The sequence below is a fragment of the Gossypium hirsutum genome, chromosome A01, assembly GCF_007990345.1.
Source record: "Gossypium hirsutum isolate 1008001.06 chromosome A01, Gossypium_hirsutum_v2.1, whole genome shotgun sequence".
NCBI classification, from domain to species: domain Eukaryota; kingdom Viridiplantae; phylum Streptophyta; class Magnoliopsida; order Malvales; family Malvaceae; genus Gossypium; species Gossypium hirsutum.
The window spans coordinates 26598219-26669717 of NC_053424.1; the positions used below are offsets into that span (position 1 = coordinate 26598219).

Consider the following 71499-nt stretch of genomic DNA (forward strand, 5'->3'; position numbering starts at 1 on the left):
TATGTATAATTAAGGCTAAAGTAACATGTAATTAAATTTTGACCATTCATCTATTAATTACATCTTTATTTAATCATGGAGTCCATCCACCAAAAGTATCATGATCGAACTCCCCATTATATACCACTACAAAAGCTACTTACTTAAGCTTTAGTCCAATGACCTTGTCATTTGTGTGTTACCCTCATAAGATATTCATGATCTCTTCAAGTTAAATTCATTCACCTAATTTGATCTACTTTATCTCATGACTACCATTGCATCTTATGCAATGAAAATGATCATTACTGATACTAGTAACAATTAAATCATTTTTCCTAGGAAAATGAGTCATGGTCATAGTCATGTTCCATTTTCATAATCTATACAATGTCATTGAGAAGATATCATTTATTTATTTTTTTCAAGCTATGATTCCACTATTGTGACTAAAGCCACATGATGTATAAGTCATGTAGCCAACAAACCAACTTTAGGCCCACTACCATGAGAGTACATGTTCTCAATATATCAAAGCATATGAGTTACACACATATGGTCATTCACTTACATAGGATTTAGGTAAGTCACACCATAAGCAACTGAATAAATCCATAAATAAATCTAGGATAAATTCAACTTGAGTCTTGTTTAATGTATTTTTCGTCCAGACAATCACATCTATGTCTCTGTTTCTGGGAGACAATCTCGCTCTGATAGACTAGACAAGCTATCTCTCCAATTGGACTTATAAACGACATAATTGTCTACTACTATTTAAATCATTTGCTAAATTTGATTATGCAGACTATGGACAATTTAGATTGCTTACTAATATAAGTTATCTGTTTGCATTAAAATAAATCCATATAATGCAACTCAATATTAGTTAAACTTTAAGTAATCAATAAGCCAATATTTGCTTATAAATTTTACTTTACGTCTGAAAAATCATTAAAGAAAATCTAACATAGAGACAATAAATATTATTTTTTTCATGAATTATCAATTTAATCATTTTAATAATTTATGATGGAAAAAAAAACCTAACACTGAATTGTTTTGGCTAGTTGAATCTGATTTACTCATGATTGAGTAAATATGTGTCTTTGTTTTTCATGGGCCTAATTTGTACCATGCCATTTATTTGGATATGCTTTGGTCCGCTTTTCTTGGATTTAATCTTGAATCATGATTTCCTTTAATCTATTTTGAGTTTCTTGATAAGATTTTGGTTTCAACTTTGATTTGTGATATTACAACTCTAGTTTGGGTTCCTTTCTTTGTTATTCAACACACTACAAGAGACTAGATTGCTGGAGGTTGGGTATCATAATCTTTGAGCTGTGAGTTGTAGTCTAGCTACTGCTTATGCTATTTTATTTGAACTTTACATTATTGATTTGCTCAAGTATTTTAAGATCTAAAATTTGCTAATGGTTTCTCTTGGAATGGTTTTAACTCCACCCAATGAGATTGTAACGCCCTGAATAATTTATCCATGTTTCTATAAATATTTAACAAATCAATGGTTAAGTGTTCTGGGTGTGTGTATGAGGTCTTGGGTTCAAGTCTCAGTTTTGCCAAATTTTGTTATTTTTCTAATTCTACTCTACCCTTATTGAGTGGGCCTTTATAAAATTGTCTGTTAATTAATATCAGAATGAGCCTGTTGGTTCAAGTGGTAAGGGTGTTGGTGTGATGGAGGTTCTATGTTTGAATCCTTGCATTAGCTAGGGTGTTATATCTTTGCTTTGTTATCTGATAGAGTTTCGGTGGAGTTGGGATTCTGAGAAGTGGCTATCAGTGGGATAGTGGGGAGGAATTATAGGGATTCTGGATAACTTATCTGATTTTTATTTAATTTTTTTATTTTCTTTTTTTTCATTTTTTTAAATTTTCTCTCTTCCAAAATTCCCAAAAGAACTTTGACGTTAATTTTTTGCCTAATCTTTGTCACTTTCTTTTTTCTTTTTCCTTTCTAGCGATTCTGCTTCCGATCTTTTTCTCTACTGTTGTGATCTCATATCTTGATATTTAGGTGTTTTTGGTGCGTTTGTTAAGTGTGGTAAGTGTGGTTAATTGTTTTGGTTTGTAAATCGTTGGTTGATGATACTCGTTTTATGGTTTAGGAGAAGTTCAAGGGGCTGGTTGCTGCTAATCGACACTCTAGTTATGCAAAATCATCGTTGTTGTTTAAAGGTAAGGGTTTTGGCAGTTTAAAGGGTTGCCAATCTCATTGTAGTTCAGCTTTGTCTTGTTTTAAATGACTAATTTGGTGATATGTTGGACAATGGTAGGTGTTGAGTGGCTTGAGGGTGTTTTGCATTGAAATCGTACCAGGTGTATACCCGAAACGAAAAAAAATGAGTTTCAAAAAAAGCTGAAATGCTGTTCTATCGATACTACACGGGCTTGTGGTCACTCATGTGGTTGGCTGTGTGTGAGACACGGTCATGCAGTCAACGAAGGCATGGCCCTGTGCAAGACAAGACAGTGTCATGGCTGGAGTGTGGCTGTGTGGGCCACATAGGTTAGGCCAAGTTAGGCATGTGGGCCACACAGGCTAGGCCAAGTTGGGTGTGTGGGAGCACATGGGCTGCCGCACGAGCATATTAATTTTGGGCCAAACTGTGTGGGCCACACGGGCAAGGCTAATCTGGGCGTATGGGCCCACACGGGCATGTGGGCTCATATTTCAAAAATTTTCCTAGGGTCACACGGGGTATTCTGATCGACTGTGGGCCTACCGTAGTGTCGGTAAGGGCTAACCAAACCCTAAGATTGTAGATCTGATAGTCTGATATTCTGTTCTGAGTATGATATTACTATGCATGTCTAATTATTTCGTTATATGTCTATAAGCATGTTAAGTATGTTTAATCTGTTATTTCTGTATCTGCTTTCTATATCTATTTTGGGGTGGGGTTTGTATATGTGGAAGAAGTATTCTATATGTCAATCATCGTCTATATTCTAGCAGCATGGCTACACATTATCTGATATGTGTCATAATAACACGATATGGTGTGTAGGGTTAGATGGGTGTTTTTAACCCCACATGGTGTGATGGGAAGGTCAGAGTTGGTGTGTAGAGGATAGGGGTAGGATTCTGATTATTTGATTTGTATGTCTGACTCCGTTATTTGTATCTGAATGGGCATGAGTCTGAATCTATATCTGAATGTATGTGAGTTTTCTACATGTTTTCATGTCTATTTCTATTAGGTTACACACTAAGTTTACATAAACTCACCTCTGTTTGTCTGTTCTGTTCAGTTAATCCACAGACTTAGATGGATTGTTACAGTAGAGTCTTGCGATGACCACTAGTCTATGAATTGTATTTAATTAAAGGTTTTATTTACTTAAAGGATATTTCTAGGAGTTTTGTGTTAATTAGACTCTCCAGACTGTTGATTAAATTTTTAGGTTTTGGATTTTTGTTTAACATTTTGTTTGGACAATTCACTAAAAACACGGTATTTACTGAAACAAAGGTTTTTTAAAAATATGAACTACTTTCTTGATATACAATGGTTTTTTGTAAGCTTCCGCTAATAAACACGTTTTAAGGCAAATCAATTAACTGAATAAAATTTTTGACAATGGTTAAAAGCAAATAAGAGTTGAAGAACTGAAATTGTTTTATCATATAAAATTTCGTTACCAAAACCCATTCTTTGTGACACCTCCAGATTCGGCCAAGTTGAAGAACTGAAGTGGTATCAAAGCCAAGTTGTAAAACTCGGGCTGTGAATTTTGGGTTCTAAAATTGTGATTCAAAAAGAATTATTTTTCAATTATTTTGGATAATTTGAGAAAGTATGTGGTACATCGAGTCTCCGACGTCGATCCTGTAAGTATCTCTGTACTTAGAAGAACTGTTCTGGAAACAATGTAGCTAGTACTTTTTGAAATGGTACCGAAATAGTTAGAGACTGAAACTTTTAAAATATCTCTGAACTTCTGATAATTTATGCATAAAATATTTGTTAATAAATATTGGAACTGATGCATAAAACTTTATAATGCGAGGGCTCGTGGAACTCGCGGACGTGGTACTCGTGGCCGTGGTAGAGGCCGTAGGGGGCACGAGCTGAGTCTCCCTATCCAGGCGGTATGCCAAACTTAGATACGAGTGAGATGCCGATTTCACCTGCTACTGAGACTGGGTCTCAAAGTCGTACGATTAGGAACGACGCACTGTCCCAGGCCATGTTGAGGATATTAGAGAGGGTCGTTGGGCCCTATTCTGGATTTTGGGGCCGTGGGTCGGTAACTGAATGACTCTGGTCCAATGGTGTTGAGTTGTTTAGGGGTGTCATTGGAGTCACCCCTACTGTGGCCGAGTATTGGTTAGAAGCCACTGAGAGGATTATGAATGATTTAGACTGTACTCCCGAGCAGAAACTTAAGGGTGCAGTCTCTTTGCTTTATGATGAGGCATATCAGTGGTGGTTAACGGTTGAGGAGGCATATCAGTAGGCGTGAGTCCATAAATCTCACGCAAGGTGATAGGTCAGTGGCCGAGTATGTGTAACAGCCTGTTTTTAGTCAAATCAGAACAGTCATTGCGGGACCAAAAATCTGAGGTCAAAATATTTATTTTATTATTATTTTAATGTCTACAACATGATAGTATGATTTTGAGAAAATTTCATTAGGAAATTTTATCGTTTGAGTGCTTAATTTGACAAAAAGACTAAATTGCATAAAGTGTAAAATTTAAGTTCTATGAGAAGAAAGTATCAAACTGCTATGGATTTTTAATATGTATGGCCGTAAATGGTAATTAAACCATTAATAATGGTAGGTAATGGACAATTATAGACATCATTAGTCTGATTTATTTAAGGTTATATTAGTAAACTATTAAATAAAATTAAAATAAGTAAAACCAAAATCCAATTTTTGTCCATCTTCTTCCTATTGTTGATTTTCTAAGGAGAGAGTATCACCATTTTTTAGTTTGAGCATTCGGCTAGCTTGGGGAAGTGCATGTACGTTCGTTTTTGTTTCGTTTTTAATGATTTCTATGTTTTTGAGATTGTTGCATCTTAATCTAGCTAGCTCAGGGGCTAATTTGCAAAAATGTTAAAGGTTTAGGGTTTTTTCATTGATGAATATAGGTGTATTTTGATGTTTGATGATAGAAAATTTATGTTTATTGTAAGATAAATAACATTTGTAAAGTGATTTTTGGTAAAATTGCCAATTAGGGATTAAATTATGAAATGTGTAAATTTTGGGGTTAAATTATGAAATAAATGAAAACTATGGGCTACTATGGGTCCATATAAAATTCTAATAGCATGGGTGGGAACTTAATTGCATGAATTTGTGTTTTTATGAACTAAAGACTCAATTGTAAAAATGTTGAAATATTAGGGGCAAAAGAGTAAAGTTACCATAATATGCATTTTGGGCTAAATTGAATAAAATGATAATTAAATAAGTTAATTTTGATTGCAATTAGATCAAGAAAAGCGAAATTTGGATTTAGATCGGGGGAAAAACAAAGTGTTGAACTAATCGACCTATTTTATCGTTTTTACATTCGAAGTAAATTCGTATGTTAATAAGGATTAATATAATTGTGTTTTAAATGCTTTATTATTGAATTATTTGTGAATATTGACCTTATGGATATATTCAACGAAGATTCGGCATTGAGACACCCCGGTTGAACCTTAGGAATAGATTAGGATACGAATGACATGTCATTAGGGGTTATGTGATTTGGGTGCTAGTCCGTACGTCCTACCGGTGGTTGAGTTATCCGGTATGTGTTGCAAATTCTCGTCAGCTTGTGTGAACAGCATCATGTAGCTACGTCATGACCATCAGCTTGTGTGAGCAGACCCGTTGATAGCTCAAGAGTGAGCCTTATATGTGATATGAGATTGAGATAGCTTCGACTATGTATTTGGCACTTAGGGTGCGAGATTCCTGAGTATCGGTAGTATTCCAAATGGTTCAGCGGGTATATCTAAGATATGAAATGGTGAGAATAGATACATATCAGTACATGTATGTACAGAAACTATACGAGCATTGAAACTATGAAAGTTATGAGACCTTAATTAATTTTATGATTGAATATATGTTAACCTTATAATTAGGGGTGTTCATTCGGTTAACCGACCGGTTAACCGACCCGAAATAGCATTAACCGAATTAACCGACCTTTTAAAATTTTTAACCGTTAACCGAACCGAAATTTTTTCAAAAATATTAACCGACACGTAATTTTTTCGGTTAATTCGGTCGGTTAACCGAATTAACCGAAATTTATATATTTTTTATTTTTAGTTAAAATAAGTATAAAAATTAACCGAATTAACCGAATTAACCGATTTAACCGATTTAAACGATTTAACTGAATTAACCGAATTAACAAAAAAAGCAAAAAATAAAAAAAGGCTCAACTAACCCAAATCCCTTTTTCCCACTCCCTTATAAATTTTTTGACAGCATTAACATCTTTTTCCTAGCTCTTACTTTTGTGCCTGACACTAATATATTCATAAGATAAATATATTGAGAAACTCATTTGTCTAATTGTCTCAACACATTTTCACCCAATATATATTAGTATTAAATCACTATATAATTAAAAACATTACATAAGTCTTGAAATTAACACATAATTGAAATGTAAGTCTTTAATATTCTCCATTTGTGTCCATTTCTTCTCTCCAAAAAATCTCCATTTGCATTATACCTACAAAAAATACATGTGCAAAAAATTATAATATAATAAAAATATACACATTTAAAAAAAATCAAATAATATAAACAAATGAATAGATTGTAAGTTAACAAGAATAAGATAGTAAGTATACCCTTCAACTCACGAAAGCTCATGAATTTAGGGTAGGCTCTGATGCATTCCAAGAAAAGTCTAAACATTAAATCAATTAAATAAATAAGAGTGATATGGTAAAAAAATTGAAACTATTAAAATAAAACAACAAATATACAATTTTCAATCATGTCAAGCTCTTGGATTTGTTCTTCAATCTTTTTGATGTCTTCTTGTGATGATGATTTTCGAATCCAATCTTGAGTACACACAAGAGCTTGTACAATTTTAGGAGTTAAAGAACTCCTATATTGATCAAGCACACGTCCCCCGGTGCTAAATGTAGACTCTGAAGCAACCGTAGAAACCGGTATAGCTAACACATCTCTTGCCATTTTTGAAAGAATTGGAAATCTAGGGCTGTTCATTTTCCACCACAATAAAATATCAAAATCTTCAATAAAATCCTCATTAGCCTCAGCTAGATATTTATCCAACTCAGATGTTTTATCCTCACTACCAATTTCCAACTCACGCTTTTTATACAAAGCTTGCATTCACCTTTTCATTTTTTGTTGTGGTTCACCGAGAGAAACATGTGTTGGCACACTTGATTGGCTACAAGTACTATAAAGTGGAGGCTTATACTCATCAAACAATTCATACAAAGATTCCTTCAATTTTTGCATCATTTCACAAGCTTTTTCAGAACTAGACATTTCACTAAGTGCAAATTCAAGATACTTTAGTTTTTGTCTAGGATCTAAAATACAAGCAACAAACATTAGCAAATTCATCTTATCAATATCACCCCAATACTTATCATACTTCTCTTTCATCTTGATGGCCATAACATTGAAATCAACATTACTATTTAATTGAGCATCTCGTAAAAGAATATCAATTTCAGAAAGCTCATCAAAAAAATTATTAGACGTGACATATGAAGTGCCAGATATACGCAAAGTAACTTCATAAAAGTGTTCCAAGAAATCCCTCAAGTTTCTAACATTAGCCCAATCATCCACACTAAGCCAACCCTCTCCCCTTTCAAGTTCAGCCCTAAAGTTTGTATCTTGCTCCTCAAATCTCTCAAAAGCTCTCTCAAATTTCTGAGCAGTGTCTAACATTAAGTAGGTTGAGTTCCACCTAGTACAAACATCAAGACACAACATCTTCTTGCACTCTATCTTTTCCATCACAACACACTCCTTAAACTTTTGTAATCTAGCTGGAGATTGTCTCACATATCTAACAGCCCCCCTAACACGTTCAACAGATTTATTCATTTCCTTTAAGCCTTCAACAACAATCAAATTCACAATGTGTGTCATGCATCTCATATGAAGATATTTACCATTTTGAACTAAACCCCCTCGAGGGTTAAATTTCTTTCTCAAATAACCAATAGCAACATCATTTGAACTTGCATTATCAACAGTAACAGTAAACAACTTATCAATCCCCCAATTCAACAAACATTTCTCAATCACCATCCCAATGGACTCACCCTTATGACTAGAAATTGGACAAAAGTTTAAAATCTTTTTATTCAATTTCCAATCGTTATCAATAAAGTGAGCAGTGATACACAAATAATTAACTCTTTGCAAAGAAGTCCATGTGTCAGTAGTTAAGCAAACTCTAGAACAAGAATTTCTCAAAAGTTGTTTTATCTTGACCCTTTCATCTAAATACAATTGATAAATATCCCTAGTCATAGTAGTTCGTGAAGGAATATAAAACCTAGGACATGCCACAAACATAAATTTCTTAAAGCCTTCACTTTCAACAAACTTGAAAGGTAATTCATCAATCACAATCATTTGTGCTAATCCTTTCCTACATGCTTCTTGATCAAATCTCCAAGTTGAAAGATGCCCTTCCCCCCCTTCAACTCCCTTTCTAGGTAAAACTAGTTGTCCTTGACTAGGGTCAACAACATTGCTAGGATTTTTTTTACATGAACCAATATGATATTTCAATGACCCTGTACCATTTTTTTCACATCACAACAAAATTCCTTTTGACAATAATTACATTTAGCCTTACTTACACCTTCACTATTAATAATCTTAGTGAAGTGAGACCAAACTTCTAACCTTTGAGGAGTGGCTTTTCTTTTCCCAGTAGTCACATTTGCTTGGCTTGAAGCTCCAACACCTGAATTTTCAAAATCTATCAAAGTAGGAGGTGTAACACTACCCTTAATAGATGTTGGTTCAGTGGACATTCTACAAGAAAAAAATATATAATAAATTAAAATACATTTATAATATTAAACATATTAGAAGTTTGTAAATTACAGCAATAAATAAATTACAGCAAATAAAAATATTTATTTTTATATTGCAAAATAAATAAAATATAAAAAAACGATTCAAGGATATAACTCCAAAAAATAGGTAAGTTTGAGTCTCATATATTAGAAAATGAAACGGGGTCAATGAATTTCGTTATCAATAATTTAATGCTCTAAAAGGGTAAAAAGAAAATCTAGGGTTAGAATTCAATCACTTAGCCTTGTTTTAATGCGAAAGTGGATGGATGCTTTTAATGTCTGTTACATGTAACCGAAAAAAAGACTTGTTTCACATTTGTTGTAAGGAAATCTATTTTACTTGCCCTAAAAGAAAACAAAGCATTTATTTTACTAATCTATCAATTTCAGTTTCCAATATGGAGATTAAAACTAGATGAAATGCATTCTTTTAAAAAATTAAGAAACTGGGCTTCATAATATGAGCCAAGCTTGAGTTGAAATTATCAAAACTAATACACTCAAATGGCTTATGCACCTAATCAATTTTTTATTATTTTTAATCAGCACTAAAAATATCATTTTAACTATAAAACAAAATATGAAAAAGGCCCCTCAGGTATAAGTAATCAAATAAGGAAATTAAGCACATTTTCTACAAACCAAACATGTAAAAACAGACTGAAACTATAGAAATATAACTCAATTAAATATCTTGACAAGCTTATTACATAAACCTGTAAAAACATACATATATTATCGATATCTCTCTACGCCCAATGAACTCTGTATATATTATCCGTATAAAATATTTATACTTGTTAAATAGAATACTTGTTAAATAAAATTTATAATTAAAATTAAATAAAATATTGGTACAATTAATGAACCAATTTTCATGCTTAGTTAAAAAGAAGTTGGATGTGAGTAGTTGCATATATGGTATCACAATGATGAGTTTAATTAATTGAAGGAAATAAATTATACAACAGTCGCAAAAAGAGGAAATGAGAGATGGACAGCAAGACGCAAGTTAAATGTCGGGTTAGTTTAGGCTGGATTTAGTAGTGTCTACTAAGTACTAACTCTAAGCTTTTGAATTCTTATAGAGAGAAATAAGGACTCCCGTGATTCGTCTAGAAATATTAAGAAACAAAGGAAAGTGAGGTTAAAATATTCTTCTTCTATTTTCGTTATCCTTCATCTCTTAGTCTTACCTATCGCTTTCTTTGGACCAGCTGAACAGCACCTTGTCTTTAGCTTCGATGACAACAGCAGCAGGTTGCAGCCAGCCGTAGCTCCAGGCTCCAGCCTCCAGCAGCTATGATACTTTTGAAGGTTTTGGCTTTTTGGAAAATTTTGAAGGTTTTGAGAGATCTGAAATTTTGAATTAGGGATTTTAAAATTGAAAAGTTGGGGTTTTTTTCTTTCTATCGTCTGTGACTGAGTGTGAGTAGTGTAGAGGTGTTTTAGTTTTACGAAATTTTTACTTTTAGATTTTTATTTTTATTTTTTAAATTATTTGTATTAGGTAATTAAGTTAGGTAATTGGGTTGGGTTGGGTTGGCCACTTGGGTTTAAATATATTAGATTGGGCTTGGGTAAATACTAAATAGTAAACTATTTATATATTATATTTTTGGTTAACCGAATTTTTTCGGTTAACCAACCTGTTTCGAACCGAATTAACCGTTAACCAAAAATTTATAAATTTATTAACCGACCCCCGATCGAAAAAATTCGGTTAACCGACCGATTAACCGAATTCGGTCGGTTAACCGAATTTTTTCGGTTTTACCCGAATTGTGCACACCCCTACTTATAATTACATGATTTTGAAGTATACTATGTTATATTACTTGAATGGTGATTAAATGGTGAGTTTTATTTATTAACTATACGAGCTTACTAAGCTTTATAGCTTACTCTGTTTATTTTTCCGTGTTTTATAGTGTACCCGAAGCTTACTTTGGATTTGGGAGTCGTTGAAAATCTCATCACACTATCAAGCTTTCATTTTGGTACTTTTGAATTTGTGTTTTGGTTATATGGCATGTATAGGAATTATGGTCATTTTGGTTTATGGTTTGGTAATGAATTTAGCCATTTGAATTGGCTTGTAAATGTTAAGTGTTTGGTTTTGTGTATATCCGTGAGAGTTGGCTTATTTTGGTATATTTGGTGATGTATATATATAAGCAAATGGTCTTGGTTATGCATTTAGTAATTGATATATAAATGTTTGTGGTGAATGGTTGTTTGTGAATTGGTATCCTTGTGATTTAGGTAAAGTGATGTATAAATGAAAGTGCCTATATGAAGTTAACTAGTTAAGTGAATTGAGAATGTAAATTTGGTATAAAATTGAATAGCCTAATATGGTACTTGTGTGCCTTGTTGTTTTCGGTATGGAAATGGTATGAATTATGCTTGGTTGAGGTTGGTTGAATGCTTATTTATGCCATATTATATGCCAACCGGTTTGGTGTAGGTGTGTGCAAATTTGGGTGAACAAAATGGATTGATAAATAGCCTATTTTTGTCCACACAGGCAGAGACACGGCTATGTGTCTCAACCATGTGTGACACATGGTCTGGTGACACAGCCATTTGTCCCCTAGTGTTTAATTAGAAATCAAGTCAGTATGCTCCATACGACCTAGCGCACGAGCGTGTGACTTGGCCATGTGGCATAAGTCAGTATACCCTACAGGTTTGGCACGGCCTGGCACACGGATGTGTGTGGCCATTTTGAAGGGCACACGGGATAGTCACACGGGCGTATGTGTTGGCCATGTGACACAAGTCAGAGAGTTACACATGGCGGACACGGGCTGGGACACGACCATGTGATTCCATTTCAAATGTCCACACGGCCTATGACACAGGCATGTCTTTAACCGTGTGAGACACACGGCCGAGCCACACGGGCGTGTGTCACTTGTATTTTGTAAAAAAATTCTAAGTTTACTAAAAATTTCCTAAGTTATCAATTTAGTCCTGAACCACTTCTAAAGCATGTTTTTGGCCTCGTAGGCTCGTATTAGGGACTTGATGAATGATTATGAATGACTTGTAATTGAATTTGATAATTGTATGAGAAATGAATGTTCGATTGTATATTAAGTCCTATAATGCTCCGTAACCCTATTTCAACGACGAATACGGGTGAGGGATATTATAGTATGAGGTCGAGTTTCTAAGGTTGAGCGCTACGCTGGAGGCATGATGGCATCTGAGTATGAGAAGTGTTTCCGTTTTGAGGATAGTTTGAGAGACAGTCTACGGGTACTGATTGCTCTATAGAAGGAGCGGGAGTTCGCGGTTCTGATTGAGAAGGTGAAAATCGTCGAGGATGTTAAGCGCGTGGAGCGCTAGAATAGGGACCGAGAGAAGGGTAAGAATAAGAGGGATTCGAAGCTCTCTAATTCTATTCAAAGGCCTAAGAAAAAGGTCAGACCTGATGGGCCGGTTAGAGTGGGGGCTCCTATTGCTCCTACTAGGATTCAGCTGTGTGAAGATTATGGTAGGCGCTATTCGGGAAAGTGTTGGAGGCGGATAAGGGCTTGTCTAAGGTGTGGGTCTTTGGAGTACCGTATTAGAGAGTGTCCACAGTGGGTAGATCAGATACAAGCTTCGAGACCGAGCATTATACAGAACCAGAAGGCAGTTCAGCAGCCACCTAGGGGCCGTGGACCGACTAGGGATGGAAATGGTTTTGGCTGAGGACAAAGAGCACCAGGCAGAGGTCCTGGTCAGACTGAGGCGAGGCAGTCTGCGTTGGTTTATGCTGCTCGATGTCGAGAGGATGGAGATGGTTCAGATGTTATCACTAGTACGTTCTTAATTTTTAATGTATCTTATACTGCTCTGATAGACATAGGTTCTACACACTCCTATGTAGCTAGTTTTGTTTCTAAAAACCTGAGCACTTCTAGTAAGATCACTATACTGAGTCCATTAATGCAATCTGTTCGGGTTAGTAAACTGTATAGGGATGTTCTATTAGAGGTGTAAGGGTCTATGTTTCTGGCAAATTTGATGGAGTTACTATTTGGGGAGTTCGATCTGATTTTGGGTATGGATTGGTTGGTTAAGAATCGAGTCAATTTGGGCTGCACATCTAAAAAGGTAGTTCTGAGAACTGAGGACTGAGGATGATGATGAAGTGGTTGTGATCAGTGAGCATTGAAATTATCTGTCCAACGTGGTCTCCACTCTTGTGGCTGAAAAATTGGTTCGGAAATGGTGTGAGGCGTATTTGGCTTACGTCAGTGTTTCTGTTTCTAGGGACTCTTCTGTCGGGGATATCAAAATAGTGAGGATTTTTTAGATGTCTTTCTTGAGGAGTTGTCGGGTTACCTCCGGAACGAGAAGTTGAGTTTGGAATTGGGCTTCTACCGGGTGCAGCTCTGGTGTCCATCATTCCCTACCGAATGGCACCGAATAAGCTTACAGAGCTTAAAGCTCAACTTCAAGAGCTTTTGGATCGTGGTCTCATCTGCCCTAGTGTGTCTCCGTGGGGGGCACCGGTTCTATTTGTGAAGAAAAAGGATGACACCATGAGGATGTGCATTGATTATTGATAGTTGAATAAACTGACTGTGAAAAATAAGTACCCACTTCCGAGGATCGGTGATCTGTTTGATCAATTCTGAGGGGCTTCTGTGTTCTTGAAGATTGATATTCGTTCTGGGTATCATTAGTTAGGAGTTAAGGAAGCTGATGTTCATAAGACTGCATTTAGGACTCGTTATGGACACTACGAGTTCCTAGTTATGCCTTTTAGTCTAGCAAATGCTCCGGCTGTATTCATGGATTTGATGAACCGAATGTTTAGTCATGCCTGGATCAATTCATCATGGTCCTCATCGATGATATTTTGGTTTACTCTAAGACCAATGATGAGCATAATAAGCATCTTAGAGTAGTGCTTTAGATTCTCCGTGAAAAATAGCTCTATGCTAAGTTGAGCAAATGTGATTTCTGGTTGCGTGAGGTAACTTTTCTAGGACACGCGGTTTCTACTGAGAGGATCCGAGTTGATACTAGAAAGATTGAGGCAGTGCTTGATTGGAAACAGCCTAAGAATGTATCCAAAATCTGCAGTTTTCTAGGTCTGGTGGGTTATTATCAGCGGTTTGTCGAGGGATTCTCTCTTATTGCAGCTCATTCACTAAGCTGTTACGCAAGGGTGTTCCTTTTGTTTGGACTGATGCACAGTAATCGAGCTTCGAGAAGCTCAAGTCTGTTCTGACTCAGACTCTTGTTCTGATACACCCTGAATCTGAAAAAGCGTTTGTGGTATACAGTGATGTGTCACACATCGGATTGGGATGTATATTAATGCAAGATAGAAAAGTTGTAGATTATGCGTCCCGTCAGCTTAAGACACATGAAGGGAATTATCCGACGCATGATCTGGAGTTGGTTGCGGTGGTTTTTGCATTGAAAATCTAGAGGCATTATCTGTATGGTGAAAGGTGTATTATCTACACTAATCACAAGAGCCTCAAGTACCTCCTTACTCGGAAGGAGTTGAATCTTATACAGCGGCGATGGATTGAGCTACTCAAAGATTATGACTGCATGATAGAGTATCATCTTGTTAAAGCTAATGTGGTGGCGATGCTCTGAGTCGAAGAGCAATGATCGATTTGAGGGTAATGTTCTCTCGTCTTAGTCTGTTTGATGATGGGAGTCTTTTAGCCGAGTTGTAAGTGAAGACGAATTGGATCGATCAGATTCGAGAGAGGTTACGGTTTTGTCAGGTTGAAAGTGGCAGTGCTTTGGATTTGGGGCTGAACAAAGATGGAGTTTTGTGTTTTCAAGGTCAGATTTGTATACAGAATGATTCTGATTTGAGGTAGTCGATTCTAAGGGAGGTGCATAGTAGCCCTTATGCTATACATCCCGGTGGTAATAAGATGTGTCGGGAACTCCGTAAACTGTACTAGTGGCTGAGTTTGAAACATGAGGTTACAAATTTCGTTGCTTATTATCTGACGTGCCAGCAAATTAAGGCTAAGCACCAATTACCTTTGGGTTTGCTCCAACCCGTTAAGATTCCCTTATGGAAATGGGAACGAGTAACGATGGACTTCGTTAGTGGGTTGCCCTTGACACCTACTAAGAAAGACTCTGTTTAGGTCATCGTGGGTCGATTGACCAACTCTACTCATTTTATTCAGGTTCGGACAGACTTTTTTCTGCAGAAGTTAGCAAAGCTATATATTTCTGAGATTGTAAGACTGTATGGGGTTCCTATTTCAATAATTTCTGATAGGGGTCCTCGCTTCACATCTCGATTTTAGAAGAAATTGCACGAAGCTCTGGGTTCGAGATTGGACTTCAATACTACGTTCCATCCTCAGACCGATGGTCAATCTGATAAGACGATTCAGATACTAGAGGATATGCTTTAGAGTTATATGATTGTTTTTCGAGGTAATTGGAAGGATTATCTGCCGCTAGCTGAGTTTGCCTACAATAACAGTTTCCAGTAGCATCCAGATGGTACCTTATGAGGCTTTATATGGTCATAAGTGCCGTACTCTGCTATGTTGGACTGAGTTGGGTGAACTCGAGTTTTGGGTCCTGAGCTGGTTTCTGAGACTAAAGATAAAGTTAGACTAATTCGGGATCGTCTAAAGACAGCTTCTGATAGGTAAAAATCTTATGTAGATCTGAAGAGGCGTAATATTGAGTACTTTATGGGGGAGTTCATTTTTCTCAAGGTTTTTCCGTGGAAGAAGGTTCTGAGATTCGGTCATAAGGGCAAGTTGGGCCCTAGGTTTATTAGGCCGTATCAGATTTTGAAGTGTGTGGGACCTATTTCTTATCAGTTGGAGCTACCTCTAGAGTTGGACCGTATCCACAATGTGTTTTACGTCTCGATGTTGAGGCAGTATCGATCTGACCCATCTCACGTTGTCTCTGTTGAGGAAATCGAGGTTAGGCCGGATTTGACTTTTGAGTAAGAGCCTGTTCAGATTTTGGATCATCATATTATGGTTCTGAGGAGGAATTCCATTCCTTTGGTGAATGTTCTATGGTGGAATCATGGTACTGAGAAGGCCACATGGGAACCGGAGGACTTAATGCGTCAGCAGCAGCATCATATGTTCTGATTAGGTAAATTTTGAGGTCGAAATTTCTTTTAGGGGGTAGAGTTGTAATGCCCTGATTAATTTATCCTTATTTCTGTAAATATCTGACACAAATATCTGGCTGCTTCAGTGGTTAAGTGTTCTGGGTGTGTGTATGAGGTCTTGGTTCAAGTCTCATTTTTGTCAAATTTTGTTATTTTTCTAATTCTAACACTACCCTTGTTGAGTGGGCTTTAATAAAATTGTTTTTAATTCATATCAGAATAAGTTTGTTGGTTCAAGTGGTAAGGGTGTTGTTGTAGTTGAGGTCCTATGTTCAAATCCCTATGTTAGCAGGGGTGTTATATTTTTGCTCTATTATCTAATAAAGTTTCAGTAGAGTTGGGATTCTGAAAAGTGGCTGTTAGTGGGATAGTGGGGAGGAATTTGAGGGATTCCTAATAGCTTATTTTCTTTTCTTTTCTTTTTTCTTTTTTCTAAATTTTCTCTCTCTTCCATAATTCCCAAAAGAATTTTGACGTTAATTTTCTGCCTAACCTCTGTCACTTTCTTCTTCTTTTTTCCTTTTTGGCGATTCTGCTTCCCATCTTTTTGTCTACTGTCTTGATCTCGTATCTTGATATTTAGGTGTTTTTGGTGCGTTTGGTAAGTGTGGTAAGTGTGGTTAATTATTTTGGTTTGTAAATCGTTGGTTAATGGGACTCATTTTGTAGTTTAGGAGAAGTTCAATGGGCTAGTTGCTGCTAATTGGCACTCTAGTTGTGTTAAATCATCGTTGTTGTTCTAAGGTAAGGGTTTTGGTAGTTTAAAGGGTTGCCTATCTCATTGTAGTTCGGCTTAGTCTTATTTTAAACGACTAATTTGGTGATATGTTGGAAAATGATAAGTGAGTGGCTCGGGGGTGTTTTGCATCGAAACTGTACCAGGTGTGTACCTGAAATGCAGAAAAACAAATTTCGGTAAAAGTCGAAAAACTGTTCTATCGACACCAGACAGGCGTGTGGTCACCCGTGTGGTTAGCCGTGCGCGAGACACGGCCGTACAATCGACAAAGGCATGGCTGTGAGCAAGACACGACTATGTCGTGGTTGGAGTGTGGCCTTGTGGGCCGCACGGGCTTGTGGATTTTTGGCCAAATCGTGTGGGCCACACGGGCAAGGCCAATCTGGGCGTGTGGGCCTACACGGGCATTTGGGCCCATATTTCTAAAATTCTCCCTAGGGTCACACTAGTTGTTCTGATTGACTGTGGGCCTACCGTAGGGTCGGTAAGAGCTAACCAAACCCTAAAACTGTAGATCTAATAGTCTAATATTCTGTTCTGAGTATGATATTGCTATGCATGTCTGATTATTCCTTAATATGTATATAAGCATGTTGAGCATGTTTAATCTGTTATTTTTATATCTTCTTTCTGTATCTGTTTTGGGGTGAGTTTGTATATGTGGAAGAAGTGTTCTGTATGGCGATCATTGTCTATATTCTGCCAGCATGGCTACACATTATCTGATATATGTCATAATGGCACAATATGATGTTTAGGGTTGGGTAAGTGTTTTTAGCCCCACATGGTGTGATGGGATGATCAGAGTTGGTGTGTAGAGGATGGGTGTAGAATTCTGATTATCTGATCTGTATGTCTGACTATGTTATCTATATCTGAATGGGCATGAGCCCGAATTTGTATCTGAATGTATGTGAGTTTTCTTCATGTTTGCATGTCTATTTCTATTGGGTTTACACACTAAGTTTACGTAAACTCAATTCTATTTGTCTGTTCTATTCAGGTAATCCACAGACTTAGACGAATCGTTACGGCGGAGTCTTACGGTGACCAGTAGTCTATGAACTGTATTTAATTAAAGGTTTTATTTACTTAAAGGATACTTCTTAGAGTTTTGTGTTAATTGGACTCTCCAGAGTGTTGATTAAATTTTTGGGTTTTGGATTTTTGTTTAACATTTTGGTCGGACAATTCATTAAAAACACGGTATTTACTAAAACAAAGGTTTTCTAAAAATACGAACTGCTTTCTTGATATACAATGGTTTTTCGTAAGCTTCCACTAATAAACACGTTTTAAGAAAAATCAATTAACTGCATAAACATTTTGACAATGGTTAAAAGCATATAAGAGTTGAAGAACTGAAATGGTTTTATCATATAAAATTTCATTATCAAAACCCATTCTTTGTAACACCTCCTAATTCGGCCATAACATTTAGGCTGAGTTTAGGGTGTTACAAAGACTTCTCCAAGTGTCCCTCAATTGTCTCTTTAGCCATTATATCAACGTTGTGGTATAACATTTATCCACATAGATTCTGTTCTTGTGGACTAATACACAAGTATCTGTTGAGTTGAAGATCAAGAAAGAATGTTAAAGGAATTTCGAATCAGCCTAGTTTGGTTAATTTATTAACTATCGGCTAATCAGTTAGCTAGTTAGTTATATTAAATAGACGATACCCATTTGTAACAGATTTAGTTAGGCTCACTCTATAATATAAATATATGCCTAACGTACCAAGAGATGTAAGTTTTTAGCATGCATCAATAACAATAGTTTGAGCTTCATCTCTCATTTTCATACCTTAATTTTCTTGAATACCAAACAACCATTAATCAAGTGTAAAGAATTTAAAGAATTTTATGTGTTTGCTACTTGTTTAAAGAATTTTTTCTCACTATTATTGATAATTTTTTATAGGGTTAATATATATAGAGATATTCGAACTTGGCAATTTGTACGTGTTTGGTACTCTTGAAATTTTTTTACTTAACTAATACTTAAAACTTAAAAATCATACGTCAACTTGATACTTTTTTTTAAGTACCTAACTAACATGGTATTGACAACCAATAACACAGTGACACATGACGGCCTCACATTTTGACAAATAGCAAAAAGAAAATTTTTAAAATTCATTTAAAATTTTTCCCACATCTTAAAGCACAAATTCATACGAGAATTAAAGTAAAAAAGTGTTGGTATTTGTGGAGTTGCCACTGGACAGATAAAAATAATGCATTCTCATTTCTAGAAGTTGACAACTAGTGTCAATCCTATACAATTCTTAATTTTGTAATAAACAATGACATTCATAATCGTCATGGTACGACTTATTTTAATTGCTTTTGCTTGAGAAAATGAATTAGCCATAAATAATTTTATCTATTCATTTCTAGTTAAATGTGAACAGTAAATTCAAGTCTAGATTATAGAAGTAGAAGTCATCATGTTTAATTTTATCCTATTTTTTTCTTCTTTAGGAAAGTTGGACTAATCATACGTTCTTTGTTGTTACATGTATATTTGTATTCATTTTACAGTTTTAATTAAATTAACATCATTATTACAACAAATTAGGAAGATATAAAATTGAAAATATTGGAATAGTTAATATTTTTCGATTTAAAAGTTAATTTTAATTATTTGATACATTAATACTAAATGTTTTTAATTTTACAAGTGAATTTAAGATAATTATCTCCATCATTTGTATATAGTTCTTGACTGAGTTAGTGCCACAAGTCAACTAGATACCAACTCGGTTAGAGAAATTACGAAAATACCCTTCCTTAATTAAAATAAGTTATGTTACTCGATGACACTTTAGTCTTATTATTTAAAAAAGACCAATAAAAGTGTGTATATGGCAGGATTTGAACTCATGTACGCAAATATTGAATTTATCACTCAAATAATATTTTATTTTTATATTTTTATGTATTTCAATTTATTATACACACTTTGTTACATCAATCAATTGTATATCTATACTATTATTTAAGCTCTTGGCTGAGTTGGTGTCAGGAATCAATCGGATACCAACTCGATTATAAAAATTATAGAAATATCCTTTCATAATTAAAATAAGTTATATTATTAGAAAGTATTTTACTCTTTTTATTTAAAAAAACCAAAAAAAAAATACATGTAGTTGGATTTAAACCCACTCCAATTGCATTAGTAAAACCTTTAAATTATCACTCATTTTTATTTAATATTTTTATACATTTCAATTTTATTATGTACACTTTGTTACCTCAATCAATTTTATTATGCACACAATTGTATTCTAATACGTGACTTTCACTTTTCATTATTTATTATATGTTATTTTAAACACACATTTATATTTTAAATATATGCTTTTCACACGCATATATGTTATAGAATTTCTAGTATAATATAAATTAACTATAAAAAAAATTTAAAAATAAAGTCAACTTTTTTTATTTAAAAATAATGCTATTGATTGAAACGGTTTTTACAAAAATATTATGTTTTTAGTTTCAAAAATAAATTAACTTCATTAAATAATTGTTTTACATTTTTCATTCGTCTATAATTTTCTAGTCCATATTATTATTTAAGTGTATGACTGAATTAATGTCACAACTAAAAATGACATCAATTTAATTAAGAAAATTATTAAAATACCTTACATATTTTAAATAAATTATATTATTATGAAGATGTTTTTATTTCTTTTCTTATTTAAAAACAAATAAAAAATTAAGATTTAAATTTGCCACCAACATTTATAAAATCATTTTTTTAACACTTTAATCAAGCTTTATTTAAATATTTTTATATATTTTAATTTTATTACACAATTTTTTTTACTCACATTGTTTGTATATCTATACTATTATTTAAACTCTTGACTGAGTTGATGTCACCCTCAATCGAATCTCAACTCGATTAAGAGCAGGGGCGAAGCCAGAAAAGAATTTTTGGGGGGGCCGAAGGAAATTTTAATTTTTTATAGTCTATATATTTGTAATTTTTAAAGGATTAAATTGAATTTTTATAATTTAAGGGGGGCCAAAGTGCAATTTTACCTTTACTAATTTAAAATTTTAAAAAAATCTAAAGGGCCTAAATGAAAATTTCCCATTTTAGGGGGGGCCGGGGCCCATGCCTGCCCCCTGGTTTCGCCCCTGATTAAGAGAATTGTGAAAATACCCTTCCATGTATAAGTAAAATTTGCATATATGATAAGATTTGAATGCGAACAACATCTTTAAATTCTTTTCTTTACCACTTCAATCTAAGTTCTATTTTGATTTTTTAATGCATTTTAAAGTTATTAGACAAAATGTTTCACCCACATTGTTTGTATATCTATATTATCATTTAAACCCCTGACTAAGTTAGTTACACAAGTCAACTAAAAACCAACTCAATTATGTAATTACTAAACTACCATTACATATTTGAAATAAGTTACATTATTATGAGGGTAATTTTATCTTTTTTTACAACTTTAATAAAAACCTATATAAAATTTACATATGTTGAGATTTGAACTCATACCACCAGCATTTATAAAAAGGTTACGACAAAATTTATTCTTTTATTTTAACAAAATTTTCAATAAAAGGTCTAATGTGGTAGTAAATTTTTATTTTTGTCTATTAATATGGTACCTCTCTCTAATTGTTTTAAATTTTGACTCTATTTGCCACATGTCTATGAGGTGCCACATGGCATAATGGATATAAAAAGAAATTTTAAACTATAAAAGAATTATAATTTCATAAAATAATTTTTGAATATCTTCAATTTTTTTAAAATTTTTTTAATTTTTATGATTTTTTTATTACAACTTGAAATTGATGATGCGGGTTTGATACGGCATTTTGTAGACGTAGCGGCTTCTACTAAACTTGGTTAACTAATACACATTAGCTTTCTTTAATGCAATTTTTTTAAGTAACATAATGATAAAAATGAACAACTTTGGAGGCCAAATTAGCATACGACCCTATTAATTTTTCTTTTGGAATTTCATTTTTTTTAAAGAATATTGATATTAATGTCTCTAATATAAAAAAGAAATCTAAAATGTGTAAATTGCATGTTTGGCCATTTTATTGCCATGGGGGCATCTAAATTTCTTTCTACTAATAGAGGAATGCTTTATATATTCTTTAAAATTTTACCGTAAGTTCTATGTTAACTCTTAAAAAAGATCATTTTTAAAATTTATATGATTATGATTCTTCGCATGAATTCTACACTTTTATAGCAACAACTATGAAATGGATAATTAATCTTTACGAAAAAAAAAACAAATGAAAATGGAGATGATGAAATCACATAGTATTGTTATATGATTTTGCAGGTGTTCCCACTGCAGGAATGAAAGCTAATCTTCCTAGAATTCCTTGTTTGTATGGCAAGAATGTTTTCCTCTTCATATTGTCGGATGCCGCTTTATTCGTTGTGTAATGTAACTCATGAGCCGATACTTTTCTCTTAGATCTTGCGGACCCAGAGCAGTCAGCGGATTTAAAACTTGAACTCTTGTGATGGTGATCTTCAGATTTTCTGATAAAACTTGAAGAATACTTCCTGAATGTATCTCTATTATGTCCCTCAGATGCGCTTCTAAACAGCAGCAAATCTCTTAATGATCTCCATTTTCTTGAAGAAGAACCCTTTGAAGATGATTGCTTAATATTGCTGCTGATATGATCATTTTCATCTTCTTCATCAGAAACTCGGTAGGGAGAAAGTGATCTTGTTGCTCTACAGCTGGAATTCTTTGATAACATATCATGGACTCTTTCTCTTTCTCTCTCTTCCTCTTCCTCTTCCATCTTCTGTATTCGTTTTCTTACTTGGTGAAAAAGCATGGATGATCTTTTTCCCTTGTGATGATAAAAATGGGATTTTCTGATCATATTCATCAACAACTTGTGGAGGTTTGAAGGGCTTGATTTTCCCACCATCGAAGAGTTCTTCAGCTGAAAGCTGATAGGTTTTCTCCAATAATGGCTGACGAAAATCAAAAGCGAAATTTACTTCATCATCATCATCGATCTTTGTTTTTCCTACTGATTTTGGTTTTTCTTCCCAATCAAAAGGAATCGCCGAAGAACTGCTTATTTGATTATGATTCATGATCGACAAACGATCAAATTCACTATAAAACTCAGATATTCTTGACGGAGTGGTGGGTGCACTGAAGAAACATTCACCAAATCGGCTGGGCGAAGGAGGAGCACTGTTGAAATCAAAACTCGGAATCGGCGAACTTGGTTTCACCACTTCCATCTTTTTACTTTCTTTCCTTGCTCACAAATGTTGTTGAGAACTGAAATTCCTCAATTTCTTTACGAAGCGGAGTGGGAGAGAGTTGCGGCAATAAAAGGTTCTGATTGTTTGACCAAACAGCCGACAATCTCACGTCTGAATTTCGATCTTCTTCGGTCCTCAATCACATGGTGAAGGTCTTGTTTATTTTATAATTATAGGATTAGGTAACGTAAAGACCGATGCGTAGGAGCGTTATGGTGACCCACCGCTGTTTGAGTTTTCTGTGAACATAGACCGTCATGTATTTGTATATTGAATAAAACAGGTTAATATATAAAAATTTGTCTTCTTTTTACATCATCATTCCTGCCCTAATGTCATATCTATTTCATTTTCTTAAAATATTTTGTTTCCCAAGATAACCGGCATCCAGTTTTCTTTAGAAAAATATCACAAGCAATCAAAAGTCAATGCTTCATACAATATATAAAACAATGGTTGTAGAGATAAGTAATCATAAAACCCAAACAAATGAAATACTAGCATCCTTCACTTGAAGCCCATGAACAATGAGCAAAGAGAGAAGTCAAGCCTAAAACTTTAGCAGCCAAACCATCAAAATGAGCAGAGCCAAATTGATATGAAACTGCTCGCTCTCATGGCAATACAAACGTCGTTGCTGACCTAAAACAACAATTGTGAAGGAGCTAAGAAAACAACCCATCATAGAATCCGTGGAAAGAGTCGTCACTAATTTAGTAAAAGGGTCCAAGCTTCACCCTCGACTGAAGACCACAACCTAAACTAAGGCCAAGAATTTATTATTTTGAATCGTGCTTCTTCATACTTTTGAGAGAAAAAAAAAAAGAGACGATGGCTGACGAATAAGGGGAGAGAAGGGGTGGCAACCGACTGACTAATAGCCAAACCATGCACCGGTCACCGTAGAAACTTTAAAGGAGTTGAAGGGCTATTTACTAAAAAGATACGTTATGGATTGCGGAGTGGCTTATGAAGACAATTTAGACTAGCCTTGAGATATTAGTAAAAGTCGGTTGAACTGATTTACGTATTTTGGGGTTAGATTAGCTTTGGCCAAATTAAAAAAAAAAACAATACCCCATATAAAAATAACAAAAAACCCACTGTTAAAATCGACCCAAAATAAATAAAAAAAATTACAATAACAAAAATCACTGGCCCATTGTTTGAAACTTATTAAAATAAAGATTACATAAAGAAAAAATTCTAAACTTACATAATTAAAGTGGTAACTATGAGTTGGAGGCTTTGGATTTATGTTTAAATTAATTTTAATGTTTATTTTAATTATTTATAAGGCCAGTTATATATTTTGAGTTTTTTTAGGAGGATTTGTAGAGTTTATTAGGAGATTTTTTGAACTTCAAGAATAGTCTTTAAAAGTTGTTTGAGGGGGTCTTGTCACTTTATCTTGCATTACTTTTAGAATTGAGGAAGTTAATTAAATCTCACCAACACTATTTTTGGATTCATAATTGTAAAGGAAAAGAAGAAAGGTTAAGAAAAGGAATGGATTTTGTTTGTATTGATAAAATGAAAGTAAATTTAACTATTTTTATTTCCCTCTTGACATTTTAAAGGAAAGCAAAGGATACTCATCTTCTTTAGCTTTTCCTTACATAAATAAAAAATATTCATTTTCTTTCCTTTCATTTCAATCCAAACATAGAGTAAAGTTCATTGCTGATGTTTTGTCTTAATCAAATTATCCATCTTGCCACAAGCCATCTTTCAACTTATACATTCGGTTTCATCATTTATTTACTTCCATTTCTTTATTTTTTATTATCCTAGAATTTACTTTTCTGGAAAAATTAATATATATTTTCTAGTGTTTGGAGGAATCTATGTAAAATATTTTCTGTTGTTTGGTAGATTTTTTAAAAATATTTCATAAAAGTTGTTTTCAATTAAATAAACATACATTTGAGATTTTTTATTTTTCATTGTTTAATTGAATTTATTTTTATCTATAATTTTATATTTTACATTATTTTTGCATATATTAAAAATATTATGTTAAATTCAGATTTATTACAACATCATTTTTTAATTACATGACTACTAAGTGAGTATTTTTTATTTGAAAATGTGACATCAACAAAATTGACAAAAAAACTAATGATGTCTACAATTGGACTTGATTTTCAAATTTGAAAAGTAAAGGGACTAATTTTTTTAAAATAAAACTACAAAGACTAAATTACAAATCTATAAAGTGTACATAGACTTATGGCATATTTTAACCTAGTTATAATTGTAATAAATATTTATTATTAAACTATTGATATTAAATATTTTCGTGAATAATATTGTTTAAAATTATTATTTTTAAATTTTATTATTAAAATAAAGTTGAAATATTAAATAATTTATTAAAATAATAAATTATATTTATTATATTAATAATTTATTATAGGATTAAATATAAATAATTAAATATGTATGTTTAATAATATTAAAAAATATAATATTTTAAATATTTTTTTAAAAAAATATTATCAATATAACAATATTAAGCTTAATTTAAGTTAATTTTTATATAAAAATAAAATTATCTATAGATGAGCTTTTTTCTAAAAAATAACTTACGCTTTGAACCTTTTCAAAATGGTAAGTCATTTTACAGGAAAAAATACTTATTTTACCTTGATCTGTAAGTCATTTTTCGTTGACTAAACTATTTTCTATGAAACAAATACAAAAAAATGCAGAAAATATTTTCCGTAAAACATTTTACATCTAAACAAATGGACTCTTAATTACTCATCTTATTTGCTAAACTTTTCAAGTCTAAAGATCCACCCAAAAAAAAGCTTGGTTTCTATTTGGCTTGAATCCTATTTGATTTATTTATGAGTTTTCCTTATTGGTGTTGAAAATTCTAAGAATTAATTCATTGAGCTTCTTCAAGTGATTATTCAACTGTGTTTTAGAGTAATTATCTCATAAAAGCCTTCATCAACAAGTTTTCTAGCAATTTTTAATATTCCTAAAAAAAAAAGGAAAAACATAACTGCTCCAAACATTTCAAACTTCTTTACTTCTTCTCTAAGTTACACAACCAAATGATGATTATTCTAAAATATTAGCCATAAAATATCTCCATATTTATTGTTTTAATGGGATTTAATCAAAAGTAAATATGCCAACACACAAACTTTGACTATTCCAAACTAGCATGTTGTAATTGTTGTTTGAACACGTAATGGGACAAGCAGTACATATAAAGATAAGGTGAAATTTATTAAATTTCAATCATCAAAGCCACTAATTTTCAAGCTTGGAAAATCAGCAGAATTGCAATGACTTTTTGGATGAAATCCTAATATTTTTGGGTTAAGATGTCTCATGATGTTTGAAGATCTATCTCTTAACTTCAAAATGCATTTTGAATCACTCGATTTTGAATTCAAAAGCTCAAGTTATGACCGTTTTAGTGAAGACTGCGTGAGCAGAATTTCTGAACGGGATTATAATGAGAATTACAAATTTCAGACTTTTAATTCGAGTTTAAATCATTTTGGGTTCGGATTTTAGGCTTAATTTTTATTATATATAAGCCCAATATTTTATTTATCAGATCTTATTATTTTATTCTATTTTTTTATGATTATTAAGTGTTTTAAGTTATTTAAAAGTTTTATGTTAAAAGAAAATTTAGTTTAAAACTACTTCTTGTTTAAATTAAATTATAATTCTAGTATAGTTAAGAGTTTTATTTAGATTTATTTAGCTAGTCTATATATAGGCCTATGTATTGTACACAATTCATTAAATTCATTATTATCAACTTCTTTTTTAAATTTATAAATTCTCTTTAAGTTTTCTTTTTAAGATTTTCTCTTGAATTTCTTTTAGAAGAGTTTTAACAATTTTTTCAAATTATGAGGATCATCTTCAAACTTTTTGTTGCTAACTTTTCTTTCTTAGAGGTTAGATTAGAGCTGCTTGAGGGGGTTGTGAATCTTTCGTGTTTCCAAGACTTCTTATGACTTCTACATACCACGTTCTATCTTTCCATCTATCTTTTTTATTTTCTTCCTTGTTATTCTAATCATAGATTTATTATTCTATTTTAATTATATTAGTTATTCATTTTAATTATTTTATCTAACTTGAATTTGATTGCGTTTCAAGTTGTGTCAAAAATCCAAATTTCTTTTTAAACGTCTACAGTCCTAAGTCAAATTCACGACTTTGACAAACTTTACAATCTGCTTCCACATTCATCCATCTCATTCTTTATCAACAAACAATCAAAGTTTCTAAAAATCTAGTTTAGTGCATAATATTAAACATCATTCTTTTTTGGTTGTGAACTTTCCTCCTTGATTCTTCTTTATCCTACCATAATCTGATTTAGTTCCCTTCTTAAAGAATCTTTTCATGCTCTTTGTGAGCAAGACTAACTACCCTGTGATCTCATCAATTTCATTGTTGGAACAAACTTTTGAAAATTGAATGTTCTGTTCTTTTCAAGACCCATTTTGTCACATCTTGCTTCCTCTAAATTCAACTCAAAAGTTTAGAGTGAGTCTATTAACTCATCCAACTTAAGAGTAGTTGTCTCTTCTATTGTCATAACTTTAATGGTAAAACATTTTGGTAAAGATCACAACACTATGCATATCAATTTATCCTCAGAAAAGAGATCACCAAGACAGAAAGTCTCATTAGTCTCGCATAATCTTGTATAAAATTCATAAATAGCTTTATTTTAAAGCACTTTTAAATTTTCAAACTTGGCTGTTTAAATCTGAGTTTTTAACATGCGCACAACATCATTTTCTTTATGTAAGTTTTGCAAGATTGTTCATGTCTCAGTAGAGATTCACACAAAATAAATTTATGATGGTCTACGTCAGCTCCATTAAAAATAGCATTTAGAGCTTGTGAATTTTCATAAACAATCTTTCTTTCTTCTGCAGTGTATTTGTGTTACACCCTATTTCCTTTAAGCTTGAAAATTTAAAGGTTAAATTGAAAGATACCTTAAGTTGGTAATCTCTATTGAAGAACTAAAAAAGTTTAGGAACGAAATGGGATATGATCGAAAACCAATCTTGGTTTGGTTAAAATGTAACCAATTAATCCCTTAATAGGAAACAAAATGATTATATGGATGAATGGTTGATATACGGTTGGAAGCCGCATATGAAGGGCTATAAATAGTTGAGAAATGAATCCTCAGACGGATTCCTCAGTCTACTTCATCCTCTCTTCTCATTCATCTTCCATGGTTGCTCCGAAGAAGCAATGCTATTGGAAAGCTTTGATTGAGCAATGATTGTGAAACTCAAGAAAATAAAGGATCTAGTAAGCTGGTAAGGTTCTAAATCCCTTAGTGTACGTGAGATTAAATGACCAAAGTTAAGAGTTTTCAGAACTATTTTAAGGGTTCTGCATGTTTTTAGAAAATCAAGGGCTAAGGTAAAAACATTAAGTTTCTCCCCATGAATTGGTTGTTAATCTTAGCTGCCAGAAGAATGGAAACTCTAGGGGTTGGAAAAGTTAAGCGGACAAAGCGAAGAAGCACCAGATGAGTTTCTGTACTCAAACCCATAAGTGTCAAAGTATGATGCATGATTTCATAAGTTTATGAGTATCCGTCATTCTAGTTCAGTATGCATGACCCCATGATGTTTATTTATTATATGTATTGCATATGAAACTATAAAAGGGGATTAGTGATGGGATAAACGAAGTTAAAAATAAGGAAAAGCGAGTGAACTATGTTAGATACCGTCATACGATTTTGTAGAGTGCAAATTGTGATGTGCGAAACTCTAGGCATTGCAGAGACACTACGGAATTCAAGCATCAAGGTATAGGATGTTAAATGGAAGAATGGATGGAATGAAAGGGGAAGAGTAAAGATCATTGCTAAGCCACGGGTCTGATCGAAGGCTATACACCAAGATGAGTAAAACCATAGCTGAAAAATGTTATGACATCATGATAAAAATGAGTAAAATCCTAAATGAAAGATGTTATGACATCAAGACGAAAATGAGTATGACTATGGCTAAAAAAAGTTATGGCATCATGGTAAGTAAGACTAAGACCATAGCTGAAAGACTCTAGCATCCTTCAAAAGTTCGTCAAGACAGTAAACACGAGAAACATAAAGTGTAAGACCATAGTTAGACTATAGCCACCAGTGTAGTCTGTAGGGATAGTAAACGCAGGTTATAATGTGTAAAACCATGGTTGAAAAACATTGTGGCATCATAGTTAGTCCAACGAAACATTAAACATGAAATCATCTGACAGGATATTAAACAAGGGATAGTCCGATAGGACGTTAAATACGGGGTACTCCACCGAGATAGTAAACGCAAAGATTATAGAGGGTAAAACCATAGTTTGACTATGGCAACCAATTGAGCCCGTAGGGACGTCAAACATGAGTAAAACCATATATTAACTATAGAAACATAGAATGTCCGTCAAGACAATAATCATGGATGGAAAATCAAGACAGTAATTGTAGGAAATCCCACCATTGAAGAAAAATGGCTGGAAGAAAAGATAATCGATAGCAAACGATAGTGAACCAGCAAACGAAGGAAAAACAGTTGAAAAAAAATGTAGAAAGAGAAATGATCCGCTAAAATAAAAATTATGAAAGTCGAAAAGGCATAAGGGAAGATAACCAACGGGAATCAGACATGTGAATTGTAGCACCAATAGTACTAGGTAAGCAGAAGAAATAGTAAAATGAGGGAATCGCAATAAGGATTCATCGTTAAGAACAGTTGAGAAAGGTTCAGTGGAGTTGGTAAAATAGAGTCTAGGTCGTGAGCATCACAACAAGAAAGGTCTTGGGATAAGAAGGGATGGCTGAAAACCCAAAATTGAAAAGTTCGATGAGGGACGACACCTATGACAGGTATGTCAGTCAACACTATTCTTCCATAAAGAGAAACCATTTAGGGAGTATCTGCCAAATAGCGAGTTATGAGAGAAGACAATAAACAGAAATCATGAACTTAGATGGTCATACAACGACATTTGACTGAATATTGAAGGCCGCAGTAGATGGTAGCAAAAAGGTGTGATACGCTTAAGGGTAGGGTCCTACGATTGAAGCAAACTTACCAAGAAGTAATCCGACCATTATTTAAACTAAGCGGGATTTAAATTACCAGGACGGCGTGGGACCTTGTTGGTCATACCAAAAGATGGAAGATGAACAAGTCATATTGGATTAAGATAGAAAGGGGTCCGTCATGGGCAAAGGAGGTCGAGAATACTCACTAAGAGTCTTTGGAAATATAGGCTGGATGGCTACATTAATAAGGCTTGATGGTAAGAAGATGAGAACCACTTAACATAAGTAGGAGGAAGGAAAAGAGCTTGCAGAGATGGAAAGACATTTAGAAGAATTATCAAAGAAGACTATTAGTGGCCAAAAGATAATTGCTCAACGATCTACCTGCTAATGGACAAAATCAGAAATAGGATAAAGTCGACTACGACAGATTAAGGAAAATGTCTCAAACAAGCAAGGAGTTGTATTATAATTTGAACCCCAGCAAGGTGAGGAAAGTTTTGTGTAATGAAGAAATTCACCAAGTTCAATTGAACTTACAAGGGTTTGACCTGTGATTGCAAGATATGCGAGAGAAAAAAACTCGAGGAGGGATCAAGCTAGATCATGTGAATATAAGGAATCATTTAAGTAGAGTCATGCACATTGGAAGAGGGTACCATTAAACACTCCACCTAGGGGTCAAATGTATTGTAAATTAATAGTTACCTTAGAGTCCAGAAACCTGGGTTAGTAAACTTTTCTTCGAGGGTTTTTGTTGTATATGATATGTATTTATTTAATAAAGTCGCTTATAATTGATTAAGCTACTAATTAATTGGTCCTTAGTTCAAATTCAAAGAGGCCCTTTTTGTGACACTCCATATCTGAATTCAACAATCAAGTCAAATGAAGGTGTTGTAACTTGCTTCTTTCTTTAGGACGTGTGGTGTTATCAACAACCACCACAATGGGTCGAGGCCACCCGTCTTCAACAACTTCCCTGGCTACTTCATTAATAGACATAAAGAAAGCCCTCATATAAGCCTTCCACTGTACATAGTTTTCTAAAACAAGTAGCAAAGGGGTCAAGTAACCGAACCACCTTCCTTCATGGATTTCATGATGGCAAGCCAAATTGAGAATCTGCTTCTCGCATCTCTAGAGCTCACTTTAATACCAATCTAAAAAGTCTTTGGTTTGCACTAGTTTCAACTCTGTTGTTCTAATTTCTATTAGAACAGATGTTGGGACAGAACAATTTAAACAACAAAGCAAGAAGCAAAGTAAAAAAGAAAAGTAACATGCAACATGTTTTAATTCAATTCAAATCAACAATCCTACATTTACGAAACCTCACTCAATGAATGATTTTTACTCAATGATTTATCCGGCAAATTATTGACCTAAGCCCAATCTACCCTTTTACACTGAATAATTGTAGCCCCACACTTGAACCATAATTATTACATATCACTCTCCCAAAATCCTTACTTTATATTTAATATAACTCTCCAAACAACACCTAAAAGAGTATCAAATATAACAAGAAAAACACAGCAAGAAACTCTAAAAGCATATTTATAAACTTCTTTTAAGTCATCATCCAATAGTGTTTTTTCTCTTTAATTAAACTTTTTTACCACTAACATTAGTAACCACAAAGCTTTGTTACTCAAAAGGAACAAGAGACGAGTTTCAGGACAATCAACATGAATATGAGCTACGAGTAAATATATATTTTAAATGTTTTATTTTCTTATAATTCACTAGAACATAAAATGGCACATCTTTAAGCCCCAACAACGTCAAGAAGAAGCATCACCAATGTAAACACGTTTTAGATCTTTTTTCGCTTTCTTCTCAACCCTAAGTCGGAGCCCGAATCTGATTAAAGAATTTAAATTACGAATTATTCAACAACAAAGTAAAACAAGAAGATGGATTTATTGGTCTAATTTTTTTTTTTTTGTCATTGTATTTTCTTTTATTCGTAAATGTGTATACAGTGTATTTAGAGAACCCATTGATTGTATGGGTTTCTATTTCCTACAGATACAAACAAATAAATGAAGGAAGCTGAAATACAGTGTAGAGGATAAACAGAGATGATGTACAGAAAGATGCTATACAAATGTTTGAGCATATGAAAGTATATACTGGGAGGTTCTAACTTTTACCTAATGGTTAGTTACCTGATCCACTCCTAACCGTAAAACTTCAATTCCGCCAGCTTCCCATAAAAAAAATCAAATATAAAACCATCAATTCAGAGAGAAAATAAAAAATAAAGTGAAACAAATGATGCCAAATGCCGAGTATAATACTAAACTTCTCTTCATGTATACTGAGCTTTCAGTTTACGCAAGAATTCTAATGTTTCTGTGTATGAAGGATCAGATCGGCTGAGTGGTTTGCATGAATTTATATGATCTGTTGATTCTAATACCTGTTTCACAGTAGAAAGAAGAATGAATTTTGGAGAATAGCACCATTTAGACGTAGCATTTTCAATTTGTGGATGTTACCTATTTAGATTATTATACTTTCATAGAATCATTATTATTATTTAAAGAAAATACAAGTATCTATGTGAAATGATAAACACTTACAACGAGTTCACCAAATCCGGGGTAGGCTGATTCAATTGGCACAATTTCCATACGGAACGCCCATCCTCCATAACCTTCAACTATTGGAGTGACCTTGGTCTGAAAGATATCAAGTTTGAAGATCATATCAACCTTACCACTTGATTAGATTAAAATGAATTGCAAACACGCACAATGATGCAGTATTCTAGGGGGAGGAGAAAAGATTATCATCAATATATGCATATCTATTACCTCGCAGAAACTAAGGACTTGGAGCATCTGTTTCTTATGAAGGCGACGAAGGAAGTCATTAAGTTGCACAAGTCGTGGAGAGCCACTTCTCAATTCTCCTATCTATGAAAGAAAACCAATGAAAATGGTTCAAACATCAGATTCTGAATTGAAACTATTTTACAAGTCCAAAATTTGGAATTATAATTATTTACTGATTAAAACGTTCATAATTGATTAAAATACTAACAGTTGGAGCCGGACGTAACACAAGGCCCATTCGCCAGGGCATATCAGCAAGCTTGCTACCAAAATGTGGACAGCTATAGAACACCTGAAATTAGATGAAATGTTACTATTGTTGAACTTGCCACAGCAAGAAGTTCAAATACATTAACATCATACCTCAAGGTTCCTTTTATTTAAACAAAGGTATTTCGGTTTTTGAATAAAATAATGGAAACAGAAAATCTCTAATATTTTGAGCACTTACAACTCCAACAGTGTTGTTCACAAGGTCATCCATATTTTCTGCCTTTGCTTTAAATAGCATCTGCTTGACCACCAGACCTCCCAGGCTACATATAAGAGGAAGTCATGCATTGAACGATAAGGCAAAATTGGAACAATTAAAGACTACCATAGTCGTTTAAAAAAAGTTCTGGCACCAAAACACCCAAGTCAAGATAGCTCTTGCACTAGAACCCCCAAGCCAAAAATGTAAAAAGAAAGAGAGGTTAAATTGATTAACCTGTGGGTCACAAATACAACAGGCCGACTCCCAATGCCAGCAGCAACCAGCTTCTTCAATAACATGGAACTAACTTCCTGGAAGTCAAAATGAAAAGTTCATGAACATAGTCAGCAGAAAAAGCATATGATAGCCACAAGTTTGAACATCTGCATTACACCCACAAATATCATAAGAAATATGGAAGCATATAACTTCATTAACTGAGTTTCAAACGATGCTTCCAATGTTGCATGAGTTTAAAGAGGAGAAAAACTCATAAGTTAATCGAAACATGCATATACGTATTTCATAAATGAATTTCTCAGGTGACACTTCCACAACTCGAGTAAACGAAGCATGACAAAAATCACAAACTAAATAAACCAAAAGAGGCGAACCTGAAGAGGCAGGGAAGCTCCAGACCACTGTGTTAGGTTCGTCTGTATAAAATAAGATAGATCTTGAAGTATGAGAAACAGTTGCTGAAGACCTCAACATTACTAGAAGTGAATTGCTTGCAAAAAAAAAAAACTATTAATTTGAACTTCTGAAAACTACCACCAAACTTAAACAAACCTTGTACTTAAGGGAAAACAAGCGAGCTTGAGGAAAATCAGCCGAAAGCCATTCACCTGGCCAAAAGGTCCCAAGCTTCCCTGCTTCTTCATCAATTTTCTCTACCAGGCCAGACTTAGTTGAGGATTTGTCCTCAGCTATGCGCCAAGTTTTATAAGGTCCACCACGTAGCCCATGTACAAATACAATATCCATTTGAGGAATCTCAGAGTCAGCATCATTATTAGATACATTAAAAGATTTGGATGAGTCAGAAACATCTGAAACTTGGGTTACGGCTGTACTATCACTGTTTGTGGAACCAACCTCATTCGAACTAGACTTATCTTTCTGAACAGAGGACTGATCTTTTCCACAACACTTCCAATGGGGACGTTCAGGGTTAATTAAGAATATCATGTCATCATAACTTGGACAGATGCTTGTACCATCTCTGCTACCATTTTCAGGACCACTATTTACTGAGTCAATACCAATTTGCTGATGGCAAATTACATTTAATAGAATTGCCCTAGCATAACTTCGTATCTTAAGGTCATTGATGCTTGATATCTTCCCATCAGCACAATCCTCAAGCCAGTTACACCAAGTTTCATCAGCTGCAATGACTTTCTGAACTTTTGGAAGGAGTGAAAGAATAGCTAACAGTCGAGCTGCATGCCTCCGAATGTGAGCAGTAGGTGGCACTCGGACACTTGATGGAGTGTTTGCATTTGAAGATGACACCTCACCTTCAGTACTTGAAACCCTTTCTTGTGCTTCAGGCGCTCTAGATGCATCATAAGCCTCTATTGCAGCCAGTTTCTCATAATCATCACGTAACAGATAGCGTCTTAGCAAACATAAGAGCCCTAGATCGGTAATCTTATCCTGCAATAAAGAATCTTCGGCACAAATTTCAGTCAGTGCTTTGATCCCTTTGAGGGTTGCCAATGCAGAATCTGCAACATCTAACTTTGGAGGATTATCTTTCTTCAGATTTTTAAATGGTCCAGCAAAAGGATCAAGAGAAAGAAGATCTGCCAGGGGGAATGTATCAACAGAACCGGTTAACCAATTTCCAGCCATATTAACGACAGCAACTGCTAATTGATTAGTAGTCTGTCCAGCTGAAAGAATGTTAGACTGGTCTATCTGAGTCTGCAAATTTCAACAGATCATGAGTAATTTAAGTTGAAGTTACTAAAATCTATTCTTAGCCTTCAAAACATGTCCATACTGAGGTTAAATTTGCATATAACAATGAAAGCAATTAAAAACAAAAGGTACACATTCGAACCTTGACTTTGTCGATGCCTTCTTTAACAGATGATGGCTTGCTGGAGACCAGGATATCATTCAGCAGAAGAGCTAACCAACCTTGAGAAATTGGAACAGAAGATGGACCATGGTCTTCTAGAATGCAAGAAAGAATTCTTATGGCAGAGGACCGAATTTCATTGGAGGAAGATTTTCCAAAAACCCAAGAAAGCAGAATACCAGACCACTTTTGACTTTCTTCAATAGATAAATGCGAGTCCTCAGTTGAGAGCAATTCCAAAGCTTTTGCAAGAGCTTCTTGAACCTGCTGATGCTTTGATGTTATCTTTGCAGTTACTCTCATCAGTTCAAGACCCTTCTCCATTACAGTCCTCCGAGCTTGGTGGCTCCTCTCAACAGCAACTATAAAAGCCGATAAAGCCATTTGAGATAAGGAAATGTCTTCATTTTTGCTTGCATGTGAAGCAGTAGAAAGAAGACTGGATGCCCAATCAGAGACAGAGTCATTTAAGGGAAGATTATGATCTTCCAATAGCAACCGAGCCACCAAGCTACCATGCCATTTCACAGATCTCTCAGGTGCTAGTAAAGCACACATGACAGCCTCTCCGTCTCGATCCAATTCTTCAATATGAGACCTATTGATCTCCGACGCCATTGCCCAGTTGGCTAATGCCCACGTAGCGAAAGGCACAGCAACATGCTGAGAATGCAAATCATCCCAAAGACCAGGAACAACAGCAGCTGACAAATTGGCTTGTTCCACTGAACTACCATGCTTATTCATCAATGCAAATGTTCTCGGAGTATCCCTATCTAATTCTGAAGGGGTATCATTTGAATGATCTAATGTCATATGCTCAGATGTTCTCGACAGCCCTATAGCAGTCGTCCCTTCAAGAATTTTAATTCCAATCCCTTTCATCCCTCTTCCAGCATCATCATCATCATCATTTCTCTCTCCCTCGTCTAAATGCATGTCACCTTCTTCAATAACTTGAACAGCTGCAGCAATATCTCTCATTTCTGCATTTCCCGGTAGCCAAGGCTTAAAAGATTCCTTTTCTACACACTCACAATTGGATGTAACAATATCCATTATAGCAGCCACAAGCATACTTCTACCTTTCAAAGAATCAGAAATATCGAATGAACTACGACCCGAATGCTGCTCCCACACAAAAGCTATTTATCAATGGTAAAACAAAAAACTTAGAAGCACCAACAAGATTAGGGTGCAAAAAAGTTACATTTTCATAATCAGTATATAACAAAAAGAAATAAACACGTACCCTTTTAGATTTATTTTGAGGTTGACATGAAAAAATGAACCTCAACAGATAGGAAACGGCGCCTGGTCTTCCAAGCACGTCTTTGCGCACGTCGGGATCCGCAATTAAGTAAGCCAATGCCCTCGCCGCCTCAGCCTGAGTGCCGCAAACATCTGCTTTGCCCACTGCTACCGTCTCCAGGAGCCAATCAACTACCGCGCCGCCACTAGCGTTCACAATCGCCGCTCTGCGGCTCGCATTGGCAGCGGCAATGTCCGCAAGCAAAGACGCCACGCGTAGCTCGAACCCAGCCCGAACTTCGTGGTTTGCGGATGACATCACCGACCTCAACGATTGCCACAAAACAGAGGCGGCAACGCTGGTTTGTTTGGCTTGGTGGACGATCCTCCTGAAGGACTCGTTCGATTTTTGCATCGTGTGCTCGATTGAGTCGTAAAGAGGACTTCTCCTAGGGCTAGGGTTACCGTTACCGCCGGAGGCTTCATTGCCTTTATTGGCAGATAAAACAGCGACGGAAGCGACGATAGCGGAGAGGAGAGTGGCGGAGAGGGCCAAAACGGAATTTCGAGAAAGAGAAACCGTTGCAGAAGGGCGAGTTGAAAGCTGAGTTTGAAAATTTTGCGGCGGCGGTGATTGGGAAGGGACGGGTTGCCGGTTTTTGAGATTGTTAGGGGATTCAACGGAGTTGGGAGAAAAGGAGGAAAACCGTCGCGTATAATGAAGATAGCAACGCCGACGAGATCTTAAGCAGTAACGAAGCATAATTTTAATTCGAAAAAATAAAGGAAAAGATTGGGAAATTCCGTTGAAGCCACTGTTCAAGAGGATGGCGGGAGGAAAATGGTTGTTTATATATATAGATGGTAAGGACGGTCTATAAAAATGGAATTTTCTAGCCGCATATGCCAACCTTTTTGTCCCTTCCAATACCAGGCCTTTCAATTTTAAACCTTGGGCCTAATTAAAATGGGTTTAATACTCTCTACAAACAAATCAAAAATCCGATATGATGAATTTAAAACTCAATTTAACTTGATTTTATCAACAAAACTCAAATTCACCTGAATTCGATATGATTTCAACCTGAATTTATTTTCAATCCAACTCAAAATTAACTTGACTTGGGTCTAAAATTACTCAAATGAGTAACCAGCTCTCTTTTTTTCACTTCTTTCGTCCCTTTTCTTGTCGTATAATTAACCATGTTCAACAAAATTGCCACCGTGTTTTTCCTTACTCTTTCATTAATTCTAATCTTGTCATCCAACAAATCACCTAAAACCCTAACTTCACTTGGTTCCCGCATCACTTTTTTACTTTCTTTACTAATGTAGTCGGTTCCAACCATTTATATCAATATGTACCGTTCCACTTACTTATACATGAATAATATTAAAGAATATAAAATTTATAATTTTTTATCATTATATTAATGAATAATACAAACTTTTCCTGAAACATTATGTACTGATTGGTGCATGAATATTTTATATTGAAATTTATTTAATATAATCATTTGATATTTGTAAATATTTATATATATATTAAATATTTTTTAAAAAATATTGATAAATTTAAAATAATACATTGAAATATAACGTTATCAATACACACCAATTCTAATAGAAAAACGATACATCTACTAAAATATCTCGCTCTTCACGCCTTGCAATTTGCATCAACATCGTCATACATCCTCCACGATCCCTACACTTGCATCCTTAACTATCAATGGCACTAGAGCATGAACTGCCTCAAGACCCATCAAACAAACTCAATTCCATAATTAAAGTGTGGCCTCTGGCATCGCCTCCTATGCATTCTTAATCAATTGAGGGGACCCATTGTTATCAATGATGATCAATGCATAAAGAATATCACGTTTTGACTCAAATTTTTCAATAAATTATTTACATTTTTTATAATTTTTTATATTTTTATAAAATTTTAAATACTTAATTTTTATAATTTTAATCCAAAACACTATATGATAAATGATATGTCATGCCGCATCAATAAAGTTATCAAATGAGGTGTCACATTACATCAGTAATGGCATTAGTAAAATCATCAAATAAGACGTCATGCTAGTTAACAAAGTTGTTAATTAAAATTGAATTTTTTTGACAAAAATTTCAATAATATGGGCGACATTCAGAAAAAGAAAAAATTAAATAACAATGAAAAAGAAAAGAAAAAACTTAGGGACAAATTTTGCAATTCTGCTTTAAGAAAATTTGAGAAAATAAAAAATCAACACATTAAAAGAAAAAGCATAAGAATCCACCAAAGACACTACAAGTATACAACTATATATATATTTTGAAATAGAGACGACTGGGCTTTTATATATATAATGAACAGAAAAAATGGGCCACGGACCTGCCTAAGAAACAAAGAAAATAAAAGCCCTATCCGGAGCAAAGCTGAACAGGCAAGTTTCCTAAAAACAAAAATGAAACAGCTAAAGAAATATAAACCGACAACCTAATAGATGAATCTAGAAAAAGCAGCCTACTCTACCCCAGTCATTTCAACAACAGCTGTACTCCACATTACTATACGAATCGTTATTTCAGTCTTATCCAGCCTTTCAGTCGATAGCCTTGCCCAAAAAATAAACATTCATTGCTATCTTCATAACTCTTCCATTCCTCATCATCGTCTTCTAGTCTGGATCTCTTGCCCAACGACCTTCCGAAGGCGAGTCATGCAAATTCGGTTCTCCTTGTACCAGGTAAGAGGTGACTCCGCTCTCTAAAGCTTCTTTTGCAATCTGATGGGCACGTATATTATCTGATCGGGGGATATGCTTGAACTCTATTGTTTGAAAATGAATGCACCTCTTCTGAATATCTCGAATAATTACTTCTATGACTGATTTGTCTGTTTCTGTTGTTTGACACTTCCTGATTACTGTTATTGAATCCCCTCTGATTTGTAATTCACGAAAACCCAATAAAATCTCTAACCGAATTGCTTCCAATCCTGCATATGTTTCTGCCGCGAACGGAGATGGCACATTATTGTGAAGGACTGACTTTGATGCCAAAAGTTCATCAACACTCCGGAGGCAGATCTGGAAGTTCGCTTGTCGAACGCAGCGTCGAAATATATCTTAATCATTGGTAAGATTTCCATGCTTCTGTTTCTTCGAAATAAATCTGATGATTCTTGCTTAGTTCTTGCCTCATCTAGCTCAGCCTTGTAACTTAGAATGTTCTGTGCTAGTTGTCTTCCTATGATAAATATCCGTTCATGTACTAGCCGATTTCTGGAGTACCATATTAGCCATAGAGCATAGCAAAAGAGTCGACTCTGCTCCTTAGTTCCCTGCAGAAGTACCCAGGTAAGCCAATCCCGAAACTCAGGTATTGAGTTGTTGGTAACCCATGAAAGGTTTAACATCTGCCAAGCTTCTAAACTTGTAAGACATTGTCTAAATATGTGCGAGCAGTCTTTATCCCCCAAACAACCGCGGGGGCAGCAAGCATTTATGAGCACCCTTCTGCTCCTAAGGTTTACAAGTGTGGGCAAATAATTCCAAAAGATACGCCAAATTGTATTTGTGATTTTTGTAGGAAGTTGTAGGCTCCAAAGTTTGCTGTAAAAATTTTTTAATTCGATCTGTAATATAATGCTACTAGGATTTAGTGAAGAATCCTGTAATAGTTTATAGGCGCTCCGAATGGTGAATTCCCCAGATTGTTCCCCCTTCCAAACTTGACGGTCAGCATAGTTCATTTCAGCAAGAGGGATCTGTAATATTCACTGAACAACCTCATTCTGAAAGGTATTACATACTAACTCTACTTTCCACTTCGTACTCGAATTGTTAATAAGATCTGAGACTAATTCCAGCTCCTCGTTTTGTCTTGTTCTACCGATTAATTGTTTCAATCCCGGGGACCCAACAATCATTCCAAATGGATATCTCTCTCCCAGTTCCCACTCTCCAGCATAGCTCTCTATGGAGAAGTCCCTTCGAAGCCCAGATGCTCTTCTAGGTGAGAAAAGGTAGATTTCCTAACCTAGCCTCCATAAATTTTGACTGCGGATAGTATTTTGCCTTCAAAACCTTCGCTAATAATGAATTTGGATAATTAATCAATCGACAACCTTGATTTGCTAACAACACGATATTAAATTAGTTTAACTTTCGAAAACCTAAACCCCCACTCTCCTTCAAACTGCAAAGATCTTGCCAAGTGTACCAATGAATACCCCTCTTTCCTCTACCCTTTTGCCACCAAATTTTTACGAAAACACTCTCGATACCGTCACATAGAGTTCTCGGTAGTAGGAAACAGACCATTGTATAAGTTGGAATAGCTTGAAAAATAGCTTTAATAAAGACTTCTTTGCCTCCCTGTGATAAATATTTTGTACTCTATTTGTCAATATGCATTGTTATACGATCCTTCAAATTTTAGAAAGACTCTTTTTTCCTCCTACCTACCATATTTGGCAAGCTTAGGTATCGTTCCGGTTCCTCCGAACATCAAGCCCCCAGCAAGCTGGCAATTAATTGCTTATCCATTGACGACGTATTTTTGCTAAAGAAAACCATTGACTTCTCGAAATTAACCTTCTGACTCGAACAAGCTCTATATTTGCTTAAAATATCTTTAAAAAGATGTGCACCTCGAATTGTAGCCTCCCCAAACAAGATGCAATCGTCTGCAAATAATAAGTGTGAAATCGCTGGTCCACTCCTGCTGACCTTCACCCCTTTCAAACTTCCTTCCTGCATCGCTAGTCTCAACAAGCTCGATAGACCCTCCCCACATAAAAGAAATAAAAATGGGCTCAAAGGGTCACCCTGTCTAAGGCCCTTGGATGGTCGAAATTTTTCCCTAATGGATCCATTAATGACAATTGAATAAGAAACAGAAGAAATGCAATTCATAACCCCTTCAACCCATCTTGTAGCAAACCCCATACGAATCATCACTTCCTTCAAGAATCTCCATTCGACCTAGTCATACGCTTTACTCATGTCCAACTTCACTGCCATAAACCTTTTTTTTCCCTATCTTTTATGCTTAAGCGTATTAAGAATATCATAAGCTATCAGCACATTGTCTGAGATCAATCTTCCTGGCACAAATGCACTTTGTGCCTCATCAATACATTTCCTGATTACTCTTCGAAAACAATTAGCAATTGCCTTCGCCAATATTTTGTATAAAACATTACAGAGACTTATTGGATGAAAATGCGACATATTCATGGGATTAGAATTTTTCGGAATAAGCACAATATTAGTTGAATTCAACAAACTGAACTCCATATCGCCATTTAGTATTTGTACGCAATAAGAAGTGACCTCATCTCTAATAATGTGCCAGCATTTCTGCTAAAACAAGGTTGGAAACCATCCTCCCCTGGCGCTTTAGTTGCCCCTAACTCGAATACCACTGCTCGGATCTCTTCCTTAGTATATGCAGCTGTAAGTTTCCCATTATATTCTTCAGACACGCAACAGTCACTACCAGACAACACATAATCATAATTCCCACAATCTCCAGCCGTGAACAAATTATTGAAATAAGACCTAGCAACACCTTCCAATTCAAGCAGATTCTCCATTTCTTCGCCAATATCATTCTGCAGTGTATGTATCTAATTTTTTCGTCGCCGTTGGGTTGCTGAATTATGAAAGAAGGCAGTATTTTTATCTCCATATTTCAACCAATTCAGTCTAGCTGTCTACTCCCAATAATGTTCATCTTTTTCTATTTCTAAACTCAGTTGAATTCTTGTGTCAATCAAATCTGCCAAATTTCCTTCATCCCTGTCATTGGTCAGCAAGTCGGTCAGCTTATCGGTAAGAATCTGCCTCTTTCCCTTTCGCCTTACACGAATAGTCCCTGTCCAAAGACTCAAACCTTTCTTTAGATTCTCTAACTTCATGAGTAGCGTACCTGGAGAAGACTCCTACAAATGTTTAACTTCTTCAAAGAAAGTATCTTCCAATACCCACCAAGCTTCAAATTTGAAAGAGAGACTCATTTGTCTTTCTTCATCTTTCCTCATATTGATCAAAAGGGGACAATGATCTAAGAAAGAATGCACTAGATGTTGGACCTTGACCTCCGGAAACATAGAAATCCAACTAGCCGTAGCAACTCCTCTGTCTAGCCTCTCTTGAATATTTGTCTCCGGCAGATTGCCCCTTTCCCACGTAAACTAAGTTCCCGAATACCCTATATCGATCAATTGACAAACTTCCAAAGTTCTTCGAAACGACTCCATTCGTGTCTCGTCTCTTGGTAATCTTCCATTTTTTTCAAACCCATACATAATCTCATTAAAGTCCCCACAGACAAACCAAGGGATATCCTCCACAGAAATCAAACTTTCTAGCACCCCCCAAGCTTCGTTCCTCTCTCGTGCATAAGGAGAGCCATAAAAACCCGTATATCTCCACTTAACCCTAGTATCACTGTCCTCGACTAACACATCAATACGTTGCTTAGAAAACGTTTGAAGTGTTATGTTAACATCCCTTTTCCAAGCCAAACATAAACCTCCTCTAGTACCATCAACATCGAGCTCGATACCATTTCGAAAACCACAACTTCGTCGCACTCGTTCCATTTGCTGTCTACATTATTTTGTCTCTATAAAGAAGACTATTTGGGGTTTGTGACTTCAGCGTATGCTGAAGCCGTCGAATCATTCATGGCCTCCCCAAACCACGAACATTCCAACTCAGGATTTTCATTGTGATCGGTCAGCTTGCCTTTTGGCAGCCGCCGATAATACATGCCTAGAACCCAACTCCCTCCTGGTCCTTGTTGTGAAAGCCTCATACCCATCTCTACTAGATGACTCTTCTATCTCGCCTCTACTTCTCTTCTTCCCTTCCTCTCCGATAATAACGCCCTCCTCAAGATCATGTTCCATGGCATTTTGCGAATGATCCATCTCGATACTCCCCTTAGATTTATCGAACGCTGACAACCTTCCTTCTAAACTAAAACCCAGAATTGGATTAATGTTTTCCCCTCCCCTCTCAACAGATCCCTCTTCCCACATTCTATTCCTCTGGGTTCGGCTTTCATTCCATTACTATCCATTTTTCCCCTCACTTTCCTCCCTTAGCCAGATGCTTGTCATTGATAACGCTCTACGGGATTGGGTGCGCAATGATAAGTCCCAACCCATCTTAGCAACCTCCACATCCAACATCATTTTAGCCTCATAAAACGAGTCACTATACCCCAATCGACCACAATAGAAACAGAAAAGGGATAGACATTCATATTTAAACCTGACATAGGAGCATCTGCCATTAAACAAAACTTGCTTTTTCCTCTTCAAGGGGCGTCTGATATCAAGTTTGGCTCTAATTCGCATGTAATTCCGGTTTTCCTTCCCTCTGCCTGATCCATCATATTCTAGGAAATCGCCTAGGAAATTTCCCGATTGCTCTGCTAATTTTTCAGAGAATAAGAAAATAGGGACGTCGTGGATTTGAACCCAGAATGGACTATAAATTAATGAAACTTTTAGTGGCTCCTCCCCTTGTTGTAAGTGAGACAGAATCAACAAGTGATTATTGAAGGTCCACAGTGAACCTTTTAAAACTCTCTCCAGATCCATTATATGGAAAAACTGGAATAAATATCTTTTTTCTCCCAAATCCCTAATTTGAACTCCCCTTACAGGGTGCCATAGATTGGCCATCGTACCCTTCATAGCTGGAATATTAATTAAACTGGCTGTTAAAAAACAACCTACCAATTGAAACACTTCTTCCCCAACAGCATGTGGTTCCGTTTGGATCTGTAAAATTTCATCCTCTCCATCGTTAAGCGACAAAACTGCTAATTCATTCTCCATCTCTGCAGGTAACAGATCTACATGTGACTCTAAACTCTCGACACACAGTAGGATGATGCAGTACCAGGAGCGCCGAACAGATCTAGACAGAAAACAATAAAACCAGAATAAAACCTAAAGACGCATACCAGAGGCGGCAGACAGAAACGTGCTAGGGTAGCAGACTTTACCATTAGTCTACAACTATATTTAAAAACAGGCTTAATGCACATTTTAGTTATTGAAGTATACTACTTTTTTCACTTTAGTCCTTACAATTTCTTTTAGTCCACTTTAATATTTAACGTTATCTGATTTTTCCAGTTTAGTCCTTTAACATTAAAAACTTACTGTTGAGATATTCAATCATTCATATACTGCCATGTGTCATGTTGTAACATCATTGTGACATCATTATTCGAAAAACATTAAAATATCTTTAAAATGATTTTTTTTTTAAAAATTGACAAAAAATTATTAAAATTATTTCTTAAAAATTATAAAATTACAAAAAATATAAAAAAATAAAAATAATTACTAAATTTTGTTTTAAAAAAAATAGAAAATTTAATATTTTTAATTCTTTAGGTGATAAATTTTAGATAAGTTTTTTTGAAAATATTTAAATAATGATAAATAATTTTATTTGTTATTTAAATGATTATTTAATTGAAATAACATTATCTTTCATTATTTAAATAATTTAAAAAAATTATCTAAATTTATTACCTAAAAAATCTACCCATTATAATAAATTATGATTGATTAAATTACAAAACAATTATAATAAGTGATGATATCTTCCCAAAGACAACAATATCATGTTTAAATTCTAATAAATGTAATTTATAATTTTTTTTAAAATATAAAAAATATAATATGTTTTTATTTTTATTTTTTGTAAATTTTAATATATTTATAATTCTTTTGGCAATTTTATAATTTCATTTCTATTTTTAATAATTTTAATAACTTTTATAATTTTAAAATAATTCTTTTATATTTTTAATATTTTTTATAATATTTTAGTTTTTATCTATTTTAATAATTTTAATAATTATGTATATTTTTAAATTTTTGTAATTTAATATATTTTTAAGGTTTTTCAAATGATAATATCATCACATGTGACAGCATATGATTGGTTGATTTTTTTTAACGTCAAAAAATGAATCTTTAAGGACTAACTTAATAACATCTAATAATATTAGAAACTAAAGTGAGCCAAAAGAACTTTAAAAATCAAAATAAAAAAATGGATATACTTCAAGATTAAAGTCTGCATTAAGTACACTTCAAAAGTTTCTTTTTTTCTTAATTCAGGTTTAAAAGCCCAAAAACCTTTGAAAGAAAATATAACTTTTTATGTTTTTTGAATTTTCGCATAATAATAAATTTATTTTCACTTTTTTATCTGATCCTTATTCTTTTTTAACTAAAGTTAACAATTAATTTTTCTTAAAGAGTCAAACCACATAATTTTAATAAAAATGTTGACTAAAATATTATTTTTTAACTATATTCACATGGCAACTCATGCAACGTGAACAAATAATTTAAAAACTATAAAATATTTTAAAAATTAAAAAAACATAAAATAAATGTGGATTGCCAGGCAAGCTGCAATCTTTAAAAAAAAATTTAAAAATCCAACATTTTGAGGTAATTTTTCATAAAAGAAATATCAATTCAATACTTTTAAAAAAGGTTGATGGCGAATTCGACTCCTTTTAAAAGATTGTGAGTTAAATTTTCGACTCCTTTTAAAAGATTGTGAGTTAAATTTATCTTAAAAAAGATAAGAGCCAAATTGACAAACATAAATATTAAGAGCTAAGTTTATCATTATGCTTATATTTTATATATTTTAATTTATTACATTTTTTAAAATTTTAATTTTTTGAAACATTTTAGGTTTTTTAATTTTAATTTTTAAAAATTTTAAAATTAAAATTAAAATTAAAATGACACAATACGTAAATTTTAAAAATTAAAATTAAATTGATGTAATATTTAAATGTTCAAAGCTACATTCATTATTATGCCGTCTCAAAATGCAATTACCAAAAAAAAAATGTAATTAATTAAACTACAAAGAAAAGCTTTTCTATAGTCTCATCATGTCTTCTACAATAACCTCACCTCAAAAGCCAGCAGCACCAACGATGGTCATGTCTTAAATACCTCTCAGTGCCGAGCTGAGACCAGATCAACCAATACACCTTTCGTGGTACAAAAAAAATTGTTCTGTTGATTACATGTAAACGGGGCATTCTATAGAGTATGTGGCGAGATCCCAGATTGACTGCTGATGGTCATGTATTGTCGAGATCTCGGATTGACTTCTGACGGTCACGTCTTGCTGATCAAAGTTCAGACACTAATGACACCAGATACCCAAGGAACAATAACAGGAACATTCCGGTGGCTGTTTCTATAACCTTCAGGGTATCGGTCCTTAAAGTTCAGACTTGGCTTCTCAGACTGCAATTTTGTTTTTAATTAGCTTCGGGATTGCAAACAATTTCTGTTGGATGCAAAAGTACAAAGAAAATGGTAACTAGACGTATTGGAAAAACAGCACTTACGTATTTCAGCCAGCACTCCATGTGTTTGTGTTCATATTTATCTGGGGAATAGCAACCGGTCTCGGATGGACAATAAACCCATATATTGCATTTCTTTTCACCCGGTTTCGCAGCTTTCGCCTGATCTAAACAAGCCTGGCAGCAATCAGCTGCACTTTCTTTGTGATGTGTAAGACCCCATCGAACACAATCACCATCATAATCAGTGTGAAGTTCAGTACGGCACTCCGGCAGAGGAGGCCTCCCAGCTAAAATTTGTTCTGGATCATCTGTATAAAAGAATTAGAACTCAGCGATGGCCATTTCTAACCCTAATATCAACCTAAAATACGCATGTTATTTTGACCTATGTTGTCTGACACTTCATTTTTTGCTAAAATACTCATATCCAACACATTCAGATATAGGTATGGGGGTATTCATCTCCAAATATATGAAAAAACTTTGAAAAATAGAGTACACCCGTGTCCAAAACATACCCATTATCTGGCACTCACTCCTATCTCGAGTAACATAGATATTGACAATAGAGATAGATGGCTTTGATCAACAGGAGAATTTGAACAATTACCAGTATCTTCCACGTCCTCAGGCTTATCATTATGTTCTTGATTCTTGATTTCATTGGGAATCCAAAGGCCAATCTCTTCTGACAGTGCAGCCCAATTTGACTCCAAGACTTTTACTAAATTCCCTACAAATAGTAAGCTGACGAGTAAGTTTAACGCTCTGCGACAAGTAAAATGTTAAGCTTTTTTTTATCTTGATAATAAACCAAAAGTAACAATATAACAGCTTTCGGATTATGAGTTACCTGCTTCCTCTCGCAGAAGAGTTGAATCCAATCTCTCTCCTCCAAGGGCTAAATTTTTGGCTTCTTTCAGTTTCTCATTGCGCCAGGTTTCAACCGCTTCTGTAAACGATGAATATCAACAAAATAACTAGCAAACATGAGACCAACATCATTTCTGATTACTTTGAAAAAACTCTTCCAACATACGGCAAACACTTGTACGATAACTCTTAACCCATTGGTCGAAATGGGTTTTTGCTTAGACAATTAGTTATTGAGGAATAGAAAACATTTAATCTATAAGGATCTTTCCAATTCAGTATAATGTTAAAGACAGCTAGCAGTGGATTTGGAAACCGCATCACATAGAGCATATCAAATTGAAAAATTAAAAATCTTTAAATTTAGAGCACACTTGCAATCAACGGCAAAATAATTCCAACCTCTTTCAGGAATCTAATATTACCTGCTAAAGATGAAAAACAAAGGGTTGCGGCTACAATGGTTCTGAAATTTGTCAATAATGATCAATTTTCAACAGACATACATTCAATTCGTGTTATGCCAAATCAATGAAACTGACAATTCCCAACACAATTTGAACTGCGGCCTCATGAAGACTATTTCCTATACTGTTAAGCTATTTGGGACCTGTTTTACATTCCTAACCAGTCAGAAGGAACCTAGGTCATGAGGTACAAGTCAAAACCAAAAGCAGAATATAAAATGTCAGTCCTTTCTTCACCAAAAGGAAATGGAAGAAAAGGGCAGGTACAAGCGGCTCTCCAAAAACACCAGAAATAACCATGTAAAGATTCTGCTTGGTAATGATTACACATTTATTGTTAGAAGTCGATTGTTAGAAATAACTATGGAACAAAAAAAAAATTTTGATTATTTCTATAGGAAGTTATAGTTAGAAATGTATCCTACTAACCGACAAATTGAAACTTTTCTTCATCAAGAATCACAATGCATAATATGCTTTTTCAGTGATTGAAAAAGTTATGAATTATGAATTAGTAACTAGCCTTAAACTCAAACTTAGGAACACTAAAGAATTTATCTATCCCATTAATGGATTGCGTTATAAAGCGCATCCACCCCCGGACTATTGGATGGAGTGGATCGATAAGAATATAATACTTGGAAAAATGAAAGAAAGGAGGTGAAACCATAACATATGTTACCTAATCGATATTAAGCAACATGAATCCTACAGCCTATATGTACTTTAGAACTAAAATCTCCATTTATGAAATCTTTTCGAGGTATTCTGCATAGAAAAACATCAAAAACACACATCGAAGACGATGGAAACAAAGTTTCAAAATGGGTTTCTTTAGAATTACCAGAGATTCACATTTGCCTTTAGAAAGATCAAGAATATGATCCCTAAGAAGCACATGTAGCAACCATACTCTTTTCTATCGAAAAACAGAATAATCAAACCTATGTTTCCACACAGTAATTTTGTGTGCACTAAAACTGCAATGTAAGTTATTGCATTTCTTGTATTCCCCATGCTAAACCAAGTAATAACACACATCTGCAAGTTTCCATAATAGGAATGGAGTTAAGACTGCTTATTCATTAATAGATTATTCATGAACTTCTAAACTTCGTAGTTGTATGCAAAGATTATAATCTTCAGCAAACAGACCTATCCATAAACATCAGAAATGCTCAATCCATGTATAACTACACCATAATATAACACTATAAACTGAAACAGTTGAAAATGAAAAAGGAAATTAAGGCAGACACCAACCATGCTGCTCACTGACACTGGCATTTGGTCTCAAGCTTCTCAATCTTTGCAGTATCTCATCAGTTATCTTATTCTTAACTGCTTGGGGCAGTTCAGCTTCAGCCATTGGTTCTTCACTCGAAAATCCATGCTTTAATCGTTTTACCTTTATTTACAGATATCAACATTCAATACTACACCAAAAACAGGAAAGAAAGAAATGAAAAAAAAAAAACAAAGGGCAATTTGCATACCAATTTAACAAGCTCTATAGGTTCACTGGCTCTTCGAATCCTAACTGATTCTTCCATTTGTTTAATATGATCTGATGTATGCATTACAACTAAAAAAAACAAATCCCATAAAATCAGAAGAGTAATCAAGAGAAAAATTATCAAAAAAAAGGAGGCAAAGCTTTTAGAAACTCACCATCATGATCTTTGTTGGAATAAATGTAGAGAGAAGAATAGAGAGAATGAAGAACATAGAGAGCAATAACAATGTTAACGGAGCAAACAATCACAGTGATCCTTTTATAGGAGCACTGACCCGAACCTGAACCTGAACCCAAACCATGACCACCCCATTTGGCTCCTCTGCCTTCTCTAGCCATCTCCTATCTCTTTCTCCCACTGCTTCATCACACCATGTTCTTTAAACTTTCTTTCCGAGAAGAGATGGATCAAATGGATTTCAGCAGATCGTAATAATCTACAAAATTTCCCTTTATTCTACGACTTTCCAATGCACATAAGAGTGGAGGCAACCTCCGCACCAGTGAACCGTTTGTTGTTCTCCACCTTCCGCTTATTTATCTTTTTGCCTACCTTTGGGTTTTTCTTTTTTGTTTTTACTTTTTATCCATCAAACACATCCACTAATTATTAAAAATAAATTAAATAAATAGAATTTTGATCCTAAGGGTTAAATTAAAATATTAAAAAACTACAAGATTTAAGGTTTAAATCCATAAAATTAACATCAAATTTTGATATTAGTAGCAGGGGCGAAGTCAGAGGGGGGCTGGCATGGGACTCGGCCCCCTTAAAATGTAAAATTTCATTTTTGGTCATTGAAAATTTTTAAAAATTTTAGATTAGTAAAAGTAAAATTGTATTTTGGCCCTCCTAAAATTATAAAAATTCGATTTAATCCTTTACAAATTATAAAAATATAAACTATAAAAAATTAAAATTTCATATGGCCACCCTTAAAAAAAAAATTTTGGCTTCGCCCGTGATTAGTAGATGAATTACATTTTGTCCTCTCTATTTAAATTAGATAAATTAATCTTTTTAAATTAGAAAAAAATTGCAAATGGACACTTCTATTAAAAAATTACTCCATGCATTAAAGTTAAACCTATTAATAGATCGGATCACTCGTCTAGATATAAAAGCCCACCCTAAAAATGGGAGAGCTTGGATAAAATACAATGCCCAAAAGAAAGGGCTTGGGTAAAACTCAAGACTCGTTTTCTATATAAGTTGGGCTTTAGGCAAGATTTTTTTAATTTGAGCCCGGCCCCATGTGAATATATTATGTTATATAAAATATTATTTTAATTATATATGTTAAATAACTATTATATATTTATAGTAAATCACTAATCGAATAACAATTAAACCCATCACTCAAAACCTTTAAAAAAAAACTTACCCAACTAAATAACCCGACCCAAAATAAAAAAATAAAAAAAATTATATTTAATACAATAAAATATTTATTATATTTATTTTTGGGCAAAAAAGTAAGCCCATTTTTTGGGTCGAGTTAGGCCCATTTTTTGGGTCGAGTTAGGCTCGAGTTCAAAAAATTGGTCTAGATACCTTACATGGCCCGATCTGACCCATGAGCACTTCTAGTTAAACTAAACTTGGCTTTTTTCAATTTTGCTATATTAGTGACATGGAAATAAAGGATGAGTAGAGGTAAAAATATCAAAAAGGCCCTTATATTATGAGTTAGCTTGCATTTTGCCCCCTCTACTCAAATGTATAAATAAGATCAAGTAACAAACTAGTTCTTCTATTAAAGATTCCATCCATTTATACTATTCAGTGCTGATATGGCAGATGGAGCAACCAAACACTAACACATGACATGCAATGTGTACCTAATGCTGATTAAACTTGATAATGGGCTGGGCCAGGTCAAGTTCGGGCCGATGTAAAATTTTAGGCCCATTTTCTAGGCCCAGGTCGGGCCTAAAATTTTGCTCAAGCCTGGCCTAAATATGGCTCTCCCATATTAATTTTTTAGATTATTTTTATATAAAAATAAATTTTAAAAATATAATACATCAAATACACTAAAAACATTAAAATTAATGTTTCAAAACAAATTGGAAATACATTAAAAAAAGTCTTTATACTTAAATACCATTAACATAGTTGCAACTTAGCAAGCAAATGCCTCTAAAATAGTAGGAAAATTAACAATAAAACAAGAGTTATACAATATCCAAACAATAACGGTAAAATAACAATAATATAATAGCGAAATGGTAGCAAAGTAACAACATAACAGCAGTAAACAACAATAGAAAAAATAGTTTTGGGCCTGGCCTATGCCAAAAAAATCTTGTCTGAGGCTCGGTCAGTTTAAAAAACAGGTTTTATTTTGTCCAAACCGATTTTTGAGTCTATATTTTTTCCCAAACCTTCTCACTTTTTTGGCGGGCCTTCGAACCTGGACAGGTAGCCAAACCCATGATCAGGTCCACTATTGACATGACAATACTTAAAAAAATAAAAAATAAATCTAAAAAATAAATATTTTTATAATTATTTGAAAACCAAATCTAGGATAAACTTGGACAAATGGTTTTCTGAATAATTAAAAAAATTTATAAGTATAACCTCCCCAACTTGGCCTAGATGTTAGACCTAAATTTAGGAGACTATATTAGCACATGGTCGTGTGTCCCCTATTTTGCATGAGTGCCTTTATCTTTTGAAAATGTTTAATTTGATCCTTATTGTGCTTAGGTCAATTTAAGAGCTTTCATAAGCTCGATTAAGACTCAAATTTAATTGTATATCATAATATTTGAAGGTTTATGACATGATTGATTATTTAAAGGATTTATTTATGATTTAATTTATCTATAATTTTGAAAATATTGCAAATTAGTCATAGTTAAATTCTGAGTTGATATTAGAGCATACATAAGATAGTATAATACCCGACCAAAATTATATTTGATGATTATGCATTGAATTGATTATATTTGTATGATTCATGTTTAATTTGAATGTTAATTGTGTAGCTATTAAGAAATTTCATGTTTATTTGAAATAATCGATGTGAATTGAATGTGTTTTGTTATGGCTTTTAACTGTAGCACTTCGTAGCTCGAGTTCGACTACCGGACCGAGTAAGGGGTGTTACATGCATCATGTATCATCAGATAAACTAAAGCAAACATACTGACATGTAGGTGCATCATCTGATGTACCGAAGAAAACATATTGGCATGTAAGTGCATCATTAGATATACCGAAGAAAACATACTAGCACATGAGTGCATAATCAGACATACCAAAACAATAATATTGGCACGTAAGTGCATCACTGGCTACATCGAAGTATAGACCTATACTTTTAATAGAGTAATTAATTTCCAATTTCCTTAAAAAGAGTGTTCACACTTAAAGTCACATTGAAAAATGGGTGGAGAAACCATTGTAAGTGGAAAGCTTGATAAAAGGAGGTGTTCCCTCTGTCAACAGGTAGTCTCAAGGGTGGTTTGTATCAGCTCGGTTTTAGCTAAATCGAAACAGTGGTTTTGAAACCATAAATTAGATGTAGTAAAATTATTTTAATATTATTTTATTTGTTTACAGCATGTGAATATGTATATGTGAAAATTTCGTGAGCTAATTTTATCATTTAATAGCTCAATTTGAGAAAAAGGACTTAATTGCGTAAAATGCAAAAGTTGCATTCTAATTGATAAAGGTGTCTAATTGTTATGGCTTATTAAATGAAACGTCCTTATGTTGTTATTAGACCATTGAAAGTGGAAATTGACATAAATGGGTTTAATAACATGGAATATGGTGGCTTTTAATTAGGGTTAATTTTGTAAATTAGTTATTAAGTTAATATTAATAAAACAGAATCAAATTTCCAACCATATTTTAACCTTCCTAGCCAAAAATAAAAATAAAAGAAAACAAATAGGAAGCTTTATGGTTTGGCCATGTTAAAGCTCAATTAAAGGTTCATTTTTGTTCTATTTTTGATGATTTTTACGTTTTTGAGATTGTTGCTTCGAATACTAGCTAGCCCATGCTTGAATTTTTGAATTTTTTGTGAATTTTGTGATTTTTAATTGTTTATAGCTTGATATTTTTATGGTTTGATGATGAAAAATAAATCTTTGATGATAGATTATTATGTTTAATTAAGTGGTTTTTGACAAAAAATGCTTATTAAGGATTAAATTGTGAAATTTGAAAATTGAGAGGTAAAAATATGGAATAAATGAAATATATGGGCTTATATGAACTAAGGGAATATTCAGCCAAGCATGCGTATAAGGAAATTTTGAGTATTTTATGTTGTTATGAAATGAGGACTAAATTGTAATAAATGTGAAAGTTTAGGGCTAAAGTGTAAAAATGTCTAAATATGTGTTTGTGGATGAAATTGAATGAGTTGAGGAATAAAAGAGTTAATTTTGAATGTATATAGATCAAGAACGAAAGAAATCGGATTTGGATCGGGGAAAATCGAAAGTTATCGAGTAATCGATCCAATTCGTCTATTCCAACTACGAGGTAAGTTCACATGCAAATAAATGTATTTAAATTGAATCATATGTGTTTATTTGCCATTGATTTGTTATGAATGTCGAAAGAGTAATTACGAGCAAGAAACGATGAAATTTCGACATGCGAAAGTCCTGTACAAACCTTAGGAATAGTATAGGATATAAATGTCATGACATTAGGTTACCGAGATTTGATTACATGTAAGACCATGTCTGGGACATTGGCATTGTGTTGAGATTACGTGTAAGACTCTGTCTGGGACAGTGGCATCGATATGTATTTACATGTAAGATCATATCTGGGATATGGCATTGTACGAGCTTATGTGATTTCTGAGTATCCTTTACGATTCCAAATGGTTCAACGGGAAAAGTCAAGTTGAGAAAGATTATGTGAATGAGCTAAATGATTTAGGTACGTATAAGATTCATACGAGCATTGAGATGACACTGCAGCAAAACTGATTTTTAGCAGCGTTTTTTAGGCCTATACTATTTGAGGCATTTTTACAAGCATCGCAAAAAATGCCGTTATAGATAACACTGCTAAATTTTGCGGCGTTTTTTAGAACATGACCTTTAGCGGCGTTTTCCCCACAACTAAAGAACACGACCTTTAGCGGTGCTTTTCTTAAAAACACTGCTAAAGAATATGACCTTTAGTGGCGCTTTCTCCACAAACGCCACTAAAGAACCTGACTTTTAGCGTCGCTTTCCCAAAAATGCCGCTAAAGAACTTGACTTTTAGCGACGCTTTCCCAAAAACGGCACTAGAAGTTATGTTCTTTAACGGTACTTTTCTCAAAAATGCCACTAAAGGTCATGAAAAATAAAAAAAAAATTTAAATATTGTAAAAACGCCACAAATCCATTCCCATCCCTTTACATGCTTAAGCAAATCCTTTAGAAATGTTGTTATCATTACATACATCACTCCATTCTTTGGTTAGAGAATGCAATAGAAGTGGCATTCCACCAGTTTAGAAATGTATAATTTAATTTGAAGACATATTAAAATGGAAACTCATGAACAAGAAGATCAATGTTTTTTACTATATTTCATGCAGCAAATCAAATTACCTTTGATTACATAAGATTCCTTTGAAATTTAAAAAAAAAAAATTCAAACTAGTTCATATCAACTTGCTCAAGTTGTAGTATGAATTGCAAGATCAACACCTTATTTGAACTTACAATTCTAGGAAAGCATAAAATGCAATTCCATGAGCATGCATTTAAAGAGACAGAAAAAATTTACTGATTACAGTGACAGTCTAAGCTCCAAATATAGCTCTTGTGTGTCGCTTGATTCTAAATTCTGATTGCTCGATCCCAATGAGTTGCTGCAATGTTTCTTGCTCCTTGAATGTGAATCCTGTAAGAATGTAAGGAACTAAAACAAGTTAAATTTTAAAACACAATCATCACATGGCACATAAACTAAATTTCAGCAACTAAACAATTCAATTTGCAGTACTTAAAAACTTCAATTTACAACATTTAAACACTTCAATTTGCAGCACTTTAACACTTCAATTTACAACATTTAAACACTTTAATTTGCAGCACTTTAACATCTCAATTAACAACATTTATACTCCTCAATTACAGCGATAAAACATTTCAATTTCTAGCAACTAAACACTTCAATTTACAACATTTAAACACTCAATTTACATCATTTAACACTTCAATTTGCAGCACTTTAACATCTCAATTAACAACATTTATACACCTCAATTACAGCGATAAAACATCTCAATTTCCAGCAACTAAACACTTCAATTTGCAGTACTTAAACACTTCAATTTACAACATTTAAACACTTCAATTTACAGCATTTAAACACTTCAATTTGCAGCACTTTAACACTTCAATTTACAGCATTTAAACACTTCAATTTGCAGCACTTTAACATTTCAATTAACAACAATTATACACCTCAATTACAGATATAAAACATCTCAATTTCCAGCAACTAAACACTTCAATTTGCAGTACTTAAACACTTCAATTTACAACATTTAAGCACTTTAATTTACAACATTTAAACACTTCAATTTATAGCATTTAACACTTCAACTTGCAGCACTTTAACACTTCAATTTATAGCATTTAAACACTTCAATTTGCAGCACTTTAACACTTCAATTTACAGCATTTAAACACTTCAATTTGCTGCACTTTCATACCTTCAGGTAGAAAAGATTTTATGCACTGTTTGTACTTGGTAGGGGTTTTCTAAAAACTGCATCATACTATATGATTCATACTTACCATTTTATAACTCAACTCAGATTTTCAAGACCTTTATATTCATATATCTCATACTACATAATTCAAGTCTAAGATAAGTCTTCACCATCAAAGAGAACAAATCAAATTCAGTCTTTGAGAAACAATATATTGCCACCAGGCGCATTATAGCATTTTTCATTGTAGGACTTCTAATCAAGTCTTCCAGAATTTTTGAAACTCGCACTCGAATTAGGTCTTCACTCTTTCTAATATAAATAAATACTTATAAGCACACTTCTCCATGCTTCCTGAAGCACGAGTTCACTACTCAAATTTTTTTTGTTATTTTTAAATGATAAGTATTCAAAAAAGTTTATACGAAAGCTAACTCGTGAACTGGTTTAAGATCCAAAATCTTATACACAAACTAATATAAATAAATACTTTTTTATAACAATATAAATAAATAATAAGCCCTTAGAAAGCACAAACATTTTCTGACAAGACAAGTATATTAAATTCAAAGATTTAACAGTCCATTGATTACCATGAATACAGAATCCAACATTAATAACTATAGTTAAATAAAATCACTTAGAATAGCCTGCAATTCAATGATAGAATGCACGTACTAATAAGAATATAAGCAATTAACAGTAGGCTTCTTGAATCAACTCAAATGGTGAACTGAGATAGAAGCTTACGTCTTTCGCGTGCTTCATTGGACAAAATCTGACTAAGCATCATTTGCCTCCGTTCATCTGCCTCCCTAAATTAATGGCTTTTACTAGTCAAATCAATGAAACTAATTTGATCTCAAAATAAATCTTAAAACATTAATGATTTAGAAACAATATACATCTATATAAGAATCTGACCTCTTGGCATCTTCCTGAGCTTTCTGTTGTTTAGGGTTTTGTTGATTCCCCTATTTATCAACAAACTACAATTAGTAACATTAGATTAAAAGCACAAGCAAGCCAATCTAGAATTCCTAGATATTAAAACGAAAAAGAGATAGATTACCACCCCTTGTCGAGCCATTAGCTCTTGCATCATTCTTTGTCTAATTGCTTCTAACTCAGGACCAGCATACAAAAATTAGGAAATTTATTACAATCCCCTGTTTCCAAAAAAAATTTCACTGTCACAATGTACTCTATACTCCCAAAAAACCTAAATTTATTCCTGTTTTTTTCTTATTAAACTAAAAGTCATCAACTACTATTACTCCCAAAAACAAATATAACTGTTGAGAATTAATAATTACGTACAAATAAAAAAGAAATTCTGCAACATTGTACCAGTTCAAGTTATTTCCATGCCTAACAGCAAATACATAAAACCTGACTTACTGTGCATAGAATACTTGATGAAGTTCTGCAAGAAATTCCTCCTTTCCACAAGGAATTACTCCGCAACTGCAGATGAAGTTTTCAACTTCCTTTTCCTTTTATCTTCTTCGCCCTTGTAATACCCATCGCCCCATCCAAGTACAGCGGAGCCAGAGTAATCGTAGAATGACTGCCAGAAAATGGCGTAAGTCCAACACTCGTGGGCGCCTTCGATAAGAGCTTGGAGACGCTGCTGGAGAGTTTCTTGATTGAAAAGAGCAACGCTGTTGGAGAATTTCTTGATTGAAAAGAGCAACGGAGGGGTGAGATTGGGGGTGTTTTGAGGATACCGATTTTATGGGGAAAAATTAGGGGTTTTAGAGGGGGAAATTTGGGGATAAAACAGCGCTTTTTTTTAAGGGAAATGATTTTTTGTTTTAATAAAAAAAATGTTGCTATTCTTACGTTTTGCGGCGTTTTTATGAAAAACGCCCCAAAAGATCATTTTATTTTAAACAAAACGAAGCCGTTTTGCTTTGCTAAAAATTATTTATTTTGTCTACTAAAAATTATTAGTTAAGTGATTTTATAAAACATTTATTATTACTATTTTTTATAAATTGGCTTTTTATAAATTAAAAAAATCCTAGTACTTTCAAAATAAATATCGTATATTTTAATAAGAAAATAAATGATTAAATGGATGTAATTAATTATTAAGTTAGAATTATCCAATGTAAGCTATCAATCTCTCACATATCAAATTTCTACTAAAGATGGAGACGTTAATCATGATTTTATATTATTCTTTTCCGATCTAATCTCCATTTCATTAGAGATATTTCTTTCTAACTAAAATATAACTATTTTGCTAGATATTCGATGTGGAATGATTTTAGTTTTTGTATTTTATTTTTATTTATTATAATTTGGCCCTATCTGTAAGCACTAAATTTTTGTCCGACTAAAATTTGTGTTTAATTTTCAAAATTTCAAAAAAAAAATTTTAAAAATAAAAATTGCATTTTGACCCCTAAACTTTTCCTAAATTTCATTTTGACCCTTAAACTTTCTTTAAATTTCACTTAGACCCCTAAACTTTCATTAAATTTCATTTTAATCCTGAATTTTCTAAAAATTACATTTAGCCCTAGAAGTTTTGCTGCATTTGTGATTTGGTCCTTCAGACAGGTTACGTGATTTGGGGCACCCACTTCCCAAATTTTCAGGCCACAAACATGGGTGGCTGCTCCTTCTTCACCTACCACCTGCAAAAAGGAAGCAAATATCAACTATAAAATGGGTTTAAAACCCCAAAATCAAACCCCCACACCCACGAAAAAAATCAAAAAAAACTTGCAAAAAGAGAGATTTTTTCGAAGGAAAAAAAAAGAAAAGAGAAGAAAAGGAGAGAGAGGAGAAGAAAATAAAGAGTACCGGCGTCGGAGGAGGTAGCGGCGGCGCAAGCGGTGGTGGAGGCTAGACTTTGAAGAAGAAGAAGGAAGAAGAAGGAAGAAGAAAGAAAGAAAAAAGAAAAAGAAAAGAAATAATAAAAAATATTATAACAGTCGGGTCAACCCGACCCGACCCACCTACGACCCGAACCGACCCAGCAGCCCAAGAAAAAACAACAAAAACAAAAACAAAAAAAAAGAAACAAGCCCAAAAAAAAAAAGAAGAGCAGACCATTTCTTAGCAGACCAGCAGCAGCCCAAGCCCAGGCCCAGCGCAGCCTAGCAGGCCAGCACCAGCAGGCCAGGCCCGCACGCACCAGCTCAGCAGAAGCATGTCCAACGGGTTGGCCCAGCAGAGAAAAAAAAAGAAAAGAAAAAGAAGAAAAAGAGAAGGAAAAAAGAAGGAAAAAAAGAAAAAAAAAGAGGTTCAATTCGTGTAACCCGTTCGACGAAGCTCGTGTTTCGGTAGCTTTTCGGTAATTTCGTTTATTTTATTTTAATGCTCGTATTTTTATGTTATTTCGTTTTAATATTATTAGCATTTTATGCATACTTATATTTATATTTTTAATTTAATTTAATTTTTAATTTATTTTATTTTAAATAATTTTAATAAATAAGGCAACGAATCGATTTAACATAAAATCATTGATTTCATCGCTATGTTGGGTGAATATCACCGGTTTGCGTTAAACTCGATACGCCCTTTTAAAAATAAAAAAAATATTCAAAAAAATTGTAATTTCAATAATCCTCGTGCTTTTAAAAATTCTCATGTTTCAAAAATCTTCGTGTTTTAAAAATTCTAGTGTTTCAAAAATTTTCTTGTTTTCAGAAAAAATTTTCGTGTTTTATAAATTTCCATATTTTCAAAAAAATCATGTCTTTCAAAAATTTTCGTGTTTTCAAAAAAAAATGACCGTGTTTCAAAAATTTCCGTGTTAAAAAAAAAATCTTCGTATTTTCAAAAAATTTTCGTGTTTTCAAAAATTTCGGTGTTTCAAAGATTTTCGTGTTTTCAAAAACTCCGGTGATTTTTAAAAAAAAATCATTTTCTAAAAAATTTCCGTGTTTCAAAAATTTTCGTGTTTTAAAAATTTTCGTGTTTTAAAAATTCTCGTATTTTAAATTTTTTTTAAGAAAAAAATTGTGTTTCAAAAAATGTCTTGTTTTAAAAATTCTCGTGTTTCAAAAAATGTCGTGTTTTAAAAATTTTCGTGTTTCTGAAATTTCCGTGTTTAAAAATTCTTGTGTTTTAAAAAAACTTTCATTTTTTTAAAAAAAAATTTTCGTGCTTCAAAATTCTCGTGTCTTAAAAAAAGTTTTCATATTTCAATCGGATCACGACTAAATATTAAATGGAACTCGTATTTTTGAAAATTAAGACAACATGCGTTTAACGAGATACCAATTTTGGGCGTCGCGAGGGTGCTAATACCTTCCTCGCGCGTAACCGACTCCCGAACTCTAATTTTCTCTGGATTTTCACGTAGACCTAAAATTACCTCTTTTTAGAAAAGTTTAAAAATAAATTTTTCTTCTAAAAAGAGAATCCATTAGGTGTCCGATCACACCTATGAAAAAAGATCGGTGGCGACTCCCTTTTCAAATAGATCGAGATTCTGTTTTCAAATTTTCAATATTTATTTCGATTAGCGCCCGTGCTAAAATTTTTAGGTCGCTACAGCTGGCGACTCCACTGGGGATCTTTTTTCGAGAGTCGAGTCTAATGTTAAACGCGTGTTGTCAAAATTTTCAAAATTTCTTGTTCAAATTAACATTTAGTCGTGATCCTTAAATTTTTTGTTTTCAAAAAAAATCATGCATTTGCATCGTGTTGTATATATTCTAACTTGTTTTATCAAGTTGTTTTTCAGCTTTAAATTTTTGCGGTTTTAGTTTTGGTTTAGTTTTTCTAAATAAAACGTAAAGGTTTACAAGTTTCTCCCCACACACCGTGCACGTGCATTTATGTTGCATAACATGAGCTCTATACCCGGGCTCCGTCCCTGTTAAGAGAAAGTAAACGCTACGCCTTCGTGAGTTAACTCGTTCCTCCGCACAGGCTAGTGAATACTTTCGGGTTACATATGACTTATGCTTTCGTGAGTTAACTTGTCCCTCCGCATAGGCATAAGTAAATGTAATCCCTCGAATTGATCTCGTAAGCCTATGATGGGCCATGACCGAGGCTCTGTACTAATTTTAGTAGATGACAGTGCAGACGATTCGAGTACCCACCTAGAACCAAAACCGCATATAGTGAACCATACGAGCTATCCAATTAGAGCCATGCCGAACCTCTGTCCGCTTATAGTCATCAAAATAAGTACATGGGGAAAATGCCTTTTGCCTTTCATTTACACTGTTTATGCAAAATAATTGGATTGGGTAGTTTAATTTGTTTTTCAAATTATATTTGTTGTGTTTACTAACCAAGTTTGTTTGTTTTTACTTTTATTTTCATCATGCATCATAGGCATCATATTAGGAAGGTGTTGAATAAAAGTTGGTTGCCAAAAAAACGAGTTTCTGATGGAGGAGTCAATTACACAAATAACCGAGAAGAATGCCGTGGTTCGGGACTGGTCTCTAAAAATTCAGAGAGAAAAGGGGGATAGTCTAGTGGAAGGGTGTGTCGCTAATTTGCCCGAACATATAACTGTAAATGTTCGCCAAAATAACTTTGAGGATTTGGTTCGAATTTGGAATCAGTGGGATTCAGACACTAGAGACATTTTCACTGAGAGGTATGGAGATATAGCTCACCTGATCACCATCCGTGTAGACGAACAGTTGATTCAAGCCATGGTTCGGTTCTGGGACCCAGCTTATCAGTGTTTCACCTTCAATCAAGAAGACATGACTCCAACCATAGAAGAGTATGCTGCTTTACTCCGCATCGACAATGTACAATTCGGGAAAATATATGTGAAGGAGCCTAAGCCGATGACCTTCAAGAAAAAGTTAGTGAGACTGACAGACATGACTGATGCATGGGCCGAAAAACAGATAAAGAAGAAGAATGAAACCATTTGCATTCCATGGTCCTCCCTACGAGATTTGGCTCTGAACCATCCCAACATGCTGAAAAGGGTAAATCTATTTGCTTTGGCCATTTACGGTTTGGTCATTTTCCCAAAAGTTCTCGGACATCTCGAAGTTGTAGTAGTTGATTTCTTCGAAAGGTTAAAACAAGGAATCAACCCTGTCCCGACCATCCTAGCCGAGACCTTCAGGTCCCTGAGTAGTTGTCGAAGAAAAGGGGAGGGACGATTTATCGGATGCGCGCAGTTACTCAATGTTTGGATTTTGAGTCACTTCTGGAAGGTAGAGCGCACTCTGTTCCATATGTTTTCTAAAACATTCTCCCCGCTAGAAGCTTACCTCAATAAAGAATGGCCGAAGGAAGTCACCGAGCAACATTGGGTATCAGTTTTTCAGAATCTTCGCGCCGAGAATATAACATGGAGAGTACCCTGGATCCGTCCTTCAGTTCTGCTATACAAATGTGGAAGCCAAGATTAGGTACCTTTACTCGGGTTATGGGGAGGAGTTGGATATGCTCCGCTATTAGTCCAAAGGCAATTTTCTTCGCGACAATTCCTCCCCGCAACTGGAGGATTAGCACAGTTCGAGTTCGCTTTCGCGGGTGAAGGATATGTGAAGAGAGTCCGAGACACTGCAAAGTATTGGAAGGAAATTCATTTCATGGAATTAGCTTTGTATGTTGATACCCTTACCCAAGATTACGACATATGGAGGAAACAACGGGTAAATAGTCAACAAATCTCATCAACAAACTACACCATCCAGAATCCTTTCTCGGAGGAAACGCCGTCTGAGCTAGAAATGGCAAGACAAGAATTCGAACGAGAAAAGGCCAAGATGTCTCGGGACCTTAGTGCACTTCAAGAAGAAAACTATCAACTGAAGATTGAAGTTCAGGTCGAAAGGTCCAGGACTGAAAAAGTACAAAGAGAAGCCGAGATTGTGAGAAACGACTTAAGGGACCTTCATTTGGAAAACAAGAAATTAAGAAACACTATAAAGAATAGTGGGTTGGGCAAGTCGACAGCAGAATGGAAGGAAGAAATTAGCAATATCAAGGGAGGAATGAAGTTTTGGAAGGGAAAAGCAAAGAAAGAGGAGGAAAAGGCTGCGCGCGCTGTGATAGAGTTAAGAAGGAAGAACGCCAAGTATGAAATAGTGACTGCAAAATTGGCGAATAGTCAGTCTGAACATCAAGAATTAAAAAGGAAAACACGAGATCTAGAAAATATGCTGCAATCTCGTCAACAACAATTAGATAACCTCTTGAAGGCTCTAGAAGAAAAGAGTGAGCAGTACGATAGGGACATTCACGCGTATGAAGGAACTCTCAAAGAAAAAGAAATGCAACTTGACTTCTTGATCAATGAAATTCGTAAAGCGGCTATGCAAGTTGTTCAATTACCAGATGAAGCCGAAGTTCTCAGTTGCCAATTCCCTCCGAGCTAAAGATCGAGCATATCAGAGTTTTTAGAGCAAGTGAAGAAACAAGGCAATGTGGCTAGGAAATTTGTGTAACTGTTGGAAAAATGAGAACTTTGTGTAATAGACTATGTTGATAAATGAAATGCCTAAATATGGGGCTATCTTGAAATCAACACCAATTTCTTGCATTTCATTCATAACTTACATTCATTTGACATTCATGCATTCATTCATCCATCAATTCATTCATTGCATATCCCATACTCGTTCACTGAGATTAAAACGTATAATTCACAGTTGCCAGACTTCAAGACTGGAACCACGTCATCCGTATAAAACGCGCCGACAAGCTAGAGTAATGGAGAATGAATTCAATGAGAGAATTGAAAGGATGGAAATGGCTCAAAAGGAATTACAAGAGCAACTGGCCAAATCGCAACAAGAGACGAGAGACCTAATGGTGAGATCTCGAGAGGAATCGCTCGAGCAAAGAGATCAGATGGCTAAAATGATGGAGATAATGACAACTTTGGTCAAAGGAAAGGGACCCATGTAGAACTCCGATGTTATGGAACCTCGGTCAAGAATTCACCATGATCAGGATCCATTCTATCCCCCGAGATTCACTCCACCGCCCGCATATACAATACAAAGAAGGTATACTCAAGAGGAACCCACTGGCTTGGAACATCGACCTATGCCACCTGCTCCACCCACTAATTTGGGGCAAGGAATGTTAGCGTCGAACCCAGGGGCTAGTCCTGCTAATCCACTAGTTCCAGATCTGGATGACCCAGCAGAGGTAGCCAAGTTGAAATTGGATAACCATGACGCAAAATATAGGAGTCTAGAGGAAAGACTCAAAGCAATAGAAGGCACTGAAGTCTTCTCCGCACTAGGTGCCAAGGAACTCAGTTTGGTACCTGATCTAATTTTGCCTTCGAAGTTCAAAGTGCCTGACTTTGAGAAGTATGATGAGACAAGGTGCCTAAAAGCACATCTCATTATGTTCTGTCGAAAGATGACCGGTTATGTGAACGAGGATAAACTACTCATACATTGCTTTTAAGATAGTCTAACAGGGTCAGCTCTTCGGTGGTACAATCAACTTAGTAGAGAAAAGATTCGATCTTGGAAGGACTTGGCGTCAGCATTTTGCGAGCAGTACAAGCATGTATCGGATATGGTGCCAGACCGTATGACCTTGCAAATGATGGAGAAAAATCCATCAGAGACCTTTAGACAGTATGCGCAGAGATGGAGAGACGTCTCAACTCAAGTGGAACCCCCACTAACAAAAACGGAGATAACCGTTCTCTTTATCAATACTTTAAAGGCACCGTTTTATGACAAATTAGTGGGAAGTGCCACGAAAGATTTCGCGGATATTGTAATATCCGGTGAACTCATAGAGAATACCGTCAAGAGCGGTAGAATGGAAGGATCAGAAGGCTTAAGAAAAGCAGCACCCTTAAGGAAGAAAGAGCCAGAAGCCCTCATGGTGGGAACTGGGAGTCGTTACATTCCCAATTCGTATCCTAATCAACCCCGACCTCGAGATTATCCACCCTCGAATTTCCATTATCCCCCTCAAACCCCTTACTACCAAGCACCACATCCGTCCTGCCCCGTATACGCCACGAACAACCAAAGACCCGTCACCCCTTTCCCACAAAACACGGTACCCGCCCAAAGCCAACCCAGAAACGAACCAAGACCATCAAGGCATAATCCCGAGAGACCGCAATTTACCCCCATCCCTGTGTCGTATGGGGAATTGTACCAAAAACTTTTAGAAAAACAGCTAATTTCTCCCCATTACATGGCACCCCTTAAACCTCCATACCTAAAGTGGTACGATCCAAACGCTAGTTGTGCATACCACGCAGGGAACCAAGGGCACTCTACTGAGAACTGTCTCGCTTTCAAAAGGAGAGTTCAAGGACTCATTGACGCGGGTATCCTACGATTCGATAGTGCTAGTAACGCCACGGGGAACCCGTTCCCTAACCATACCGAAGGGAATATGAGCACAATGGGGAAAGAGGATGAATGGAAGGTCAGAAGATTTGTGGCAGAAATAAGGACGCCTCTGTAGAAAATCTGGGAGGTATTAGTTAAGAAAGGATTGCTCTGTCACTCTGATAGAGTTTTTGGAGAAGGATGTCAAAGTTTTTGCAATTTTCATGGGATTGTTGGGCACGACATTCAGTCGTGCGAGGACTTTAAAAGGTTACTTCAAGACCGGATGAATAATAAGGAGATCAAGGTCCTTAACAAGAGTGAAGATGCCAACGAAAGAGAAGTATGCGTCTCTGATAGCCAATCATCAGGGCCCCCTTATAGTGCTGATCGACCGTTGGTAATTTATTACGACGCGATGAGAGAGCCATTGAAACCACATATGGTAATTGAAGTACTATCTCCTTTCCCGTATAAGGACAACAAAACACTACCGTGGAGATATGATGTTAATATCGTTACACCGGAAGTTGAAAAGTCCAAAGCCATAATTGAAGATGTTGGGGAGGTAGGTCATTTTACTCGAAGTGGACGATGCTATTCTAAAGAAATTGAACCGGTAAAGAAAAGTAGCGACTCGAAGCAAAAAGGGAAAGCAGTGATGCACGAGGTCGAAGTCGAGCAAGAAATTCCACCCGTGCAAGAAACTAAAAAGCCTGTGAATGAGGAAGAAGCTCAAGAATTCTTGAAATTTATTAAGCACAGCAAATATAGTGTGGTGGAACAACTGAGCAAGCAGCCAGCACGAATCTCAGTTCTATCTCTACTGTTAAATTCAGAGCCACACCGGAACGCTTTATTGAAGGTGTTAAATCAAGCTTACGTGGCCAACAACATATCTGTCGAAAAGCTTGATAGGTGGGTAAACAATCTGAATGCGGACAACTTCATCTCTTTTAGTGATGATGAGATACCGCTAAATGGTAGAGGTTCGGTGAAAGCGCTGCATATCACGACCCGCTGCAAGGGCTACATAATACCGAACGTACTCATCGATAATGGGTCAGCATTAAATGTTATGCCATTGGCTACACTTTCCAGAATACCGATAGATTTGTCCTACTTAAAGCCCTGTCATTCCACGGTAAGGGCATTCGACGGGACGAGGCGTGAAGTCATGGGAAAGATCGAAATCCCTTTGGAAGTGGGCCCCTACATCTATGAGGTCGAATTCCAAGTCATGTACATTACACCCTCTCATAACTGCCTTTTGAGAAGACCTTGGATTCATTCTGCTGGAGCAGTCCCATCATCCCTCCATCAAAAAGTGAAATTCATCATGGATGGCTGTTTGGTCACAGTCGAGGGCGAAGAAGACATCATCGCATCTATCTCTACTAATACGCCATACCTGGAAGTAAGCAAGGATGCAGTGGAATATTCCTTTCGATCCCTTGAATTCATCAATGCCACTTTCGTCGCTGAGGGAAATAGAATTCCGATGCCAAAACTGTCGAGAAATACCAGAATGGGTGTCAAGTTGACCGTAGGAAGGGGAGCTCGTGCGAGAAGAGGTTTAGGGAGACATCTGCAAGGAATAGTGAGGGCTTTAAAGCCAGTGCACCACAAGGCCCGATACGGTTTGGGGTTCCAGCCTGACATGCGCCAAAGAAGAAGACAGTGGAAGAAGGATCAAGAGAGAAGAATTGCAAGAACTTTGGGCCGAGAACCAGAATGGGAACCAATAGAGTACCCTCCTTTGTCAAAAACATTTACATCTGCGGGAATGATGTACCCTGGATAAGAGGATCCACGAAACATGCTGGGATTAATTAAAAAGGATTTTCAGAATGCTAGTATAAATGTCATTGACAAAGAAGCTGGTGCAAGTAAAGATGTCTCGAGGATACGCCCTTGCCCTCCTGGTTTCATGTTGAACAATTGGATTGCTGAGGAGCTTCTTGTAGTTTATAAGCCTTCAGAGTAATTCCAAACATCAACCTTCTATTATGTCCTTATATATAATAGAGTTCTTTTGTAAGAGTTTGCATTCGCTCTTTATCATTTAAATGAATTTCAATGAAGATGTATTTTGTCATGATTTTTCGCATTATCACTAATTTCATAATCATTTTCTCATTTCATAGCCTATCCTTACATTTGCCTCATTGCCATGACATAACATTTTGTTTGTTGTTTCCAATACTTGGATGTCCCCCGATAGCTTCCTTTTTCATTCAACTTTCAGGTGCTCAGATATTGACGACATGAATAAGCCCGTTACGAATCTTGAAATTGATGTTGAGAAGGCTGTTTACTTAGGAGAATTTGAAGCCGAAGAAAATGCTGAAGATTATGTCTCGTCTCCTGAATTGTTAAGAATGGTGGAACAAGAGGATAAACAGGTTCTGCCTCATGAAGAATCTGTAGAAACAATAAATTTGGGCACTGAAGAGAGGAAACAAGAAGTGAAGATTGGGACTTTTATTTCAGAAAGTACTAGGCGTAGTTTGATCACTTTACTCCGCAAATACAAAGATGTTTTCGCGTGGTCATACCAGGACATGCCAGGGCTAGATGAAGATTTAGTGGTCTATAAGCTCCCATTAAAGCCAGAATGCAAGCCCATCCAGCAAAAATTAAGACGGATGAGGCCCGAAATGCTGTTGAAAATAAAAGAGGAAGTCAAGAAGCAATTTGACGCTGGCTTCCTACAAGCCTCCAAATATCCAGAATGGGTGGCTAACATAGTCCCGGTACCAAAGAAAGATGGAAAAGTACGAATGTGCGTGGATTATCGTGACCTGAATCGAGCAAGCCCAAAAGATAATTTTTCCTTGCCACATATTAACACGTTGGTGGATAACACAGCAAAACATTCATTGTTTTCTTTCATGGATGGATTCTCGGGGTATAATCAGATCAAGATGGCTTCTGAGGATATGGAGAAAACTACCTTCATAACAATGTGGGGAACGTTCTGCTACAAGGTGATGCCATTCGGGTTAAAGAATGCTGGGGCAACATATCAGAGGGCTATGGTGACGTTATTCCATGACATGATGCATAAAGAGATAGAGGTCTACGTCGATGATATGATTGCTAAATCTCGAGGAGAAGAAGAGCATGTAATGAACCTCAAGAAGTTGTTCGAAAGGCTGAGAAAGTTTCAGCTAAAGCTTAATCCAGCCAAATGTACATTCGGGGCTACCTCGGGAAAGTTGTTAGGCTTCATTGTCAGTGAAAGAGGTATCGAAGTGGATCCAGATAAAATAAAAGCCATCCAAGAATTACCACCTCCGCGCACGCAAAAGGAAGTTAGAGGATTTTTAGGGAGATTAAATTACATCGCCCGATTTATCGCTCAACTTACCAACCAATGCGACCCAATCTTTCGGCTTCTTCGAAAACATAACCCGGGAGAATGGAACGAGGAATGCCAAGTGACCTTTGATAAGATAAAACAATATTTGTCCAGTCCTCCAGTGCTAGTACCGCCAACTCCGGGAAGACCATTAATTTTGTATCTGACAGTGTTCGAAAGTTCAATGGGTTGCGTACTGGGACAACATGACGAGTCAGGAAAGAAAGAAAAGGTGATTTACTACCTCAGCAAAAAATTTACTGAATATGAGGCAAAATATTCGTCCGTTGAGAAATATTGTTGCGCTCTAGTTTGGGTAGCTCGGAGACTCAGACAATATATGTTGTATCACACGACATGGCTAATTTCAAAGCTGGACCCAATAAAATACATGATGGAATCGCCGGCACTATCAGGAAGAATGGCACGATGGCAGCTCCTCCTTTCGGAATATGACATTGCCTATGTAAGTCAGAAGTCGATAAAAGGGAGCGCAATAGCTGACTTCTTAGCAACTCGAACGACAGAGGAATATGAGCCTTTAAGATTCGATTTCCCAGACGAAGACTTAATGTACATCACAGAAATAGAATCCGAGTCATCAAAAGAGAAGTCATGGAAGATGTGCTTTGATGGTGCGTCAAATGCTTTAGGGCATGAAATTGGAGCAATCCTGGTATCACCAGCGGGAATCATTATCCGTTCACTGCAAGACTGAACTTCTTCTGTACCATTAATATCGCAGAATATGAGGCCTGTATCATGGGGCTTCGTGCAGCTATCGAACGAAACATCGAGATCTTGGAGGTGTACGGGGACTCAGCCCTAGTGATTTACCAAATCCGTGGAGAATGGGAAGTGAGGGACTCAAAATTGATTAAGTACAGCGATTTAGTGGCTGGATTGATCAAGGAATTCAAAGAAATAACTTTTCATTACTTCCCACGAGAAGAGAACCAACTGGCTGATGCCCTAGCCACTTTGGCTTCAATGTTCAAAGCAAGTAGAGAAGCAGAAATAATGCCCCTCAAAATGAGCATATACGAGGTCCCTGCACACTGTTGTAGCATTGAGAAAGAATTAGACGGACGGCCTTGGTTCCATGATATCTTAGAATATATCAAGAATCAAAGGTATCCCGAACAAGCGAATGAGAACGATAAAAGAACAATTAGAAGAATGGCAGCGGGATTTGTTCTTGATGGGGATATCCTGTATAAAAGAGGAAAGGATCAGATGCTTTTGAGATGTGTGGATGATGTTGAAACCAGAAAATTACTTGAAGAGGTCCATGAGGGAATTTGCGGAACGCATGCCAATGGTTTCAATATGGCCAGAAAGATCATGAGACTCGGTTATTATTGGCTGACAATGGAAAGTGACTGCATCAATTTTGCCAGAAAATGCCACAAATGTCAAATCTACGGCGATAAAATTCATGTAGCCCCTTCACCCCTTCATGCCATGACTTCTCCATGACTTTTTTCTATGTGGGGCATGGATGTCATAGGGCCAATTTCTCCAAAAGCTTCTAATGGACATCGATTCATTTTTGTGGTTATCCATTACTTCACAAAATGGATTGAAGCCGCTTCGTTTGCCAATGTGACGAAGACTGCAGTGTGCAAGTTTTTGAAAAAGGAAATCATTTGCCGATATGGTTTGCCTGAAAGAATCATCTCAGATAATGCCACGAATCTGAACAATAAGATGATGAAAGAAGTGTGCGAGCAGTTCCAAATAAAGCATCATAATTCCTCGCCCTATCGCCCAAAGATGAACGGGGCTGTTGAAGCAGCTAACAAGAACATTAAGAGGATCATTGGGAAAACGATTGAGACATATAAAGATTGACACGAGAAACTTCCATTTGCTTTGTTTGCATATCGCACATCTGTACGAACATCTACGGGAGCAACTCCTTTCTCTCTAGTCTATGGAATGGAAGCTGTGCTAC

At 35.0% G+C, this 71499-nt stretch overlaps 5 protein-coding genes, 1 long non-coding RNA gene and 1 pseudogene across 15 annotated transcripts; 1 reads left to right on the forward strand and 6 right to left on the reverse strand.

Annotated features, from left to right (window-relative positions):
- Positions 1-6503: 6503 nt before the first annotated feature.
- Positions 6504-13470, reverse strand: LOC107916889 (uncharacterized). The gene is made up of 6 exons (XM_041084247.1): positions 13410-13470; positions 12679-12769; positions 10265-10536; positions 8890-8950; positions 6828-6886; positions 6504-6706 (listed from the first exon to the last, which is right to left on the reverse strand). Exons 1-6 carry the CDS (start codon positions 13468-13470, stop codon positions 6648-6650), a joined length of 603 nt encoding a protein of 200 aa, XP_040940181.1. The 3' UTR covers positions 6504-6647.
- Positions 13471-22143: 8673 nt separating this feature from the next.
- LOC107917090 (uncharacterized) lies at positions 22144-24192 on the reverse strand (annotated as a pseudogene).
- An 8067-nt stretch (positions 24193-32259) lies between these two features.
- Positions 32260-37824, reverse strand: LOC107918055 (uncharacterized). 3 transcript variants are annotated; one of them, XM_016847555.2, is made up of 11 exons: positions 36974-37824; positions 35701-36849; positions 34422-35561; positions 34244-34285; positions 33864-33940; positions 33606-33690; positions 33363-33446; positions 33134-33235; positions 32900-32998; positions 32620-32736; positions 32260-32520 (listed from the first exon to the last, which is right to left on the reverse strand). In XM_016847555.2, the coding sequence occupies exons 1-10, from the start codon at positions 37733-37735 to the stop codon at positions 32626-32628; spliced, it is 3651 nt and encodes a 1216-aa protein (XP_016703044.1). In that variant the 5' UTR covers positions 37736-37824; the 3' UTR covers positions 32260-32520; positions 32620-32625. The 3 variants fall into 3 exon arrangements, with proteins under 3 accessions (XP_016703044.1, XP_016703043.1, XP_040967094.1); XM_016847554.2 differs by having other exon boundaries at positions 32260-32736; XM_041111160.1 differs by having other exon boundaries at positions 32260-32736; positions 35701-36866; positions 36974-37210.
- A 1717-nt stretch (positions 37825-39541) lies between these two features.
- Positions 39542-45066, forward strand: LOC107918053 (uncharacterized). Of its 4 annotated transcripts, none has more exons than XR_005922017.1 (6): positions 39542-39710; positions 39989-40101; positions 40205-40322; positions 40431-40766; positions 40919-40990; positions 44833-45066. It is a non-coding gene; the product is annotated as an uncharacterized lncRNA (long non-coding RNA). The 4 variants fall into 4 exon arrangements; XR_005922020.1 differs by having other exon boundaries at positions 39577-39717; XR_005922010.1 differs by lacking the exon at positions 39542-39710 and having other exon boundaries at positions 39834-40101.
- LOC121224376 (uncharacterized) lies at positions 39577-40717 on the reverse strand. 2 transcript variants are annotated; one of them, XM_041107641.1, is made up of 2 exons: positions 39968-40717; positions 39577-39710 (listed from the first exon to the last, which is right to left on the reverse strand). In XM_041107641.1, the coding sequence occupies exons 1-2, from the start codon at positions 40715-40717 to the stop codon at positions 39642-39644; spliced, it is 819 nt and encodes a 272-aa protein (XP_040963575.1). In that variant the 3' UTR covers positions 39577-39641. The 2 variants fall into 2 exon arrangements, with proteins under 2 accessions (XP_040963575.1, XP_040963627.1); XM_041107693.1 differs by having other exon boundaries at positions 39585-39717.
- A 1714-nt stretch (positions 45067-46780) lies between the features above and the next one.
- On the reverse strand, positions 46781-50790 carry LOC121224463 (uncharacterized). Its single transcript, XM_041107854.1, has 7 exons — positions 50364-50790; positions 50189-50277; positions 49956-50100; positions 48206-48304; positions 47963-48085; positions 47392-47660; positions 46781-47287 (listed from the first exon to the last, which is right to left on the reverse strand). Exons 1-7 carry the CDS (start codon positions 50545-50547, stop codon positions 47177-47179), a joined length of 1020 nt encoding a protein of 339 aa, XP_040963788.1. The 5' UTR covers positions 50548-50790; the 3' UTR covers positions 46781-47176.
- Positions 50791-55743: 4953 nt separating this feature from the next.
- Positions 55744-58708, reverse strand: LOC121224474 (DNA-binding protein DDB_G0278111). 4 transcript variants are annotated; one of them, XM_041107938.1, is made up of 5 exons: positions 58308-58708; positions 57982-58075; positions 57831-57880; positions 57657-57721; positions 55744-56089 (listed from the first exon to the last, which is right to left on the reverse strand). In XM_041107938.1, the coding sequence occupies exons 2-5, from the start codon at positions 58009-58011 to the stop codon at positions 55989-55991; spliced, it is 246 nt and encodes an 81-aa protein (XP_040963872.1). In that variant the 5' UTR covers positions 58012-58075; positions 58308-58708; the 3' UTR covers positions 55744-55988. The 4 variants fall into 4 exon arrangements, with proteins under 4 accessions (XP_040963872.1, XP_040963859.1, XP_040963840.1 ...); XM_041107925.1 differs by having other exon boundaries at positions 57979-58075; positions 58308-58704; XM_041107906.1 differs by having other exon boundaries at positions 55744-56107; positions 58308-58696.
- Positions 58709-71499: the final 12791 nt, after the last annotated feature.

Excerpts from the sequence above, each read along its gene's own strand:
- LOC107916889 (XM_041084247.1), bottom strand. The coding sequence starts at position 13,470 with ATGGACACCAGAGCTGCACCCGGTAGAAGCCCAATTCCAAACTCAACT. Across the intron at positions 12,770-13,409 it reads CTCAACTTCTCGTTCCGGAG|CCAAAACCATTTCCATCCCT; the intron begins GTAACCCGACAA and ends CTTTGTCCTCAG. Across the intron at positions 10,537-12,678 it reads AATGCTCGGTCTCGAAGCTT|TAAAAATTTCGTAAAACTAA; the intron begins GTATCTGATCTA and ends AAAATCTAAAAG.
- LOC107918055 (XM_016847555.2), bottom strand. The coding sequence starts at position 37,735 with ATGCTTCGTTACTGCTTAAGATCTCGTCGGCGTTGCTATCTTCATTAT. Across the intron at positions 33,236-33,362 it reads TGTTACGTCCGGCTCCAACT|ATAGGAGAATTGAGAAGTGG; the intron begins GTTAGTATTTTA and ends TTTCTTTCATAG. Across the intron at positions 32,737-32,899 it reads CCGGATTTGGTGAACTCGTT|GTATTAGAATCAACAGATCA; the intron begins GTAAGTGTTTAT and ends ACTGTGAAACAG.
- LOC121224376 (XM_041107641.1), bottom strand. The coding sequence starts at position 40,717 with ATGAACTATGCTGACCGTCAAGTTTGGAAGGGGGAACAATCTGGGGAA. Across the intron at positions 39,711-39,967 it reads TCCGTTCGCGGCAGAAACAT|CTGGTACAAGGAGAACCGAA; the intron begins ATGCAGGATTGG and ends GTCACCTCTTAC.
- LOC121224463 (XM_041107854.1), bottom strand. The coding sequence starts at position 50,547 with ATGGCTAGAGAAGGCAGAGGAGCCAAATGGGGTGGTCATGGTTTGGGT. Across the intron at positions 50,278-50,363 it reads TTCCAACAAAGATCATGATG|TTGTAATGCATACATCAGAT; the intron begins GTGAGTTTCTAA and ends TGTTTTTTTTAG. Across the intron at positions 50,101-50,188 it reads CTATAGAGCTTGTTAAATTG|GTAAAACGATTAAAGCATGG; the intron begins GTATGCAAATTG and ends CTGTAAATAAAG.
- LOC121224474 (XM_041107888.1), bottom strand. The coding sequence starts at position 58,011 with ATGATGCAAGAGCTAATGGCTCGACAAGGGGTG. Across the intron at positions 57,722-57,830 it reads GCTCAGGAAGATGCCAAGAG|GGAGGCAGATGAACGGAGGC; the intron begins GTCAGATTCTTA and ends CCATTAATTTAG. Across the intron at positions 56,108-57,656 it reads CAATGAAGCACGCGAAAGAC|TTCCTTACATTCTTACAGGA; the intron begins GTAAGCTTCTAT and ends AACTTGTTTTAG.